General features: G+C 43.6%; 2 protein-coding genes across 4 annotated transcripts; one reads left to right on the forward strand and one right to left on the reverse strand.

Annotated features, from left to right (window-relative positions):
- The first annotated feature begins 10,480 nt into the window (after positions 1–10,480).
- GGCX (gamma-glutamyl carboxylase) lies at positions 10,481–23,448 on the forward strand. 3 transcript variants are annotated; one of them, XM_038561579.1, is made up of 15 exons: positions 10,481–10,623; positions 11,191–11,361; positions 12,517–12,675; positions 13,002–13,167; positions 14,986–15,064; positions 15,482–15,588; positions 16,683–16,846; positions 17,155–17,420; positions 17,570–17,701; positions 18,103–18,254; positions 18,683–18,852; positions 19,067–19,197; positions 19,479–19,626; positions 19,794–19,989; positions 20,455–23,448. In XM_038561579.1, the coding sequence occupies exons 1-15, from the start codon at positions 10,581–10,583 to the stop codon at positions 20,645–20,647; spliced, it is 2,277 nt and encodes a 758-aa protein (XP_038417507.1). In that variant the 5' UTR covers positions 10,481–10,580; the 3' UTR covers positions 20,648–23,448. The 3 variants fall into 3 exon arrangements, with proteins under 3 accessions (XP_038417507.1, XP_038417508.1, XP_038417509.1); XM_038561580.1 differs by having other exon boundaries at positions 10,546–10,685; positions 20,455–20,647; XM_038561581.1 differs by lacking the exons at positions 10,481–10,623; positions 11,191–11,361; positions 12,517–12,675 and adding an exon at positions 13,416–13,647 and having other exon boundaries at positions 13,014–13,167.
- Positions 23,449–23,821: 373 nt separating this feature from the next.
- On the reverse strand, positions 23,822–30,697 carry MAT2A (methionine adenosyltransferase 2A). Its single transcript, NM_001287067.1, is given in 9 exon segments — positions 23,822–25,449; positions 26,123–26,256; positions 26,407–26,589; positions 26,807–27,025; positions 27,191–27,334; positions 27,424–27,536; positions 28,039–28,161; positions 28,249–28,326; positions 30,500–30,697. Coding segments are annotated over 9 exon segments (1,188 nt in total). The 5' UTR covers positions 30,591–30,697; the 3' UTR covers positions 23,822–25,346.
- Between the last annotated feature and the right edge of the window lie 40,947 nt (positions 30,698–71,644).

The raw sequence follows: 71,644 nt of genomic DNA on the forward strand, positions 1-71,644 counted from the left end.
CCTACTTTCACAGAGAATGTGGCTGTCTCACTTCTCATCATCCTTAGAAAATCTATAAAGAAGAAAAAAAAAAAAAAAGAAAATCTATAAAGAGGTCAAGTGGAGATGGGTCAGAATCCTTGATCTGTACTTATGCTGTCCATTACCATAGCCACTGACCATATATGGCTGCTGAGCACTTAAACTGTGGCTAGTCTGAATTGAGAAGTGATGTAAGAGTACACACAGTATTTCTTTTTTTAAAAGATTTATCTATTTATTCATTTGAGAGAGAGAGCACAGGCACACATACATCAGGAGGGGAAGGGCAGAGGCAGAAGGAGAGAGAATCTCAAGTAGACTGCTCTCTGAGTATGGAACCCTGCACTGGGCTCAGTCTCAAAACCCTGAGATCAGTGATCTGAGCTGAAATCAAGAGTGGGATGCTCAACCCACTGAGCCATCCAGGCACCCCAAGTATTTCAAAGACTTTTTTTTTTTTAATTTACTTACTTGAGAGAAAGAGCATGAGGCAGGGGAAAGGGCAGAGGGAAAGGGAGAAGCCGGGAGCACAATCCAGGCTCAATCCCAGGACCCCAGGATCATGCCCTGAGCTGAAGGCAGACACTTAACTGATACTGATAACATGTTGAAATGATGTTGTGGATTTATTGAGTTAAATTTTAAAAATTGTTAATGCTCATTTCACCTGTTTCTTTTAATTTGATGAGTAGAAAATTAAAAATTACAAATGTGGCTCAAATTATATTTCCATTATAAGACACACTGATCTATGCATTAATATTCATGTGACCTTGGACAGACTGATGTGACATCTATAAACCTCAGTTACCTCACCATCTATGCCTGGCACTGAAACAACCCTCAGTAAATGGTGGCTATTATGATTACTATTATTAATGATTCCAGATGCTAAGTGCAGTGGTGGGTAGGGACATAGGATAGGTGCCAAGAAACAAAGTAGGATGTCTGAGGAGAGCATAAAGACATGGAGGAGGATTTCCAGAATAGAAATTAGGGTTACAGGAATGCCTGGGTGGCTCAGCGGTTGAGCGTCTGCCCTCAGCTGAGGGTGTGATCCTGGGCTCTGGAATCAAGTTCCACATTGGGCTCCCTGCAGGAAGTCTGCTTCTCCCTCTGCCTATTTTTCTGCCTCTCTCTCTGTATTTCTCATGGATAAATAAATAACATCTTGAAAAGAAAAAAAAGAAAGAAAGAAATCAGGGTTACAAGATTTGAGGAGTGACCAGGCTCTAGCATGCTGCTGGCAGCTTTGGACATACATTGGTGTCCCTGGGGGAGCTGACCCTTGGCCTAGGCCCAGAAACCACTGGGGAGATTTTCCAGCACCCACAGTTGGGACTGCAACGTGCTCCCCCTCCTCTTCACCATGCAGAGCCCCTGCAGTCTTGGCCTCTCCTGTAGGAACATCACAATTCTATCCTTTGTCAAAAGACCACCTTGCTAATGCCCTCAGAAGATGAGACATTCAGTAAAGTACCAAACAATGAACTGTGAGCAGAAATGGTACTATGGGGGGTGCATGGCTGGCTCAGTTAGAAGAGCATGTAACTCTTGATCTTGGTGTGGTGAATTAAAGCCATGTTTGGCCTAGAACTTACTTTAAAAAAAAGAAAGAGGGGATCCCTGAGTGGCTCAGTGGTTTAGCATCTGCCTTTGGCCCAGAGCGCGATCCTGGAGTCCCGGGATCGAGTCCTGCGTCAGGCTCCCAGTATGGAGCCTGCTTCTTGCTTCTCCCTCCTGTGTCTCTGCCTCTCTCTCTCTCTCTATGTCTATCATAAACCAATCAATCAATCAATCTGAAAGAAAGAAAAGAAAGAAAGAAAGAAAGAAAGAAAGAAAGAAAGAAAGAAAGAAAGAAAGAAAGAAAGAAAGAAAGAAAGAAAGAAATGGTACTATGGGCAGGGTACGAGAAGAGAAATAAGTCATCGATTCCTTTGCAGTCAAGGAAGGCTCTATCCCAGGAGAAATGGAGTAGCAGTCACTTTGCAAAGAAAAATGCTAGATGGTAAGAGTTGTACTAAAGAAGCAATCATGATGTGATGAAGAGTGTTCTCAGTGCCTGTGTGATCAGAAGATTTGGGTATCAGCTCCACTATTCCCTGGCTATATAGACTTGGGCAGGCCACTTCCCTCTAGGAGCACCAGTATTCTCATCTGCAAAATGGGAAGAAGAATGAAAGCTGCTTTGCAGGGTTATTATTAGGGTTAAATAATACAGATATATATTTCTATATTCCTGCTAAAGCACTTTACAAGTGAAAAAGGAGACTGATAGAGAAAATAAGATTAGACAATAGTGGAAGAGGAATATTAACAGCCTGCAAAGCAACCAGGCAAACTTTGAGAGTGCATTGACCTCGATGCTAGTCTTCTTATTTATGGCATAAATGGGGAGTTTGCTTCTATAGCTCTCTGGGGAAAGGCTGGAAAACAAGGAAAAGGAGCATTCAGGAGGCACACCTGGAATTGCTCCCTGAAGGATCAGAAAGCTCTCACCACTGCCAAGGCCTCTTTTGCCTCCAAACCCCTTTGTTAACTGTTATACTGCTGGTTATCCCATCTGGGACAGTCACACTCCACCCCCCCACCCCCAATCATTCCCGATGTCTCATTCTCTTTCTGACTGTGCTTTTAGAACCAGAAGCTTCTACCTGTGACCATCTTCACTTTAGACTCTGCACTCTCCCAGAGCAACAGTCTTCTATGAGGCTGATTTTGCCCTCCAAGGGACATTTGACAACAGAGACGTTTTCGGTTGCCACAACTTGGCAGGGGGGGGGTGTGCTCCTGGAATCCAGTAGGTAGAAGCCGAGGATGCTAAGTTTCCTACGTGCAAAAGACAGCCCTCTCACAACAAAGTATTATACAGACCAAATGTTAATAATGCTGAGGTTGAAACCCTGATCTCCCTAGGGAAGTGCAACGCTTTATGGTTTCAGCAGCCATTTATGGGTGATCCCCAAATCTGTATCTCCAGCCCTGACCTTGTTCTCAATTGCCATCGCTGCCTCTCCAGTGCCCTCTCCACAGGCACCTCCAAAAGCCAAACCAAACCCTTTATGTTTTCTCCATGTTCCTCCTGCAGGGTGGTACTCCCATTCTACCAGTTTCCCACGCTAGCTTATCCCTAAACACATTTTATCTTTTTTTTAAAGATTTTATTTATTTATTCATGAGAGACACACACAGAGAGGGAGAGACAGAGGCAGAAGGAGAAGCAGGCTCTATGCAGAGAGCCCAATGCGGGACTCGATCCCGGGACTCCAGGACCACACGCTGGGCTGAAGGGAGGTGCCAAATTGCTGAGCCACCCAGGGATCCCACATTTTATCTTTTATAGAATCCATAATATACTTTGCCATTTGCGGCATACGCATTTGACACCTCCGAGACTCTAACTTTTGTGAAGTCGGAGGCTATGTCTTTATTTTGGTACCCCTTGTTGAAAATAACATACATCATGCAAGAGTAGTCACTCAGTAAATGTTTCAGGTATTGAACCAAAAGATCTGACAGAGAGCTTCTTTTTTTGCAGTGCAGGTAAAAATACAATTTTTATTAGAAAAGACCCATGCATGGGGGCATGGGGCACCTGAGTGGTTTGATTGGTTGAGTTGTGTCTGTCTTTGGCTCAGGTCATAATCTCAGGGTCCTGGTATAGAGCCCCACATCAGGCTCCACACTCAGTGGGGAATCTGCTTCTCCCTCCCCCTCTGGCCCTCACCCCCTGCCCCCCACATGCACTCTCTTTCTCTCAAATAAATAAATAAATAATTTTTAAAAAGAAGGAGGAAAGAAGAAGAAGAAGAAGAAGAAGAAGAAGAAGAAGAAGAAGAAGAAGAAGAAGAAGAAGAAGAAGAAGAAGAAGAAGAAGGAGAAGAAGAAAAAGAAGAAGAAGAAGGAGGAGGAGGAGGAGAAACATGAAGAAATCTCTTTCCTAAATTTTGGATCATTTTATGAATAAATGAATACTAAATGGCATGAGTCTGTACACTGATCCTGAAAGGATAAACTGGATACCCCCCAACAAAAAACAAGTCATGGGGTAGAGAGGTACTGAGTTATCACAGCTGTACTTCTCTTACCCAGAATGCTCTCTGGTCACCCAAGAACATACTAAGAACTTTTGAATTCCTTCTCTCCTCTTAAAATGATACTCATCCTTCAAAGCCCAGCTCCAAGTTTTCAGAAAACTTTCCCGAGTTCTCTAGTCGTGATTCATTTCCTCCGCAGTACTCCCGCAGCACTTTGAACCTCATGTAATACTTAGGATTTTGTACATTCTATTGTCATTATTCTATTATTTCTTTTATTTCCTTATCCTTTAACTCCTATAGGACAAAGGCCACAGCTTAATAATCTGTTTCTTTCTCTGTAACTAGTCCAGTTCTTGGCACATAACAGAATATAAATGCTGAGTTTGATGGAACCATCTAATTTTGAATGGTCTTAGAAGAGCTAGCCCAGACTTTCTGACCCACACTGAATTCATTTGAACTGGGGTTTTACAGCACAAGAGATTCATCCCCTAAATAGATCTATGGCTTCCAAGGTGACTTGTCTGTTAGGATGACCTGGAAGTGGGCCAGACCCTCCCCAGCAGGAACACTGTTAGCCCCATGATTCTACCTGCCAAATGCATCTGTCCCTAGTAATCTCTACTTTTACATATACTCCAGATATTCCTTTCCTTTAGGATAGTGGTTCTCAACACATGGTCCAAGAACCCCTGGACTCTTCAAAGACAAAACTACTTCTATATTAATACTAATACGTTATTTGTCCTTTTAACTATGTTGCCATTTGTGCTGATGATACAAAAGCAATTGGGAGTTAATGAAACGGTTGGCAACTTAGCAGGAAAGAGCCAGTGGCACCAAATTGTAGTAGTATTCAATGCATTTATTCCCCCTTAAACAGTTGCATTTTCAAAAAACGCCATTTTCAATGTCTCTAATGAAGCAGTACGAATTATTTATTTTATTAATTTTTGACACTGGAGCACACATCCTTAACTATTTTGTGTGAAGAAATGCGAAATACACAACACTTTGCATACCCAAGTATGATGGCTGTCTTCACAGTTGTTCCTAGAAAAAGCACTTGTGTCAGTAAGCTGTGAGCTGAAGTAATGTTTTTAAATTAACAGAGTTTTTTTTTTTTGAGTAGCATAGACAGTTCCCACACACCCCTTAGCACTCTCCCATTTTTCTCTCATTAGTAACATCTTGCACTAGTGTGGTATATTTGCTTTACAATTGATGAGCTAATATTGATAGATGATTATCAAGAGAATCCATAGTTTATGTTAGGGTTCACATTCCATGGGTTTTGGCAATGTATGCCCCATTTCCTGGCAACCACTGATCTTTTGCATTAAAACCAGTTTTGCCATTTCCAGTATATCAGTTTGGATTATACGTACAGTATGTAACCTTTCCAGATTGGTTTCTTTCACTTAGGGATTTGAATTTAAGGGTCCACCTCATCCTTTTGTGTTTTGATAGCTCATTTCATTTTACCACTGAATATTCCACTGTATGAATTTGCTGGTTTGTTTATCCATTCACCTATTGAAGGACATCTTGGTTGCTTCTGAGCTTGGGCAATTATGAATAATGCTGCTATGCATTTGTATACAGCTTTTGTGTGGGCATAATTTTTCAAATCATTTGGGTAAATACCAAGGAGCACAATTGCTGGATCATATGGTAAAAGCATGTTTACTTTTATAAGAAACTGCCAAACTTTTTTCCAAAGTGGTTGTACCATTTTGTATTCCTACCAACAATGAAGTAAAGTTCCTGTTGCTCCACATCTTCACCAGCATTTGTTATCGATGATGCTTTGGATTGCAACCGAATTGCTGTATGAGTTCTAGCAATCTTGGGGTGGAGACTTTTGGGTTTTCTATGTAGAGTATCATGTCATTGGCGAAAAGGGAGAGTTTGACTTCTTCTTTGCCAATTTGAATGCCTTTAATGTCTTTTTGTTGTCTGATTGCTGAGGCTAGGACTTCCAGTACTATGTTGAATAGCAGTGGTGAGAGTGAACATCCCTGTCTTGTTCCTGATCTTAGGGGAAAGGCTCCCAGTGCTTCCCCATTGAGAATGATATTTGCTGTGGGCTTTTCGTAGATGGCTTTTAAGATGTTGAGGAATGTTCCCTCTATCCCTACACTCTGAAGAGTTTTGATCAGAAATGGATGCTGTATTCTGTCAAATGCTTTCTCTGCATCTAATGAGAGGATCATATGGTTCTTGGTTTTTCTCTTGCTGATATGATGAATCACATTGATTGTTTTACGGGTGTTGAACCAGCCTTGCGTCCCGGGGATAAATCCTACTTGGTCATGGTGAATAATTTTCTTAATGTATTGTTGGATCCAATTGGCCAGTATCTTGTTGAGAATTTTTGCATCCATGTTCATCAGGGATATTGGTCTGTAATTCTCCTTTTTGGTGGGGTCTTTGTCTGGTTTTGGAATTAAGGTGATGCTGGCCTCATAGAACGAATTTGGAAGTACTCCATCTCTTTCTATCTTTCCAAACAGCTTTAGGAGAATAGGTATGGTTTCTTCTTTAAACGTTTGATAAAATTCCCCTGGGAAGCCATCTGGCCCTGGACTCTTGTGTCTTGGGAGGTTTTTGATGACTGCTTCAATTTCCTCCCTGATTATTGGCCTGTTAAGGTTTTCTATTTCTTCCTGTTCCAGTTTTGGTAGTTTGTGGCTTTCCAGGAATGCGTCCATTTCGTCTAGATTGCCTAATTTATTGCCATATAGCTGTTCATAATATGTTTTTAAAATCGTTTGTATTTCCTTGGTGTTGGTAGTGATCTCTCCTTTCTCATTCATGATTTTATTAATTTGAGTCTTCTCTCTCTTCTTTTTAATAAGGCTGGCTAATGGTTTATCTATTTTATTAATTCTTTCAAAGAACCAACTCCTGGTTCTGTTGATCTGTTCCACAGTTCTTCTGGTCTTGATTTCGTTGAGTTCTGCTCGAATCTTTATTAACTCCCTTCTTCTCCTGGGTGCAGGATCTATTTGCTGTTTTTCCTCTAGCTCCTTTATGTGTAAGGTTAGCTTTTGTATTTGAGTTCTTTCCAGTTTTTGAATGGATGCTTGTATTGCGATGTATTTCCCCCTTAGGACTGCTTTTGCTGCATCCCAAAGATTTTGAACGGTTGTATCTTCATTCTCATTAGTTTCCATGAATCTTTTTAATTCTTCCTTAATTTCCTGATTGACCCTTTCATCCTTTAGCAGGATGGTCCTTAACCTCCACGTGTTTGAGGTCCTTCCAAACTTCTTGTTGTGATTTAGTTCTAATTTCAAGGCATTATGGTCTGAGAATATGCAGGGGACGATCCCAATCTTTTGGTATCGGTTCAGACCCGATTTGTGACCCAATATGTGGTCTATTCTGGAGAAAGTTCCATGTGCACTTGAGAAGAATGTGTATTCAGTTGAGTTTGGACGTAAAGTTCTGTAGATATCTGTGAAATCCATCTGGTCCAGTGTATCATTTAAAGCTCTCATTTCTTTGGAGATGTTGTGCTTAGAAGACCTATCGAGTATAGAAAGAGCTAGATTGAAGTCACCAAGTATAAGTGTATTATTATCTAAGTATTTCTTCACTTTGGTTAATAATTGATTTATATATTTGGCAGCTCCCACATTCGGGGCATATATATTGAGGGTTGTTAAGTCCTCTTGTTGGATAGATCCTTTAAGTATGAGATAGTGTCCCTCTTCATCTCTCACTACAGTCTTCGGGGTAAATTTTAGTTTATCTGATATAAGGATGGCTACCCCTGCTTTCTTTTGAGGACCATTCGAATGGTAAATGGTTCTCCAACCTTTTATTTTCAGGCTGTAGGTGTCCTTCTGTCTAAAATGAGTCTCTTGTAGACAGCAAATAGATGGGTCCTGCTTTTTTATCCAGTCTGAAACCCTGCGCCTTTTGATGGGGTCATTAAGCCCGTTCACATTCAGAGTTACTATTGAGAGATATGAGTTTAGTGTCATCGATTGCAACCATTTTATTTTATTTTTTTTTAATTTATTTATGATAGGCACACAGTGAGAGAGAGAGAGGCAGAGACACAGGCAGAGGGAGAAGCAGGCTCCATGCACCGGGAGCCCGATGTGGGATTCGATCCCGGGTCTCCAGGATCGCGCCCTGGGCCAAAGGCAGGCGCCAAACCGCTGCGCCACCCAGGGATCCCAATTGCAACCATTTTAATGATTATCTCATTGTTGTTTTAATTTGCAATTCCCTAATAAAAGACGTTGAGTACCTTTGTTGTTTTTTCTTTTTTTTTAAAAAAATGAAACATCATTTTACTTGTGGATATTAGACAAACTATGGTCATTCAAATTGGCACATTTGGCAGATATTTTTTCAAAAAATGAAAGGCGGTTCCTTCAGGGAAAACAATAGACAGTATTTGTTGCCAATGATAAAATTTGAGCTTTCAAATAAAAATTTGAATTTTGGAAAACCTGTTATCTGCCACTGTGAGCCTGGTAGCTTCCTAACACAGTTAAGAGACTCCGCATTTGGCAGCCCGGGAGGCTCAGCGGTTTAGCGCCACCTTCAGCCCAGGGCGTGATCCTGGGGATCCCGGCCCACGTCAGGCTCTCTGCATGGAGCCTGCTTCTCCCTCTGCCTGTCTGTGCCTCTCTCTGTGTGTGTTTCTCATGAATAAATAAATAAATAAAAATCTTTAATAAATTAAAAAAAAAGAGAGAGCGACTCCGCATTTGGAAGAGCAGCGTAACTCAGTGAACCGATGTTTTCCAAATAACAATTGTATGATTTTGTAAAAGGTTCGTTCAAAGTGCAAGATATACCGATGATTTTAATGTGACAGAGCATAAGGTTCATTGATATGGTTTCAGATTCCATATCCAACTGAAAAACTACCACTTTTTATAAAGTTTAGGTGTGGTATCAGAGGATACCCGCAATTACCTAAAAAGGTCATTAAAATACCTTTCCTTTTTCCAAATAAGTATCTGTGAGGCCAGATTTCCTTCATGTACTTTAATGAACAGCAGATCAAATGCAGAAGCAGATAGGAGAATCCAGCTGTTCCAATTAAGCCAGACATTAGCTTTTTAGAAAAGATTTTATTTATTTATTTGAGAGAGTACAAGCAGGAAGAGCAGCAGAGGGAGAGGGAGAAGCAGGCTCTCCGCTGAGTAGGGAGCCAGATGAAAGGCTCGATCCCAGGACCCCAGGATCATGACCTGAGTAGAAGGCAGCCGCTTAACGGAGGGAACCACGTAGGCGCCCCCAGACATTAGCTATGCATGTAAAACAATATAGTACTACTTGTGCAATTTTTGTGGAAAATATACCTTTTCCACAAAAGTTATTTATGTATACATGTAATGGGTTCATTACTGTTTTTAAGTATATCAATACATATCTTTTTTTTTTAGATTTTATTTATTTATTCATGAGAGACAGAGAGAGAGAGAGAGAGAGAGAGAGAGAGAGAGAGAGAGAGAGAGACATAGGCAGAAGCAGGCTCCATGCACGGAGCCCGACGTGGGACTCGATCCCGGGTCTCCAGGATCACGCCCTGGGCTGAAGGCGGCGCTGAACCGCTGAGCCACCTGGGCTGCCCTCTAATCAACACATATCTTAAACATTTCTCAGTGTAAATTTCCAATATGGTAAACGCGGAAAAATATAACCCACATAAATAAAAGCTCTTTAGGGTTCTCAATAATGTGTAGCAGCGTAAAAGTGTCCTTGACACCAAGAAAATGTGAGAACCGCTATTCTAGGATGCCTTCCTGTGATCCTGCTGGCCAGTTCCAGGGCAGAGAATTAGATACGGCAGTGCTGCTCAAGCCTCACCTCTAGGAACCTCCCCGATCGACGACACACTCTGCGCTCTGCCCCTATTCTACATCCCCTCTGCAGGGGCGTCCCGGTTTCCCCAGCTGATTTCAAACCCCTGGTTCCCGGCTGGTACTGGAGGAGAGAATAAAGGAGAACTCGCACCCTCTCCCTACGCCAGGACAGCGCTTGCAGCTGCGTCCTCAACTCGGAGGTCAGCCTGTCTGAAGAAGAGCTGGACATTTACACCCGCTTCGCTCACGTCTGGGGGCACTCACTGCAGGGACACAATTTGGAGGAGACCTCATGGGGCGGGAGGGGCCCAGGGAAATGGTCAGAACTGACTTTTTAGGGCTGAAAGCGTCAGGCTTTGGGACGCTTCGGGGTAAGACTGATCTGACTGCTGAAGACACGCGGGTCAGGGAGTATCCTCCCTCCTCCCGGGTCACCTCGTGAGGCGACAGCAGCCCGCGCCCCTGGGCTCCCCCTCGCTCCGCCCCCTGCCGCCAAGCAGGGAGCGGGCGCCGCCGGCGAGAGCCCTTCACGACAGTCCCGGCACTTTCCGGCCGGCCGCGCGCGGGCTGATGTGTCGGGGAGGCGGGGCTTAGGGCAGCGATTCCTCGCGACGCGACGCGACGCGACGCGACGCTCCCTGCTTGGGCGCTCGTGCGGTGGCCGTCTTCCCTCCGCGGACCCATGGCGGCGTCGGCCCGGTCCGCGCGGGGCCCGCCGGACTCACGTAGGCTCAAGAGTCCTCCCGTGCGACGGAGAGAGGGGCGCTGACTCAAAGGGGCGGGGGCGGTAGGATGCCCTGTGGGGCCCCGGGAAGGGGGTTGTGGAGCAAGCTTGCAGTCCCACTCGGGAGCTTTGCGGTGAGGGGACTGTGGTCTGAGCGGGGTTCTGGGAACTGGGAGATCCAGGAGAGGCTGCACGGCAAGGGTGTTTCCAGTAGTCAGAAATCAGTGGGAGAACCCTGGTAGGCAGAAACCCTGGGGCTGTTGGGGCCGTATTTTCTGTGATTTGGGGCGGAGCCGATTTTATTTATTTTTTTTAAAGATTTTTATTTATTTATTCATGAGAGACATACAGAGAGAAAGAGAGAGAGGCAGAGACACAGGCAGGGGGAGAAGCAGGCTCCATGCAGGGAGCCCAAGGTGGGACTGGATCCCGGGTCCCCAGGATCACGCCCTGGGCTGAAGGCAGGCCCTAAACCGCTGAGGCACCCAGGTGTCCCCCATGGGGCGGAGCCAGTTTTAAAGCACTTCCATCCCCACAGTTGCACACACACTTTGTTTGTTGCCTGCAGATAAAGTACAGAAAGACAAGGCTGGACAGTCTAAAGGGCCCAGTCAGGGCAGCGGAATGGGGAAGCTCTTGGGGTTTGAGTGGACAGATGTTTCCAGCTGGGGAAGACTGGTAACTCTGCTGAATCGACCAACGGATCCTGCCAGCCTGGCCGTCTTCCGTTTTCTCTTTGGTAAATCGAGTTTCTGGGAGGGGCCAGTGTGGTGGTGGGTGGGAGAATAACCATCCTCCCTTGTGCGTTTCTGGGTTACTTACTTAGTGACTTGCCTCCCTTTTCCCCAGACCTGAAGATATCCTGGAAGAGATCTTTGTGGAGTTTAGGATCAAATCCAGCATTGTCGCCCCTGATTAGGGTTTGGAGGCTACAAATGCCTTGATCTGAGGCCATAGGGAATACAGAGGCAGAGGAACAGAGACCCATCTTGCTTGTAGCCTGAAGTTGCCCAGTAACTACTCAGGACTAGGCCTCAGAGAAATAGCAGGTGTGACAGGGCAGACATTTTGGCTGTGACAACTTAATCCAGAGTTTCCTAACTCGGGCCACAGCATGTATGCTTGGAATTGGTTACAGATGTGGTGAGATCTTAGTCCCCGTAGCTCAACTGGTGGGCAGTTTTGCTCTCCAGGGGACATTTAGCAATATTTGTAGACATTTTTATTTGTCACAGATTGGGGGAAGGGAAATTGGCTACTGTTATCTGCTAAGGATCCAGGGATGTTGCTAAGTGACCTGCAATGCACAGGATAGTCCCTCCTGGCAAATAATTAACCAGCCCAAAATGTGAGTAGTCCTGAGGTTGAGAAACCCTGCCTTAACTGGAACTGGCTTCTTGACCTGAGTAGCCCCTTCTGTTTGCTCTAGTGTGGTAAGCCAAATACTGTTTTCTGGGTGTGCTGGGAAGCGGAGAAGGTTGAAATACACCACCTTAGAACACTTTTTCTGGGCTGGTAGGACAGACCTTAAATTATCAAATCCTAAAAAAAAAAAAAAAAAAAAATCAAATCCTGAACAGCTTTTTTAGCATTCTGTGCACTTTTCTCACTTAATTATCCTGGTAACCCTGTAGAATATTATGAGTCCCTTTCTCACATAGGGAATGAGGAATTGGCTCAGTGAGGTACAGTGGCCATCTGAGGTCACAAAACTGGCATAATGCCTAGCACAGAGTAGGCACTCAGTAATTATTATAAATTGAATGAATAAATGGCAGAGCCAGGGTTAGGTAAAAAGTCTGACCCTGGAGTTGAGTGCATCCAGCTATATTCCAGTATACTCTACTGCTTCCTTTGCTGAGGCCTAACAGCCCCTCCCTAACTGCCTTCTCAGGGCTGATGATGGTGTTGGACATTCCCCAAGAGCGGGGACTTAGTTCCCTGGACCGAAGATACCTGGACGGGCTGGATGTGTGCCGCTTCCCCTTGCTGAATGCCCTGCAACCACTACCACTTGACTGGATGTATCTTGTCTATACCATCATGTTTCTGGGTGAGGGAAAGTATGGGAGAGATGGGAGAATTGACTGGCCTCCCTAAAGCCCAGAAATACAAAGCATGCTGATGAATGACCAAAGTCTTGGGTTCATTATTTCCCTTCTGCTGTGACTCATAATTTCATCCTACTGACCTGTGTGTCATCTGAGTTGTGACCTCATAAGTCTTTTTTAAAGTATTAAAATAACATTTGATTTTTATTTGGTTTAACAATTATAAAATGTCCAGTGATTTTTCTTAATCCCACCCACAGCCTGTCCTGGGGGAGCTGGGCCTGTGGTGACCCTTTGACCTCTTAATCCTCTCCCTCACAAATCCCAGGGGCACTGGGCATGATGCTGGGCCTGTGCTACCGGATAAGCTGTGTGTTATTCCTGCTGCCATACTGGTATGTGTTTCTCCTGGACAAGACGTCATGGAACAACCACTCCTATCTGTATGGTTTGTTGGCCTTTCAGCTGACATTCATGGATGCAAACCACTACTGGTATGAATCTAGGGGAAAGGGGGAGGGGTTGGCTGGGTCAGGATGGTGACCAGTGGTAGGAGCCCGGTGAGGTCCTAGAATATGCCCCAGCAAGCATATTTTCAACCATGCTTTGTAAAGTGTGGTTACAGGGTCACACTTTGGATGAATTCGGGAGGGGGAAGGGTCAGTTAGGTTGGGGCACGTGGGATGACAAAAAACAAAATGGCTCCATTCCCACCCCCTCTACTCTTTCCATATCTCCCTAGGTGCCCTGATCTATCCACTTCCTGTAACCCATTTAGAAGAAGAGAAGACTAAAGCCAGACATAGATGTTTTCAGATACTTCAAGGGTGGTCATGTGGAAGAGGGAGCAGACTTCCTCTGTGTGAGCCCAGAGGGGCAGAGTTAGAGCCAAGAGTAGAAGTTGCTGTGAGGCAGAGTCATGTCAGAAGGAGAGGGCCCACCAGGGCTGCTCAGCAGTGCTGTCCTGGGAGGAGGTAACCCTCCCCAACCTCTGGCTTAGGTGACCATCTCTCAGGGGAGGTAGTGAAGTTATTTGGAGATAGGGTGGCAGAGCAGATGACCTCTAGGGATTCTTCCTATTAAGTGAAAAACAAATATGCAAATATGACATGTTAGTAAGATGAGTATAGGAGAAAAATCTCAAACGTTGACTTTGTTAGTGATTTATCAGTCATTAATTATGCCTATAGATACCCCTTTTGTAGACGTTTGTTTGTTTGTTTATTTAGATTTTATTTATTTATTCATGAGAAACACGCAGAGAGAGAGGCAGAGACAGGCAGAGGGAGAAGCAGGCTCCAGGCAGGGGGCCCGACACGGGACTTGATCCTGGATCACACCCTGGGCTGAAGGTGGCACTAGACCACTGAGCCACCCGAGCTGCCTTTTTGTAAACCTTTAAACTTGTTCAGAATGCCCAGCTCTGATAATATAAAATTAAGAGACAATTTTGACAGAATACTTCTGAAAAATTTCGTTTTTATAATTTTTCCACAATTTGAAAAAATACTTTTCCCTTACTGAGGGCTTTCCATTTGGTGAGGCACTAGACTAAACACTTAAAATTTTTCCTCATTACAATGCCATGAGGCCCATAGTGCTGCTCTATTTATAGAAGTGGAAGCTTAGGCCTAGGAAAGTACAGGATTTGCTTAAGGTCACCTATGAGGGTAAGAGACACAAGTGAGAATCCAGGTCTCCTTGACCATAGATTCCAGGTCTCTTAACCATAAGTGTAAGCTGCTCCTTCGCCAACTTCTCTGCTCAATCATTGTCTTCTTCAAACCTGCTTTGCTTCTGCCTCCCCAGAATGTGTCTAGTCTTAGTATCTTAGGCTTATCAGTTCTCTCTCAAGGTAAGCTGTTAGCAGGTACTTTCCAGCACTAGATCCTGGCATCTAGGTCTATAAAAAGTTTGCCTTAGATAATTTTTTTTTCTTAAATGCACTATGTATTTCCATACACCTTTACCTTTTTAAATACTCCCTCAAATTGATTATTTTTCAAATTCAATCATATTCTAGCATATTCTAGTAATCCTTTTCCTGATTTGTTACATGAAGACAAATTAATTTACTAACTAATGGTAAACATGGAACTGTTTGTTGTTATAACTCACTAGTAATCTTTCTGTTACAACTTAAAATGATCACTGTTAAATTTGCTCATATGATTCTCAAGAGCCTCAGAATAGCCCAGAGGTCGAGACAGGATATGGGAGATATCCCGGGATAGAAAATTACACTTAAAAACGAAAAGTAGAAATGTACTGGGCTAAGAAGTTCTCCTTAATCTTTATTTCCCTTGGTGCAGGTCTGTGGACGGCCTGCTGAATGCTCGTAAGCGGAATGCCCATGTGCCCCTTTGGAACTATGCCATGCTACGTGGCCAGGTATGGAATTTTAGGAAAGAGGGGAGTGTTCTTTGACAGCCACTGTCAGCATGGCCCTCCTGGTACTGTACTCCGCCTCCCTGGATCTTCCCTTTCTTCCCCTTTGCTGGAAAGCAAGGCTGACTGTTTCCAGTCCCCTAGTCTGTGGGTTCTCTCATTGCGTCATGGAAGGAGAGAACTTTTTCCCTGCTAGATTAGCATCATTATGAGAGATCCAGGCTTCATGACTTTCCCTGGTACCTAATACTGTGCCTGGCATTGATAGAATGTCAATAAATACTTGTTGGATGAGTGAATTGAATGAATCTAATCTTCCATAGGCCCTGAACTCTGATCAGAACGCATGTTATTTTTGATACTCTTAGAAAACAAGGTTCTTTTTGGTTTGAACGTTCATTTTACATTTTGCGATGGCAGATCTTCATTGTGTACTTCATTGCGGGTGTGAAAAAGCTGGACGCAGACTGGGTTGAAGGCTATTCTATGGAGTATCTGTCCCGGCACTGGCTCTTCAGTCCCTTCAAGTGAGTGGCAGTCAGGGCGGAGTTCTCACTGGGGCACAGGTGCACAGTGGGGGCCTCGCCTCCCTCGGGTCTGTCGTAATGGCTGCTGTTCCTGCTTTACCGGGATTTGCCACAGGCTTTCCTCTGTCCATTCATCTATCTATTCAGCAGAAGGCATAGTCAATGATACCAAAACATCTAGGTCCTCCCAGCCCCTGGGAGATGTACGGTATGGGCAAGAACGAAGGGAAAAAAAACTAAAAGAGGAAAGGAAAATCAGAATAAGGTGACTTGGTGAATGAGTTGGTGTTCTCAGCAGCCACCAAGGGTGGTGCCGTGCCTTGTGTGGCCACCCTAGCCTCTTGCCAGGATACCTTGGCCAGTGTACTGTCCATCTTCTAAGGCAGGCAGGGCACCTGGGTGGCTCAAGGGTTGAGTGCCTTTGGCTCAGGTTGTGATCTTGAGGTCCTGGGATTGAGTTCCATATCGGGCTCCTTACAAGGAACCTGCTTCACCCTCTGCCTGTGTCTCCTCCTCTTTCTGTGTCTCTCATGAATAAATAAATAATATCTTATTTAAAAAAAAGAAAAGGACGGTCAGCATCCTAGTCCTGACAAACCCATTGTTGCCAACTCTTTAAAAAACAGAGGTTTGCCTCTCGATTTCTGCCTTCCTCCCATTTTTTCATTCCTCATATTTTACTTTCTTTTTTCCTCTTCCCTGTTATTTTCCAGTTCCAAACATTTGACTTTACTATGTTAATTAGACATTTACCTTTTAAAGTTTCTTCTTTTATAACCTCCGTGAAGAATTGAAGAATCCACGCCCCACCCCCAAACACTCATTCTCAGTCAGATTTGCCCTAGGAAATCTGTCCTTGGTTATCACATATGGTATATTGAAAAAAATCGAACACCTAAAGTGTGTGGAAATGAAAGGTTCTTGGAAACTCTCCCATAGGTGTCTTCATGTGGAGTTCCTCTATCTGCCTACTGGGGTACTTCCTCTGGTGAGGACAGGGTGGCAGAGGTACCTTTGCTGTGAATGTGCTGGAAATGCTGGGTTCCCCAGTGGGCTGGTGCCTGACCTTTGATCTTTGTATCTGGTGTCTGCAGACTAGTATTGTCCGAGGAGATGACCAGTCTACTAGTGGTACACTGGTGCGGATTGCTGCTTGACCTCTCAGCTGGTTTCCTGCTCTTTTTTGATGCCTCGAGGTCCATTGGTCTCCTCTTCGTGTCCTACTTCCACTGCATGAATTCCCAGCTTTTTAGCATCGGTCAGTACCTGTGGTCTGGTAGGAGGTGGGAAGCCACAGGTGTGCAGGTGCGGACAGTGGGACACGGGGATGCAGTCCCTGAAATGGCAATAAACAGGCGGTGAGAACCAGGGCCTCTGGGCTCAGCTAGAATGTTGCCAAGTAAGGAATCTCGGGGAACTCCGACTACTCTAGCTAATAGCTTCTTTCATCACAAGTGGAATACTTGGGAGAGGTTTTTCAAAGGAGAGGGGGTTGAGGGGACTACCCATGTTCACCCCGCTGAACCCAGCATCTGAAACACTTATTTTCTCCCTGCTCTTTCCTAGGCATGTTCCCCTATGTCATGCTGGCCAGCAGCCCTCTCTTCTGCTCCCCTGAGTGGCCCCGGAAGCTAGTATCTCGATTCCCCGAAAGGCTGCAGGAGCTGCTGCCCCTCAAAGCTGCCCCTCAGCCCAGTATGTCCTGCGTGTATAAGAGGAGCCGGGCCAAAGGTGGCCAGAAGCCAGGGCTGCGCCATCGGCTCAGTGCTGCCTTCACCCTGCTCTACCTCCTGGAGCAGCTCTTCCTGCCCTATTCCCATTTCCTCACCCAGGTATGTGTGGGCTGGGGGTTAGCTGGGGAAGTGGCGGAGGGCAGAGCAGTAGGGGAAGTGTGGGGGCTGGTTTGCAAGCGCTGCGTTGGTTGAGGATGGAGTTAAATAGGAGAACTGTCGGGCTGATTGCTGCTGCCCTACCTTCTCAGGGCTATAACAACTGGACAAATGGGCTGTATGGCTATTCCTGGGACATGATGGTGCACTCGCGCTCCCACCAGCACGTGAAGATCACCTACCGGGACGGCCGCACTGGCGAGCTGGGCTACCTTAACCCTGGGGTAAGATGTGTGGTGCTGACCACTTAAGTTCCTCAGAGCTCCCTGGAGTGTCGGGGTCTGATTCCCTCCGAAACGTAATGATAAAACACATTTGGGTCCACTCCGCCCTTTCTCAGGAGCCAGGTTGACCGACCCTTCTTTTGTAGAAGTTGAAATACGGCAGTGCCGTTCATTTCCTTTGAATTGAAATTAGATTTAGGAAAGGTAAGTATAAAAAGCCTAGTAGTGAAAAATTCTTCCCCAAAGACGTTTAGGGGGGCTGGGGTGCATTTGTGTGTGTGTGTTTCCTGCTCAAAACAGGCACCAGGCAGGGATCTCTTAGTGCTGTTGGCAGTGCATTGCATGACCTATCCGAGAGGTGGATAATGATGAGGTGGGACTAATGTGGGGGTTTGGGGCAGGTATTCACGCAGAGCCGGCGATGGAAGGATCATGCAGACATGCTGAAGCAATATGCCACTTGCCTGAGCCACCTGCTTCCCAAGTACAATGTCACTGAGCCCCAGATCTACTTTGATATTTGGGTCTCCATCAATGACCGCTTCCAGCAGAGGTGGGCAAGGGGGACAGAGAAGGGGGAAATGGAAGTCCCACTCCTTTTGCCGAGACGAATAGCCCATGCTCCCCAGTGCTGTCTTGCTTGAAAGGCTGTCCTCTGGTGCATGTCCCTGTTCGCCTGGTTGTGGGCATAGCTGATTGCTTCCAGCAGGGGGCACCATCAACCAGAAGGAAAGGTAACTGACCTTTTTTTTTTTTTTTAAGCTGTTAACACAATTCTCAGGTGGCCACTAACTTTCATTCTTCCCTATGCTCCAGAATCTCTTTCTTCTTTCTCTGCCCTCAGACATGGTGACATAAGCCATTTCTTCTATCTGGAAACCCTGTTCCCTCTGTGTGGGAATAGTGATGAAAGGAACAAAACCAGAAATTCTGGTGAGTAGGTGGCTGTGGTCTCCTTAGAACATGGTTTTCTTTCCTAAGGATTTTTGACCCTCGTGTGGACATTGTGCAGGCCGCCTGGTCCCCCTTCCAGCGTACACCTTGGCTGCAGCCACTGTTGATGGACCTGTCTCCCTGGAGGACCAAGTTACAGGAAATCAAGAGTAGCCTGGACAACCACACAGAGGTGGTCTTCATTGCAGATTTCCCTGGTATGGAGGAAAGCAAAGAAAGCTTTGCTGCCTTTCTTTGTGGCTTCCTTGGCTGAGGACACTGCATGTGGCGAGGGGGATAGGGCATTCCTGGTGGGAGGAAGGTTCTTAAAACCTGACTGGTGGCAGCAGTAAAGGTGTGATGTCTCCATTCTGGCTGGGGGTGATTTTGTCTTCCATAAGATGGGATAGGGAACTTTGTTGCCCCTGGCAGGGCTGCACCTGGAGAATTTTGTGAGTGAAGACCTAGGCAACACTAGTATTCAGCTGCTGCAAGGGGAGGTGACTGTAGAGCTGGTGGCAGAACAGAAGAATCAGACTCTTCACGAGGGAGAAAAAATGCAGGTATTTCGCTGCAGTTAACAATGGCAGAAAAATTTAGATAAATGGAGTTAATTTATTATAGGCTTAAAAGGGAGATCAAAATGCAAGGGTCCTTGGGGCTGTGAACCTCTTTATCCAGGATTCCAGAAGTCAGTTCCTTTGGACTCTAAAACACAGAAGAAAGATGCCTTGGCGGGGCAGGGTGGGAGTGGATTGGGGTACGGTGGGTATTGTAGGAAGCCCGTAGGCTGCCGAGGGAAAGATCAGAGAGTGAAATATATCCATTTCTTCCCGTTTGTCAGCTGCCTGCTGGAGAGTACCATAAGGTGTATACGATATCACCCGGTCCTTCCTGCTACATGTACATCTACGTCAATACTACAGAGCTTGCACTGGAGCAAGACCTGGCCTATCTGCAAGAATTAAAAGAGAAGGTGGAGAATGGAACTGGTGAGTATATAAAGAGTTGGGCTGGGAAAGCTCCTGGTTATGAGAAATCGGGGTTGTGATTGAGGATCTAGCCATCAGAGAATGAACTTGAAGCTTCTGGCTGGTGAAAGGAGAATTCTAAAACAGAATGATCTCAGTGATTACTCTTTTTGCCATCTTCTGTGCAGAAACGGGGCCTTTACCTCCAGAGCTGCAGCCTCTGCTGGAAGGGGAAGTGCAAGGGGGCCCTGAGCCAACACCTCTGGTTCAGACCTTTCTTAGACGCCAGCGAAGGCTCCAAGAGCTTGAACGCCGGAGAAATACCCCATTCCATGAGCGGCTCTCCCGCTTCTTGCTGCGGAAGCTCTATATCTTTCGCCGCAGGTAAGTTTTACCCACAGCAGTACTGGTCATTATCATCAAGATGTTGGTAAGTTGGGTAACTTTTCTCTGGTAAAGGTAATGGGGCCAGGGGTAGGAGGATGGGACAGGACACACACTCCCAGGAAAGGACAGTCTTTTCATTGGGGAAAATCTTTTTCCCCCTCTCCAGTTTCCTTTCCCTGGTTTAATGGAAAGAGTAAATGACCTTTGTCTGATGGCCTGCTGTCTTGTTTTGCCTCATCCTGTCACCAATAATAGGATTATTCCTATTCCACTGTTGAATCCTTTACCAGACCATATAAAGAGTGGGATGCCCTTCCAGCTGGGATGGGTGGGTCACTGTGGGGATATTTTCACTTATGCCTAAATGAGAGGACGTAGGACCAGGGAATCCTAAGGGCTTTGGCAGGAATTCCTACATAGAAGCAGGAGTTTGGACTGTGTGGCCTTTTTCCTCTTTTTCAGCTTCCTGATGACTTGTATCTCACTTCGAAATCTGGCATTAGGTCGCCCTTCCCTGGAGCAGCTGGCCCAAGAGGTGACTTATGCAAACTTGCGACCCTTTGAGCCAGTTGGAGAGTCGGGTCATTCAAACACAGATTCTTCAAATTCTAATCCTTCTGAGCTGAATTCTGACCCTGTCCACTCAGAGTTCTGACTGGGGCAGATGTTGGATACAGATGTGGGAGCAACCAGTCATAGGACCATTAACCTATGCAGTGGAAATGTGAAGAAATGGTTATTTTAGACATTTTTCCTCCTTGTTTATAGTTCTTTTAAATTCAGAGAAGATATCTTAGAGGAGCCAAGGAAGTGAAGCAAGGATAAGATTTATCACATCAAGGTTGAGGGGTTAGGAGGGGTTTAAAATCAATATGAAAATGCCCTTCTAGGATAAGAAGGGGTAAGAGTCAGGTTTAAAGTGACTGGCCCCTTAGCGAAAAAGATTTAATGTACCATGATGACAATAGTGCCTGTTCTCAAGTTATTTGTTATATGCTAGACACTGTGTGACGCATTTTGCCTGTGTTACTGCATTTAGTCCTTACTGGCCATTAGCCCTATTTTACAGTTGGAAGAAGTGAGGCTCAGAGATAAATTTGCTCAAAGACAACACCTAATAAGAGATGTATTGATGGTTTGAATTTTGTCTGTTTGACTTAGGGTCGCATACCCTGCCTCTTGCAATTTGCAGAATCACTGACAATAATTATGAAATAGTGTAGACTAAAATTTGTCTTAGTTACAGGTAAGATTAAGATGGTGATTAAGTTCTGAATGCAGAGAGTAATTTTCTCTTCTCTCCTTCATTGTGCTTATTATGGGGACAGCCAGTTTTTCACTAGCAGCAATGAGAATAGGACAAAGATAAACTAATAAGGAAATTTAGATGATTGGTAGTAGTAGCTCTCTCAAGCTTAGTGTTAATTTAGCATTATTCTAGCCTTTGGTGAGAAGAAAGTGATGTGATGATGTAAGAATTAACCAAACTTGGTGATGGATTAGAACATGTTTGAAGTTATTTTGTAGGTTTGGATGCACAGGGTGTGATTGAGGAAGCACCTCAATTCCTTGGGCATTGGGCTAGCAAGTGAGAAATGCATAGAGAAAAAAGGAAAACCCAAAGGCTTCTATTTTGGGTGCTCATGGCCTCATAGCAAAGACTAGCAGTAAATTGGCAGTCCCAGTAATTTTGATAAAGAATTGCATCTCTTGTTTTCAGGTTTCTCTTCCCATGCCCCACCCCACGCCCACCTCTTCAGATAGTGGTTCTTTACTAGGCAGCTGCCTTCTCCCTATACACACTTCAGGATGATTATGCTGCTGCTTAGCTTGCTTCCTTGTGCCATATACCTATAGACCTAACTAGCTCCACTTGGGGATCTCACAAAGCTTTCACTCTGTCCTAGACAGAACTTCTGTTCATCCCCAACTCAGACCTGCATCTCCTTTACTAGTGAATGGCAACTGCATCTTTTTCTTTTTTCTTTTTTTTGTCATCTGAATCTTCAGCCTTGATTCATCCTTTTTTATCACCTTTCTTAAATTCCAAGTTGTATCAATTCTACCTCTTCAATCTATTCATCTCTACTACCTCTGTGTTCTTTCAGCCTTTATATTGGAATTCAGTTAAAAGGCCAGATCAGATGCAATTGTGCAGGTTGGGCCTGACCGGATTCCTACAAGGCATTTTGTGGGTTAGCTAGCCAGTAGCTGTGCCACAGGTTGGTAAGAGCAATGTGAGGGAAAGTGTTTTTTTAAGTTTTGTTGATCTCAGTGACAATATACTTTGGCACAATGTCCTTTGCCAGGGAGTTCAGCTCTATTTTGTTCCCCTGCGCTTGACCCCCAACTCTCCCACCCATTCATTACTTGACTGGTATGAAAAGTAGTTCATTAGGGAAAGGGACTCCTACCAAACTAGTTTTAATATAGGCAAGGATGCTATCCCAAAACCGTTAGTATGCCACCTTTTCTCCAATGAAAGTGTTGGGGTGAGATGCAGCAGAAAGGTGGTTATCTTGATACATTTAAGAAAAGCTCAAAGGAATAAATGAGTTCATTTCAGGAGGAATCTGGTCCTGTGCAGCAATTCTAGGAATGGGCTATCAATCTCCTTTTAGCCAGGCTTTAGTATTCCATTTCATTCTACTCCACTCCCAGCATTTGGATCTTTTATCCCTTGTCAAGTCATCCCTTCAAAACTTCATAGGTCATATTTCCTTCTAACCCAAACAGTTTAGGTTTATTCCATAACGTTGCGTACTTTTGATATTCAACCATTTGCAGTCACCATCACCTTGACACCTTGGTTGCTCTTCTTGGGGCTGGTTACTATTTATTCAACCTTAATTTTTTTGTTACACAGAAGACAGGCCTTTACAAAGATCCTTCTTAGTTTAGAGCTTCTCAAGGTACGGCATCTTCCTAGCAAATATTGAACCTAACCTTAATTTCTCTGGTGCTATCCCACCAGCCAATGGGCAGCCAGCTCATCCCCAATTCCGTTTGGCCAGCCATGTTGCTATTTGACAGCAACACATTGTTCTCTAAAAAAATTGAGACTTTCACTCAAGATTGGTTTGCCTCTTCTCCCAACATAGTTTAAGCCTCCAAATAAGTGTAATCAAGCATTGAGTCATTACAGGTCAATTAAAAAGGTTGAACCACCACTTACTTCATACATGCCAGTGTAAACATGTGCCAAGTGGCTGCTGTACTTTAGCTCCTAGGCTTAAAAAGGGATGGTTCAAGGTCTTGTGTAGTAAACCTCTACAAGAATAAAGGCTTTAGAAACGTACAGCATCTTCACTAATTTGATGTTCAAATTTCCACTTTAACATAAAATGGATGTTTTGTAAGCCCCTTACCACTCTTCAAAAATTTTGCCAACTGTGTGTCACCTGCCGCCTTTAACATGTGTTTATAATAAAGGGATTAATACTTAAGGCACAAAAACTCATTTTGTTTTTCCACATTGAAAAGCTAAAAAGGAATGGGTTTAAGATTGAACATTCCCATTCCATGTTTTAGGTCCTTAATCAGGCAATTTTAAGACATTGGCAGCTCAGTGGCTGCTGCAATAAGCACATATGGATTTTGACCATTGCATCAGCCAAAATGGCAATGATGGATGAACACCTCAAATTTTGGGCATTTTTCTTAGTGCTAGGTATGAATTTACAAACCTGTTAAAATGTTTGCAGTAATGGATGAAAGGAGTTGAGGTAATTTCCCTGAACCAGGCAAAAGATTACAATTATTCAGGGATAAAGAATATGTTCTCAGAGCATATGCATACCAAAACACTTTTAAAGAATAATGGACACAGTTAAGGTAGAACCTAGCATTTTATTTAGATCTTCATTAAACTGTTGGAATTGAGAACCAGACATACGTAATAAACCTCCAAAAATAGATCCTGAAAGGCACTTTCTGCTTAGGGCAAGCAGTCATGGAATAAGCATGTAAACAAGCTGGCTTCTCTGTACCACACCAGCCAAGTCAGCTTTCTCCATGGCCAGCCGCACCAGCTCTGCCCTCCCTTCTGTTAACACCAGCCAGACCCCCTGTAGGTCTAACCCAAGGTTTTTCTGTAGGACACCTTGGCCTACCTGGGAATGCTGGAAAACATGTTGTTAAAGGAATCATGGTGTTGAGGAAAAAAAAAAATCTTTTAAAAGCTGCCATCTGAGGTGATGGCTTCTCTGTACTTACGCCATACCCCAGAATACAATAAATAAGCAATTAGAAAATGTTCAAGTATGAAGGGATTTCCTCCTCCCCGCCAAAAGCACTGCTCTCTGAAGGAAGCTGGTTTCTCTGTAGCTACACCAGCTGTTCAGAAAGCTCATTGGACCTGGTTTTGAAAATAAAACAAAGTTAAAACCCTGGGAGGAATTATTGTGCAGTGTGGAGTACTCAGTCTTTCTTATAAAGAAAAAAAAAAAGTTATCTGGTACCAAAGTGTGCAACCTACAGACCCTCAGGTACTGCCCTGTGACTTCTCTGTATGACATCACAAGGGTGCCAAGTGCCTGTTTTTCTAGAGCTAGGAGTTGGTGGTTTGGCTAGTGCTGAAACCATGCATAGGATTGGTTTACTAAGTAAAAACCTTATTACGTACGTCCTCCAAAAGACAGCTGGAAAGTGGAGAGATTTTGATTTGGTGCTATTTAAGAGATGGCAATTAAGAGCATAAGCACCAGGGAGATGGTTTAATGGTAACTGCCTTTTTTTTTTTTTTTTTAATGTCAGGCTAGAGCTCCAACTGGAACTTGCGTTACATGCAAGAATGATTGGATAGGGAACACTCCCTGACAAAGAGCTACATAATTAGAAATGGATCAAGTTATAGGGAGGATAAGGGAAGGCTTCACATTCATAATAGAGCTCAAGACATTACAAATTCATGCTGACAGGGCTATGGCATTGCCAGACAGAGGCTATAATGGAACTACAAGTACTTTACGTGCACATTACAGGACATTTTCAGCATTTGGTGGGGAAGTCAATGCAATTAGGATTTTAGAAGGTTGGGTGATAGGGCACAAAGGTTCAATTTCAAAAAGCATTATTTACTACAGTGTTGTTGGTTTGTTTCTAGGCAGTTACATGGATCACCTATGCTCACTAAATTCATTATAATGGTGAACAAAACACCTAGGGACAGAATAGCAAGCCCAACTTACAGTCCCCCACACAAGCTAAAATTCATGTCATTGACTAGAGTGACTGCAACTGATCAGGAGCTGAAAGAGGACAGGAAAATTTAGGAAGAAGGGCCCTTTCCCTCAGAGCTTGAAGGCTTCTCTGTAGCCTACGCCAACAAGTCTGGGGAAAAAAGGCTAACACTTTCAATATTTAAGCTTTTTGGGTACTTCCCATGGGAAGCTGTCCCTACCAAAGTGGCCATAGGCTGCAGTCCTCTGATAAATTGGCTTCTTCAGATCCAGATCCCTGGAATATACAAGTCCGTAACTTAATATGTAGCATTCAATTAAAATAAAGCAAAACAATCAGCAAGACTCATTTTCAAGAGTTCTGGCAAATGAGTTCAGTTCTCTGGGGTTTGCTAGGAAAAAAGTTTGTGGCAGAAGTGTTTGTTACTTCCCTGGTGTCCAAACTCCTCGCACAGTCCTTATTAGTAACTATAGTTCTTGTTTTTCCATCCTTGGCTCAACAAATATGAAAACTTGTCATTATTCTGAGAAATTCCAAGTATCAAAAGCTCATCTGAGATTATGGCATACTTACCAAGGTCCCATGCCCACACCCTGTTTATTTTTATAGCAGCCTTGATATCCCACTTAACTGTACACTAATTTCTTTTAGGTAAAATACACATCCTTAAATAACACAAGCACAAATCCCCGTATCAAATGTGGAAGACTTTCTTTTTAGGGTGGTTAGGGTGGTTAGTCTAAGCCATGGAACACTGTTAATTTTAGATTTTTCTTAATATAAGCCTTTACTAAAGGCAATTTAAAGATAACATCAACAGTTCCAGGAATTAAAACATTTCCCCACTTGAGTCTTCACACCTTCACCTTCTCGGATTTGAATATATCTCCTATATACACACGCACCCACACCCTCATTTTTCACTAGCAATAGGCTTTACCATCTTTACCTGACAATGACCCCAGGGCGGAGGTCAAAATTCTTCTTCACAATCTCTAATAACTCTCTCTCACTCTTCTGAGAGGTGCCATAATGGAAAATGGAGATAGACAATGGATGAGAAACTCCAATAGCATAAGAGACCTAAAAGGATTCAAATGTCATAAGAGTCAGTGATTAAAAGACCCACACAGTTATGTAACATGCTGGCATTTAAAAAAGAAATACTACGCTAAATGCCCTCCCACTTGCATGCCTTTCTAGTCACTCCCAGTTATATAAAAGAGTATATACCTGAACAAGAACCCTTCTGCACAGACCTCCTTTAACAAGGGATTTTGCCACCCAACGAGCAGCGTAAGCAGCTGAACGGTCCACCTTGGTATAATCCTTTCCTGAAAAGGCACCACCTCCATGAGCTCCCCAACCGCCGTAAGTGTCCACAATGATCTTCCGGCCAGTCAAACCAGCATCACCCTGAAATTACAGGATTTAAGTCACTTTATACCTAGTGCTTTCCAATAAATGGTTCTAGGTCGGGTTTGTTAAACACCTATTCTCTGTCACTCAAATATCCTCAGAAGATTCACATGCAGACTTATAAAAATCCAGAAAAAGGTGGTAGTAGCCAAATCTGCAAGTAACCGTTACAGAACTCAAAAAAAGTAAATGGAATTGTATTATAAAGCCTTACCTGAGGCCCACCAATAACAAATCTGCCACTTGGCTGTAGATGATAGATTGTATCCTCATCAAGGTATTTTGCAGGTACAACAGCTTTGATGACTTTTTCCTTTAGGGCATCCCTCATCTCATCAAGACAAACCTCTTCATCATGCTGAACAGATATAACAATTGTATGGACTCTGATGGGAAGCACAGCACCTCGATCCTGCATGTACTGCACAGTCACCTTGAAGGCAAAGCACATGACCAGAACATCAATTTATTAGACAGGACAGAGAACCAAGACAAAGCTAAGTTATAATACAAAGGATAAATACTGTTTTTTCTCAGCTTTAAACAACTTTACTGACGTTCTGGGCCAATGCAATCCAGGTTTATAATCATCACTTACTTGAGTTTTAGAATCTGGGCGTAACCAAGGCAAAGTACCATTGCGGCGTAGTTCAGCCAGTTTTGCATTAAGCTTGTGTGCTAAGACAATAGTTAAAGGCATACATTCCTCAGTTTCATCAGTGGCATAACCAAACATCAAACCCTAAAAAAGGAAAAAGTCACCAATGTGATCAGTCCAAGCTTCAGAATTTAATGATAGAAGAGATGCAGACAGACTCTATACCAAGGTACCTGGTCCCCTGCACCAATGTCTTCCTCGTTCCGGTCAAGATGAACACCTTGAGCAATATCTGGTGACTGTTGCTCCAAGGCTACCAGCACATTACAGGTCTTGTAGTCAAACCCTAAAAACAAAACAATACCTTAAAAAGAAAAAAAAAGGAGCCATGGCAATACCTATGCCTTCTATTTACAAGTATCTGGAATTTTAACTACTACTAAAGAAATCAAATCCAGATACCCCCCTCCCCCCACACACACTTTTCAATAGTGTTTCACTCATTTTAACAAAAAGACCTACACTAGTACTTGTTTTCATTAACTGAAAAAAAAAAATATGCAGGATTTTTGCTTTTATGAAAAAACTATGTACTAACAACGTATGTCTATTGTAAAAGTGAAGCCTTGCTTTGCATTGTTTCGGCCTACAAATTTCTTAAGAAATGTCCTATTTTTGGATGAGGGGAAACCTGTAGCAACACTTAGAACTTTCAGAGAACAGGGCTGGAACAAAAGGGATAATAACACTGTACAACTGGAATTACAGGTTAGCAGGAACTAAGAGCTAAAGAGGGTTGAAAATATTTGGGAAAATGAGCTTAGAAAAGCCAACTCCTTAAAACACACCTTTGGAAGAATCATCATATCCAATGTGTTTAATGGCTTCACGAACCACTTTCTGGTAGTCAACAGCAGCTCTGGACGTAATTTCCCCAGCAAGAAGGATCATTCCAGTTTTAGCAACAGTTTCTAATAAAAGATAAGTTCACACTCAGATGTCACTCTTACAAAGTAGTTTTCTTGATGTTACCTTGATAAGCAGTGTTTAGAACCTACCACAAGCCACTTTGGCATCAGGGTCCTGCTGAAGGTGGGCATCAAGGACAGCATCACTGATCTGGTCACAAATCTTATCTGGGGGAAAAAGAAATTCCTGGCTCAATCTCTTTATCTTATCAATGGAAGTAGGTCATGCAGCCTTATAATTACTGCTGTACAGATCTTTGGGAGAGCTTTTAAAAATTGTGGTAAAACCTACAGAATGTAAGATTTACCAATTTAACCATTTTCAATCATACAATTCAATGGTATTTCAAGTACGGAGATCTTAACCGCTGTCTAATCAAAGCAGAGCTTTACCAGAAACCATGTGCCTGAAGAATAAACGCTGGATATAATGCTGCATATTACTTGAAAACTTGACACCAGTCTTAATATAGATGAACCACAAGCTCACCGACTCAGATTAGCCAGAATGCCCAACACGTTTAATACACTTAACCTGTGATACATGCACCTTAACCTTTGAAGGACTTCATCCCATCTCTAAAGTATTTCAAACATTTTGAAAAATTAAGTTCCCAGGCAATACAATTTCCACTGTTAACTAAGTACAGGCACATAATTGAAATTAATCAAATTAAAGCAGAATAGTTTATATTCAAATCCCAAAGCAAAGCTGGGAAACATTTCACTCTACAGTGTTATTCTTCAAGGACAATCATACTTACATTTTATCCCCCAAATTTAAAGTCTTCATTATAAATCTAACCAACCAGAAAGTTGGAACTTTTTTTTCCTTGTTATCAATTTCTCCCTGATCCTAAGGAACACTAATCAGAGCAACAAAAGATAATGTCAATTGAAGAGTCAAAAACAATGAAAGGACACTTTACAAACAGAAGGAATAAAATATTTATTTTGCCAGAGGTGTAGTCCAGGAACATGAGCTGAACAAACTGAAAAATATCCAAATGTATTTTGAATCCTTCTTTCCCCACTGTATTGCCATCTATTAAAAAGTGAGAGAACAGAAATACCTCCCCCTGAGCTACCACTTTCCTGAATTTTCTACAACCATCCGTAACTAAAGCAAAATGTATATCGCAGTCAAGTGGGAAGGTCAAGGCTTATTTTATGAACTGCTATAAATGCCTGTGACTTAAGTGATTATATTAATAAAAGGTGGGTCAAATATGTGTGAAGTTCTTAACACTGAGGGAAGGTGGGTAACCCACACCAGAACACCTGACCTTCCCTAATCAGGATCTTGATGTCTGTCCTCTCCTACACCACTAGGCTGATGCTTGTGGGATTTCATCAGAGGCACAGTAGACTTAGTATACAGAAATGGATCCTTAAAACCATTCGACTAGATAACTATGTCATCCTGGTTATCCTAAGAAAAGGCAGAACCAATAGAGCTAAATAGTGATCTTCATCAGATGATGTTTTCAGGCTGAGATTCAGAGTTCCTTGAAATAGCTTCACTCGTTCACGTGTAAATTGATCTCCATAATGGCGGACTAGTGGACAAAGCCCGGAGAAGGAACTGTTCGGTAAAACCTTGCCTGACGGTAAAGCACCAAAGACTTTAAAGGGAAATCCAACGCAATGACAGCTTACGCTTAATTCATGCTTCCTATCCTTTTCAAACGCCATCCAAATAAGGAAAGGCCTTCCCCAACCTGCGCTATATTTAGTTGGAGGCTGTCACCTTGACGGCAAGGCCATATATTGCCGAAGGGCACGGCCAACGTCTTCTGGGAGCCGTAATGGCCCAAAACAAGGAATTAACGGAAACGGGAGCCATCCGGTGGCCTGGGCCCCCTCGTCCGCACACCCGAGCGCGCCGGTAGCCAGACGGCTCCCCCTAGCCCAGATGCCACATGCGGCAAACACGTGGTTGCGGCTGCAATGCGGGGCGCGCGCTCCCGAGGCCCGGACGCGAGCGCTCGGGGCCGGCGGCCCACTCGAGGACTTTCAGACGGCGGGGCGGAGATGAGGAAATAGTGCCCTCCCCGAGTGGAGCACAGCTGCCCCGGCCCCCGCCCTTCTCGTTTTCTGGAATCTTCCGCATGCCGAGGCGCGCGGCCGGATGGGAGGAGAGGAGAGGAGGGAAGGGGGAGGGGAGCGGCGGCCACGCGCTCGGCACCGGCGGCGCCACGAGGAAAGCGCGCGGCCGCCGCTCTTCCCACCGCCCGCCGGGCGAGGGCAACCAGCGTGGGCACTGCCACCTGCGGGGCCCGGCCGGCCCGGCCCGGCCCACGCCCCGCCCCTCACTTCGCTCCAGGGCCCGTCACCTCACCTGGGTGGCCTTCCCCCACAGACTCTGAAGTGAAGAGGAATGTGCCCTCCTCGATGAACGCCTCGTGAAAGCCGTTGAGCTGCCCGTTCATGTTGGTGTTCGTAGCGGTGAGCGTAAGTGGCGTTGAGAAAAAAGGGAGCGGCGAGGCGACGACTGCGAAATGCACAAGCAGAAGACAGCGTCCTACCGAGCTCGGGCGGGCGGCGCGGAGCAAACGAGGCGGCGGGCGATGCGGCCCCGTATTTATACACAGCGCCCGCGCGCGCCCGGCCCGGACCCCGCCCCCCGGCGCCGCGCGCCAATGCGCCACTCGCGCGGGGGTAGGCAGAGGGGCGGGGCGCGGCAGGGGAGCCCGGGCTGAACCACCCTGCGGGGCAGGGGGAGCGAGCGGAGGCGACGCGACCCTCCTGCGGGTGTTTAGTTACCCTGAGCACTTCTAACAAGGGGCTCGGTGGACAGGCGAGTGGGTGGGGCCCCTGTACCCTTCCGATCCGAAGTGGGAGGAAAAGCGCGGAGGACTTAGTGCGCCCGTTCCCCTTGCGGGGACATGGCACCTCCCTTCCGACCGTTGATCGGGCTATCTGTCCGCGAGGCCGCGTCCCCCGGCGGCGGCGGCGAGAATCGGCCGAGGTTTTGTCCTCAGGCTCGGCCGGGAGGGTCTTTCCGGGCACCCCCCCCCCCCCGCCCGCCTTTAGATGTCCTGGCGGCGGGGAGCCTGGGGCCCTCGGCCCTGAGACAGTGGCCATCTTGGCTGGTCAGCGCGCGTCACTTCGCACGGCCCCACTCCTGCTGGCGGCTGGAGGTCCTGAGGGTTGCTACGGATTTCGTGCTTAAGGCCTCGATGGTGAAAAATGGCCGAAAAGCAGAATAACCAGAGTTCTGCCATCGATGTAAACCATTGCCCTCGTACTTCCACGCCAGCGCTAAAGTTTCCGAGAGAGGCCCTTGCCCTTTGTGGCTCGTGCAGCGAGGCCCGCGCTCCGGCCCCTTCAGCCCCCGCCTTCTCGGCCCAAGAGTGATCCATGTGGAGGGTGTCCTTTCAATCCTCTGTTGAGGAGACTGTTGGACTTTTTACTTGAGGGGAAAAGCCTTGTGTTAGCCTTTGTAAGTGAGTAGGCAAATGTCCTGCTAAGGTGAAATGGTGCCTTTCGTGAAGCTTTCACTTTAAAATATCCGCCTGCGTCTGTCCCAGTTCTGCCCATGAAGGGAATTAGAGGAAGAAGAAAAAAAAAAAAGAAAAAAAGAACACAACAAAACTTGAGCCCACAAGGAGTAGGGAGTCAGGAAGGGATTCCATGGAGTCTGCGTGTGGAAGGAGCCACAAGGGGAAAGGAGGGCAGGTGTCACCTGCTCTGGGCCAGGGGCTGACAGGGGCTGCTGTTCTAGTGGTCCCGAGTGCATCGACATCGACTTGAATGATATTAGGGAAGGATCTGCTGCCCTGATTGGATGCACGGTACCCTGGGGAGATGAATGAGACCCTGACACACACACACACACACACACACACACACACACACACACATCCTTGGAGCAGCTTCCAGCAGCTTTAACGCTCAGAGAATTAGCTAAATTCTGAAGAACAATCCTGTCGGCAGTGGGAGGAAAGGTGGGAGTTTGCCATTGGGAAACAATGGCAGCACTTGGGCTGTGCTAGGGGCTTTGACAAAGACGGTTAAGAGAGGGCTCACGAGCTCTCGACTTTCGGGCCACATCCGTGGTCACTCAAAGCAGGCAGCAAGGTTAAATCTCAAAAGAGACAACATGTAAGCTTTTATTTGTTGTTGTTTCTTAAAATAACCACGGAAAAGCAACTGTATAAGACTATTTCATAATTTTTCTTGTTTTAATGTATTTCACCTTTTTTTTTTTTTAAGCAGAATGCAAATTTATCAACTCACAATGAGTAATAAAATTGCCAACCGGAACAAATTGCATGTGTAGGCTGGTCAGTGCATTATCTCCCAGCAGAAAAATCTATATGGGAAGCCAGAATATAATTAGAAGGTTATTTGGTTAATATAGAGTCAGAACAAGGGGATTAGTTAAATTTAATGATTAGCTAATTAAACCCTGATACCCCTATGCTACCAACTCCACAGCGGGGCTGTTTCTGCCAAGGAGATTAGAATCAGCTGTTCATACTTGCTTACCTACGTCTTTCTTGCTCGTAGCATGTGTAATATAGTGGTTACGAATAAGGGGTTTTGGAGTCAAGCCTCTGCCACTTCTTAACAGTGTTGAGCAAACAGCCTCTGCATTTCAGTGTCCTCAGTCTATAATATTAGCATATTAATAGTACTATCATAGGATTACTTCGAGGATTTAATGAAATCATGCAAATAGTCTTTAGCTTTAGAACGTAATAGATTTTTTTTTTTAAAAAACATCAGTTGTAAAAAATAGCCCTTCAGTGACTTCTAATTGCTGTTAAGATATAGACTAAAATACCTACGTATCTTGAGTGTGATTTGGCTGCTCATCTTATGTCACTTTCTCCTGTTTTTTTGTTTTTTTTAGTTTGGATTTCTCTTGATTAGTAACAGTTGCATTATTAATTGATTCATTTCAAAGTAAAGCAGACACATTTTCATTGATTGTATGTTTTTCGCATTGTTTCTTACTCCCACAAATATTTATGAGCACTCCTGGTAGGCAGACCTGGGGACTGGTGCTATGATAGTCCTGGTCTCTGCCCACCCCGGAGCTCTAAATGGGAGGAGATGCCTGGCTAACTCCTCCTCATCCTTCCACTCCAGCTCAGCTGCCACTTCCTGGATGAAGCCTTCACCTACACTGATTTCTCACAGGGTCCTGTGTTTCCTACTAAGTGCTGTTTGTGTTCTGTTTTGCTCAAGCTTTGTTAGTGTCTGATACACAGAAGCTGATTAGGAATGTTTGAGGAGAGGAGGAGAGAAGAGCAAAACAAAAAATAGGAAACATAAAGAAGGAATAAATATTGGGAATGGCAGAAGAAAATAGGGAAATGAGAAATCCTGGGGATCATGTAAAATCCTTGGGATCAATGAAAAGAGCTACAATTTTGTTTTAATTGCAAGCATCATAAAATTGAGGACCTTTTACTAACAGGGAAGTTCATTGCCATCCTTGCCTGAGAAGAGATTTCTGATTCCATACATTAGTGCCTTTAAGGGTAAAATAAACCAGGAGAAATTATTGGTTTATTTCATATTTAATATTAATGAGATTTGTTGAATGTGAAATGTTGTAAAGCACAAATAAAAAATCTAATCACTGCCTAAAGGATTCAGATTTCTCAACACGAAGAATATTAATATGTCAGTAGTCTATGAAAGTGGCAAGGTTGGGATTGGATAAACTAGTGTTTGTGACTCACATAGCAAATATAATAACTCCAGGTCTTATCAGTTTGCTGGTGAAGAAAAGAGTTCCAGTAACTAAGAGAAAGCATTTACCATGCAAAGAGTTGTTGATGGGGCTGGAGAAAAGAGGAAGATAACAGTAGGTATTTCAAAGAGCAATAGAGAAGGTGTGGAGATATGAGAAGAAAGCTGCTAGGCTGTGAATCTTAAGAGTATCTTCTATGTGATGACAGGCCAAGAAGAAGGAAATCTAGACCAGATGTCTACAAAATTGGTCTAGTCCTTTAGGGCCAAAGCTCAGACATCTCAGATGGCCTCAGATACAAGCTAGCTCTAGTGGGATCTGAAACATATACAATGTGAATTCCCTTATTTTTAGGCTTCTTGAAATTTGTTTTTGTTTCTTTTTTTCCCCCCCTAATTCTTTTTTTTTTTTTTTTTTTTATGATAGTCAGAGAGAGAAAGAGAGAGGCAGAGACACAGGCAGAGGGAGAAGCCGGCTCCATGCACCGGGAGCCCGACGTGGGATTCCATCCTGGGTCTCCAGGATCCCACCCTGGGCCAAAGGCAGGCGCTAAACTGCTGCGCCACCCAGGGATCCCTCCCCCCTAATTCTTAATCAAACCTTTTGACAATCCCAATAAAACTCATGAGGGAGAGAAGAATGGATAGAGTATAATGAAAACACCAAAAGAGGCAATAATATGATGACAATATAATTTATTGTGGCCGTCACTGTTCTAATATCTATGCCCCACGACAGTTCTAACAGAGCAGTTACTACCTCTTTTCCTGCCTTACAAATGAAGATGCTATCATGTGAGTCATCCAGCTCAAACATCAATTCGGTAGTGGAGCTGGGACTTGAACTTAGGTCTGAGCTCTAAATTCATGCTATTTCTTACAAGTCAACTAATAAATACTTCACACTACCCGAGATAACTAATGATTTTAGTTTATATCTGGGGTGCGCGGCTGGCTCAGTCAGTGGAGCATGCAACTCTTGATCTCAGGGTTGTGAATTTGAACCCCATGTTGGGTATAGAGATTACATTAAACAAGTAAAATTTTTACCAAAAAAATTTAGTTTGGGGACGCCTGGGTCGCTCAGCGGTTGAGCGTCTGCCTTTGACTCAGGGTGTGATCCCGGAATTCTGGGATCCAGTCCCACATTGGGCTCCCAGTGTGGAGCCTACTTCTCCCTCTGCCTGTGTCTCTGGTCTCTGCCTCTCTCTCTGCATCTCTCATGAATTAAAAAAAAAAAAATTTAGTTTGTATCCTTTCATACCTTTTTCTATTAACATGCACACACACAAATACACACTTTACATGAAACTTGGATTTTTCTCTTAAAATTTTTCATGGCCATTTCTCCGGGACACTGGAAATAAGTCATTCATTTTTTTTCTTTTTCTTATTGTAGTAAAATAAACATAATATAATTTTAACCAAATATAATTTTAACCACTTTTAAGTGCACAATCTGTGGCGTTAAGTTCCGCAAAATCATTCTGTTAATAACAGTAGAATATACTGTATAGTTTGACTCTGCCATACAATTCATTCAGTTTATGCCTTACTGGTTGACATTCAAGTTGTTTCCCATTTTTGCCCTATACACAATGCTGATGAACCTATTTGTTCATTTGTTTTACAATTTTTCCCCAGATTTTATTTATTTATTAGAAAGAGAGAGAGAGAGCACAAGCAGGGTGAGGGGCAGGCAGAGGGAGAGGGAGAAGCACACTCCCCTCTGAGTGGGGAGCCCAATGTGGGGCTGAATCCCAGGACTCTGGGATCATGACCTGAGCTGAAGGCAGATGCCCAACCAACTGAGCCACCCAAGCACCCCAAAGCTAACATATTTCACTTTTGTGAACCAGTTTTTTTATTTTTGTAGAAAAGATGTCCCAAAGTGGGATTGCTAAAATAAAGGAAATGTACATTTTTACATGTCATTAGTTATAGCCAGATTACTTTCCAAATGGCTGTCAAAATTCACATTCCTTACTAGTAGGGTATGACAATACCATTTCCCAACTCTCCCACCAATGCTGAGTTGTTATCATTTTTAAATTTTTGTTAGTATGACAAATGAAAAATGTTGAGAATATTTTTATACCCTTGGGAGACCTTTTCAAGAAAGACAGAATATCCAAAAGTCACAAAGGAAAAGATTGAAAACTTAACTACATTAAAAATGAAAAATTACTGTATCAGTAAACTCCAACAATAGGAGTAAACATTTGCAATGCATATTACAAAGGGTTAGTACCAATTGATAAGAAAATGACAAACAGCCCAATGAAACCAAGGAAAAACAATGCAATTCATCAAGGAGGAAATGCAAATTGTCTATAAATGTGAAAAGATACTCAACCTCACTGATAGGTAAATGAGTTCATAAATTGAGTTTGGGAAAAAGAAGGTACAGAGAGGAAGGAAGGGCAGAAGGAGGAATCTAAATACTAGGATCTTCAGTCTTTAGCTCCCCTATTAGTTTGGCCTCTGGTGAAGATTTCATGATTTTGATGATGCTTTCCAGAATTTCTAATGGTGCCATTCATGGAGGTGCACAGGAACCAAGCACTAGAATTCAAATCTCTCTCTCACCCAAATATGGATGGGGTTCTCAGGATTATCCCAGTCTACCTGCTGCCAAAGGCTATACAGCTCATCAATCAGGGACTCCTGTAAGGATTTATTCTCACCATTTCTGTTGCTGCTTAGCCCAGCCACTTGGCTGTTGTCTACAGTGATGTCTACTTGACTCATCAGTATCTTTATTGGGACAGATTGAGATTGTTTTCAATACCTTGTAGATGTATCATTGGCCATCCTCAGCTTTTCTCTGAAAGTCAATGCTGTTTCCCATAGACAAGGTATTATTTGGGGACTTACCTCTTTAGACCCTACCCCAACGCTTCAGGAAGGTGCATACTCATCTCTTGGGACTGGTCCTAGTTTAGACTTGCTTGCCCTGAATTCAGGGCCAAGTGAGCCCCTGGATGAATGCCAACTTTGTCCTATTCATACACCTACTTGCTTTTGCTTCTAGCTTTGTTTGCTTGCTAATACCTGGGCCTCCCTGATCTGCCTTCTCATCTCTTTATCCCTCTACTTTTTTTGTTTGTTTGTTTGTTTGTTTGTTTTTTGCTTATTGTTTTTGACTTGACCTCCCACTAATTGATATCTCATTTGGGCTCAGGGTCCTTCCATTGTAAACTGCCTCCACAGGCAGCCAAAGGAAGAATCTGCCCCATGCCCCTGGATAACTAAGGATGTTGAGGGTAGAAGTAGGAAGGAACTCCTGTATCCTCTGTCACCCAGCTCTGTTCTTTGGGAGGACACAGCTACCCCCAGGACTGAGAAGGCAGGTGTGGCAGGGCAACTGGGAGCACTTGGTCCTGTCCTCAGTGGTGTTGCCTTCACAATTCACAGAGACTTTATACACTTGCTGAGGTTTTTGCCATCCTTTGATAACTTTTCAGTCCTTCAAGCTACCCAGTTCTCTAGGAAGCCTGAATAGTTGATGTTCTCACAATCCCATTTAAGGGAAAAAGGCAATCCACAAACGAGAAATGTAAAAAGACTTTTGTTAAACTGTATTCTGTGATTAAAGGCCTGACAGAGAAAGAGAGTACAAAGCAGGCCATGGTCAGGATCAATGAGGTTGAGATCTTCCTAGATGCTAGGAAGCAGAGTTCTGGTCTTTGCCCCCAGATGTTATCTTTGCCCCAGAGTGATGTGACCCTTTATATACACTCTCAGAGAGTTCATGGCACCTATCACAAGGGAGATGGTCTGGCAGAGTGATCATCCTGTGCATTCTGCTGGGATGGTGCTTTCCTCTGTAAAGGTTCTCCGTATCTTGCTTCCAGGCTTCCAGCTGGAAGACATCAACCCAACAGTCATGGATTAGGTTATATGCAGATTAGAACTAGCAGGATCTGTTTCTGGAGTCCTTTGGCAACTGCAACAGCTGGGATTCAGAATAATGGGCAACATTTCTCAAATAGATAATTTAAAGAAACAGTGTTGTGGTTTCAGCCCTGGCTACACTTTAGTATCAACTGGAACACTTTAAATCAAGTGATGCCTAGACCTGTAGATTATTAAATCAGAGTCTCTTGACCTGGGACAGGGCACAGGTGGGTTTTTAAAACAAAAGATGATTCTAGTTAACAATCAGGCTTGAAAATTATTGGGCTAGCCAATTGTTGGTTGAATCAATGGTAATGACCTTACATCTTCAAGAAGCCTGCAAGATCCATATTATATATATGATAAAAGTGTTATTCTTCAGGACCACAGACACCTTTGTGGGAAGCCGTGGGTTCTCAAACTTTAATGTGCATACATATCACCTGTTAAAATACTCATTTTAGCAAGATGCTACATTTCTACAAGCTCCTAAGGTGGTGCTGATCCTGCTGGACCGTGAACCACAATGAATAGCGAGAATCTAGACCAGCAGTCTGCAAATGGGGATAGGGTCCCCCCGAGACTACATGAAGCTTCCCAAGGTCTATCTAGACACTGATAGTTTTTTTAAAAATTTATTTATTTATTCATGTTAAACACAGAGGCAGAGGGAGAAGCAGGCTCCCTGCAGGGAGCCTGATGCAGGACTGGATCCCAGGACCCTGGGATCATGACCTGGACCAAACACAGATCCTCAACCACTGAGCCACCCAGGCATCCCAAAACTGTTAGTTTTAATTGATGAATTTCCAGATCCCTAACTTCCATCTCAGCTATTTTCTAAAACTGATCTGCCGGAGAACAAAGTTTTTGTTTTGTTTTTAATTTTAGATAGAGCAAGAGAACAAGAGAGCATGGAGACGTAGAAGGGGAGGGAGAGGGAGGATGAATCTGAAGCAGACTCTGAGCTGACTGCAGAGCCTGACCTCACAACTGAGAGATCATGACTGAAAGATCACAACCGGAGCTGAAACCAAGAGTTGGACGCTTAACCAGCAGAGCTGCCCAGGCACCCCTGATTTGCCAGAGAATAGACCTGAGATGAAAGAGTGGGTTCCCATCTCCTAAGTCCCCTTTCACAGCTGCCCTTCTATTAAGTGCTTTAAAAAAATGAGGCCTCTCACTCAGCTGAGTCCCATGCTGGGGTGCTAAACAAGGGAACACACTGAAATATTGGTGGAGAAATATTGGTATTGAGAAAATGAGTGATTCTGAGAACTAGCAAATCTTTTTGCAGATTAAATCTTATTTAATCCTTGTTTTCTACACAATTGGATGACTTAATGGCATTGTTAGCTAATAGGTATTACACACAATTTTGGATGATAGATCATTATATGGTTTTGTTTGGATTTGGGGTGTTTTTTTTTTTTTTTGGCATTTAGAAGGAATTAAAAACATTTAGTATAATTGCCCTAACAAAACTATTTATGTGAACAAGGGTCCTTAGTGCTTATATCTTTTTTTTTTTTTTTTTTTTTTTTTTTTTTTTTTTTTTCTTAGTGCTTATATCTTAATGAAAAATAGGATTTGAATCAATAATTAGCCCTGTCTCTTTCTAGCAATAGTAATATTCTTCTATAGACTTTGAACTAATTGAGGGAGAAAAAAACCCATCCACTTCATCACACACATCCACACTTACGTATTTTTCCTCTTTTGATTGATGATTATAAAAGATTATAAAAAATAAAAAAAGATTATAAACATTTGTGATTTTGATGAATTGTATACTTATTATATTGATAAGTCAAGCCAAAGGAAATTTGACAAATGCTCAGAGACTTACAATGAACATTTTCTAATATATTTCAATTTATATGCATATTTTGGAACAGAATAGGTGATAGGGCAACCAATAAAAGGCTTTGAAGATAAAATATAAAATAAGTACAAAATTCTGTTGGGAAGGTAGATTGGGGTTCACAAAGAAAGAGGAATAATACAAATTTTTGCACTTTTAAAGAAGAATTTGTTCATATATTTTAATTTTTATTTATTATCTTTTGTTCATGTAGTTTTTATTTATTTATTTTTTTGTTCATGTAGTTTTTAAAATGAATGATGGTGGATATTAACTCTATGGGATTTAGATTCCACTGGACATATTTAAGAGTAAGGGTTTATTATATTTTGAATGCCAATATTTACAATATGCTGAAAGTTACAGCCTTTCTAATATACTTATGATGGAAAACTTCAGATATCTACTTAAAAATATACTGGTAGCAGGGGTGCCTGGTTGGCTCAATCAGTTGAGCATCTGACTCTTGGTTTTGGCTTAGGTCATGATCTCAGGCTCCTGGGATCAAGCAGAGCTCACTATTGGGCTCTGCACTCAGCATGGAGTCTACTTGTCCCTCTCCCTCCCCCTCTGCTCCTTCTCACCTCAAATAAGCAAATAAAATCTTTTTTAAAAAATATGCTGGTAGCATATACTTTTAAAGCATTATTTTGGAGTTAAAAAGCCACAAAAGTTGGAAGAGTATCTAGGATACTCCAAGAATTGAACCTCCAAGAATTGTTCAGAGCTTATGTAAAAGTAATTGTAAAAGAAACAACTCAGGATGGTCCAGGAAGAAACTTTTTGTGAGCCAGATCCAAGTAGCATGCAGAAATATTAGTAAAAGGGGGATCCCTGGGTGGCGCAGCGGTTTGGCGCCTGCCTTTGGCCCAGGGCGCGATCCTGGAGACCCGGGATCGAATCCCACGTCGGGCTCCCAGTGCATGGAGCCTGCTTCTCCCTCTGCCTATGTCTCTGCCTCTCTCTCTCTCTCTCTCTCTGTGACTATCATAAATAAATTAAAAATTAAAAAAAAGAGATTCGTGAAAAAAGTAAAAAAAAAAAGAAATATTAGTAAAAGTGTGATCACCCTCTGGTCCAAAATAGTATGCAGGTGCTTTGAATCAGATATTTTGCAGGGTTTCTCCAAATTTTGCAGTACTGACATTTTGTGCTGGATAATTCTTTGTTATGAAGAACTATTCTGTGCATTACAGAATATGTAGCATATCCCTGGCCTCTACCCATTAGATGCCAGTAGCACCTGCCCCCCACACAAGTTGTGACAACTGAAAATGTGCTCCCCAGTTAAGAACTACTGAGCTACAGCCTTTAGAAACGACAAATACCCACCATTTGCTTCGACGTGGATGGAACTGGAGGGTATTATGCTGAGTGAAATAAGTCAATCGGAGAAGGAACATTATATGGTCTCATTCATTTGGGGAATATAAAAAATAGTGAAAGGGAATAAAGGGGAAAGGAGAAAAAATGAGTGGGAAATATCAGAAAGGGAGACAGAACATAAGAGACTCCTAACTCTGGGAAACAAACTAGGGGTGGTAGAAAGGGAGGTAGGTGAGGGGTGGGGGTGACTGGGTGACGGGCACTGAGGGGGGCACTTGATGGGATGAGCACTGGGTGTTATTCTATATGTTGGCAAATTGAACACCAATAAAAAATAAATTTATATATATATATAAAAAAAGAACTACTGAGCTATTAGAAACATTGAAAGGTTATTGATAATGCTAGAGTTCACAAGTCAGGGTCCAAATTCTTTGTACCCTGTCTGGAAGTCAGCCTTGCTTTCATTCTCTTTGAGGATTGGAATGAAATTTTAAGTCCCTAAGAGTCATACTTGATGGAGCCCACTGGCTAGAAGGCCCTGTCTGTGGACTACTATAGATTTAAATCTCTGACTCTGACAGGGAATAGTCTCACTTGGCTGGGTTTATGGATACTGGGCGTGGGAGCAACATGGGCAAAGAGGGGTGGTGAAGCAGACTGAGGCTGGCTACAGACCTCAATGTCCAGAGGTAAGGTAGAGGCAGTGTGGAGATGGCTTCCCAATCTGGGAGCCAAGAACTCCAGTTGACCACATATACTGGGCCCTGTAAAGAATGAAGGCACATGATTGTGTGTCTGTGATGCCTCACTTTAACTTCTCTAGGGGCAAAACATACTAGCGAATGTACTATCTACTCTCCTTGCAGGTGGTTTTGGACTTGAACAGCAAGTGACCTGACCCTTGCTGAACAAGTATTTATTTGAGAAAATTACTCAAGACCTACAAATTTCACTACTCATGGTCCAGAGCCACAGGGAAATGCCAACTCCCTGTGGCTCAGTGGTATCTCTATCTCAGAAATACTGCCCCAGTTATTCCTTTGGGTTGAAAATTTTACTTGGAAACTGGACTACATTCATGGTGTCTGAACTCTGGCAGGGTCCTGAGAATCATCTTTCACAAAGTACCCTTTGGATAGCACTTGTAGGTGTGGCCTGACACATGGAGAATCTGCCCTCTCTCCTTGGACTCTTGCCCATGCCCAGGTCCACTGCTGCCACCAGTGAGCTGCTAGGCTCTGACCCCCTCCCCTTGGACTCCTGCCATGCTTCTATCCTGAAGTTCCTTCAGATACACTTGGCAGCACATGAAGTGGGGGAAGTGGGTGTTGAAGAAGACTTGTACCACACTCAATTTTTGCTCTTGTTCTAAGCAACCACATCCCCAAAGATAATTTTTAGTAGTAAATGGATCCCATGTAGGTTTTCCTCTTGGGAACTAAACAATGAATATAGATATCCCTTCCTCTTTACAGTTATTTGTTTAGGCTTATTTTAAGTGTATATATAAAAGTAATAAAACACATTAAAGAAAGTTTGGAGGAATTGGATTGAGAATTCAGAAATGAACGCAAGGTGCCAATACCATTCAATGGAGGAAAGAATAGTCTTTTCCACAAATGGTGCTAGAACAACTGGATGGCCAAATGCACTATCCACTATCTACAAAAATTAAAATAAATTAAAGATCTAAATGTGAGAGCTAAAACTATACAACTTGTAGAGGAAAATGTAGGAGTATCTCTTCATGATCTTGGACTAGACAATGGTTTCTTGTATATGACACCAAAAGTATAAACAACTAAATTAAAAATATATAAATTGGACTTCCTCAAAATTAAAAACTTTTCTGTATTAAGGGAAACTATCAACAAAATGAAAATACAACCCACAGAATGGAGAAAATATTTATAAATCATATATCTGGCAAAGATCTAGTATCTAGAATATATAAATAACTCTTACAACTCAACAATAAAAAGACAAGAAATAGAACTTTAAAATGGGCAAAGGATTTGAATACATTCTCTGAAGAAGATATACAAATGTCCAAATTGGTCCAAATGTCCAATAAGCACATGAAAAGATGCTCATATCATTAATCATTGGAGAAATGCAAATCAAAACCATAGTGAGATACCACTTCACACCCACTATCATGGCTATAATAGAAAATATAATAACAAGTGTTGGGAAGAAGGTGGAGAAACTGGAACACTGATAAATTGCTGGTGGAAATGGAAAATAGAAAACAGTTTGGTAGTTTCTCACAGAGTTAAATATAGAGTTACTATATGACCTAAGAATTTTACTCCTAAGGATAGGTCCAAGAGAGTTGAAACATATTCACACAAAAACGTGTACATAAATGTTCATAGCAGTTTTTTCATGATAGCCAAAATGTGGAAACAAACTGAATGTCCATCAACAGACAGATAGATAGACAATATGTGGCATGGCCATACAATGGAATATTATTTGGCCATAATGAAATTCTGATATGTACTACAACATGGGTGAACGTTCAAAGCATTATGCTAAGTGAAAGAACCCAGTCACAAAGGATTATGATATCCATTTATATGAAATGTCCAGGGTAGGCAAATGTACAGGGACAGAAATTAGATTAGTACTGGCCAGGGACTGAGAGGAAAAGGGAATGGAGAGTGATTGCTAATGAGTATGGGTTTTCTTTTTGGGACAATGGTTGTACAAGGAGTAGGGTGTGGTCAGCTGATTGGGCCAAGCATCAGTCGACAGAAAGCTCCAGGAAAATCCCTTATTTGAACTTTCAGGGGCCACTCAATCCTCTGTTGCTTGAGGCTCATACTTGGGCAAAAGTAAAATTCATGAAATTCTATCAGTATATTAACTTTCTGGGGAGACTAGACAATGGGTCAAATACCCAGACTCACAAACTAACTACCAAACAGGCAGAGGTTATGAACAGTCTACAAGATACATCTGAAACTAAGTATGTAAAAGGTAAAAAAATAAATTAAAAAAAAAGAAACACAAATGGCTAGTAGATACATGAAAAGTATTCAACCTCTCTCATAGCTTAAAAAAAAGTATCACAAAACAACGAGATTCCATTTGTCTTCTATCAACTCAGCAAACAAAAGTTTAATAATGCCCAATGTTCACAAGATTATGGGGAAATAGGTGCCCTTATATACTGTTCCTTGGAGTGTAAACAGATTCAACTCTCCTGGAGGGCAATTTAGCAATGTCTGTCAACATTTTGAACGCTCATTCTCATTGACTCAGCAATTCTACCCCTAGGAATTTGCCCTAGGGATAAACTGGCAAAATTATGCCAAAATCATGTGCAAAATCATGTTCACTGCAACATTGTTTATAATAACAAAAAAACTGTGGAACATTTAGACATCCATCAGCAGGGGACCAGCTAAACACAGCCATGTAATGGAAAAGTATGCAATCATTAAAACATGAGGTAGAACATGGAAAGGTCTTCTAAATGTGTTCTGCTTTTTAAACAAAACAGTGTGTGCAGCAATATGATCTCATTTGTGTTCAATTATAAAATACATACAGGTAGCTGCAGACTTTTTTTCAGGAAGGATAGATAAGAGGTGTTGGTAACTTTTGGAGAGTGGTACCAGGGGGTTGGAAGCAGGAAAAAAATAACTTTGGCTTTATAATTAATGCTTTTCTATAATATTTGATTTGTTTATACCATATGAATGTAAGACTTTTCTTAAAATAAATATTTTAAAAGCAGGGGAGGAACATGGATAAGGAAGAGTTAGAAGAGGGATCCCTTAGGTAGGAAACTGTGGCTTGTCCTGACACAGGACTGCCTTGTTTTAGCTGCATTGTGACCAGATCATTGGAGGTTTGGGAAGACCACCAGGGCAGCAGCTTGAAGGATGGAAGGGAGATGTGAGACTAGAGTGAGGGCGACTGGTCAGAGGTCTTTGCTACAGAGCAGGGCTCAAATTTAGGAGTGATGGTAGGGGTGGAAAATGCCTCAAATAGAATTATTAAAAAGGACAACGGACAGCCATGGTGCCTGATTGGATGAGGAGGCCCAGCCTTCTGCTTCCGGCAGCTGAGTGGGTGGGTGGCAATGCTGCCCAAGGAAACACACAAAAGGAAGGAGAGGAATAGAGACCAGAAGAAGCTGGGGAAGAAAATAATGAGATCAATTCTGTTCAATGAAAACATTGAATTTGATTATGTTGAGTAGAAGCAGAAGTATGGAGCTCAGCAAATTCTGAGTTGGAGATAGAACACATCAGATCCAGTAGCAGTGGAAACGGGATATAAAGAAGTTGTGTGACCAAAAAAACAAAAAAACAAAAACCCAAAGAACAAAAAACCCAGGCCTGGTTCAAGGTGGCACTCTTCAGATCACCCATTTTTGAGTGTTAGATTCGGGGAAGAAGACCCAGGGTGAGGCTGAGTGAGGAGTGTGGAATCAGAGCTGTGCGAGGAATAGGAGGGCTTGGGGTCATAGGGGACCATTCCCTGCTCCTGGCTGGACACTGGCTGAGTTTTTAAGCGACTCCCTCACCAGAACCAACTGCCTTTCTTTTGTCATATCCCAACCCTGGATTTTCTGGGTTTGCTCCTGAGAAAGACTACCTAACCAGTGAGAATGACCCCGCTCCCAAGTGTATGGTTTATACCTCTGCTTGGGCTCTCTCTCTGCCACCTGTGCACTTATTTTTACTCACCTTTGGTTGGCTCTGGCTCTCGTTCCCCTTATTCTAAATTAGCATCATGTTCCCTTCTCACACCTTACTTCTACTCTCATCTTTGTGAACTCTCTTGTCTTCTTACTTCAGGGAACAAACAAAGGCCTTCAGGATGAGTGTCTGTATGTCTCAGCCTTCTCTCTGGAAATATATCTAAAACAACATTTGCCTTCTTTTCCGAGTACTCAGCCTCCAAGGATGAGGTTCAGTTCCTGTTCAGTGCCAGGATCCCTCAAGGCAGCCTCACTGACCCTGTTCCATCCCTGAGCCTTTACTATCTCTCCTTCTTCTGTCTAGATCGCTGTATCACACATTATACATTTTTCTTCATGGATCTGCCCTGCTGCACTAAAGTTACCTCACCGTCTCCTCCAATTACCTTGATCCTATACATATTTTTCCTCTTCACTTCTTATGGATAAAACAACATCTGAGCAGAAAAATGCACACATTGTAAATGTGTGGCTCACAGAATTTTCACCAACTAAACATGATCATGCAGTCAACACCCAGATGAAGAAACCAAGTATTACAGCACCCTCAGGCCCTCCATGTGCTCTCTTACACTCTCTTTCCCTCCGCAAGGTAACCACTATCTAGTCTTTCAAAAACATAGATTAATTTTGGTTGTTTTTGCAAATTAAAAAAAAGAAAAAACCAGCCCAAAATGTTATGTACTGTTGTGAGTCTGGCTTTTAATCAATATCATGTTTTTGAGTCACCCATATTGTTGCGTGCATAGTTCATTTCCATTGCCCTATAATATTCCATGGTGTGAACGGGCCACGATTCATTGATCCATCCAGGTATGATGATAAGTAGCCCTGTTTGGGACTATTGCAACTAGCAGGCACTATGTTTTATTCATCTTCATATCTCCAGGCTTCCACACATGCCTGCATAATTGTGCATTAACAGGTGAGAAAATTCAAGGAGTACTTTTCCACTGTATTCTTGGATGATAAGATGATACCTGAAATTTTAGATTCAATCCTTAGTACCATGATTAAAGTGTTTCAAAAGGGCCATTTATAACCTGAATTGTCATTAGAGGGCAACGATGGTGCTGTATCTAGAAGCTGTGTGGTATCAGGTATGCTGGAAAATACTAAAAATGTTTATTATAGAAATGGAAACAGAGAAGATCCGGCATGGACTAAGTTGCTTTAGAAGAGAACACTGGGCCTGGGCCAATGTCTACATATTTGGGGGAGGCAGCTTTCTGCTCGATAATACTCATGATACTGGCTTGTATTTAGAGAGCACTTAATCATAGACCAGGCCCTGAAGTGTGCTTAAGGCTTGGTGTCCATTAATTCAATATGACAATGCCTTTTTTAATGACTGAGACTTGAACATGAGCTGCCTGGTGAAACTATGATCAATCACTTCATGGCTGCAGACACTGGTGACTACAAGCCCCGGGAAGTGACATTAATAGGCTCATGGTTTGTCTGAAAAGCCTTCCTCTGACTCGGCTCCCTATGCCCCTCCCCTCCTAGTAGAACTGCCCTCTTGCCTGAGAGCAGCCTCCTGCAGCACCTCCCTGGATCCCTTCCACAGCAAGCAAAGTATAAAGTGTTTCTGTCAGGAGCTTCCTTCCGCTCTGGGCCTATCCGTCCTGGCTGGGACAGTCTCCTCTCTACTCCAGGACACCTGTCCAGAGCTGCTCTCTCTTTCCAGTGACTGAAAAAACATTCACCTGCCAAAATGTTGGATGAAGAGTCCGACTGGGTTTGTGGCCACAGCAGACTTGACTCTTCAGGTAGCCAAGGGTGGTTTGGGTTATCCTAGAATTTGTTTGTTTGTTTGTTTGACAGAAAAAGTGAAACTTAGCAAGTGCCTGGAAAAAAAAAAAAAATAAAGCTGGAGAAATCCTTCTCTAGATGTATCTATCCAGCATAGGCCTCAGAAAGAAGAAAAGCCCAGACAAATACATCTGGGTTTCTGCATGCAAAAGGCATTTGTTAGAAGCAGCAGAAATGCTGTCATCCTCACAGGATACGCTGTGCTGCTGGCCCCGGGACAAGATGCTTTATCTTGCCACTGGCGCCTGAAGCCAAGGCCTGGCGGCTGCAGAACCACCAAAAAAACAGTGGCCTGAGTTAGACAAGCAGGCGTTGTGAAGTGCTGGCAGCCTGCGTCCCCACCCCTGTCTGTCCTCCCTCTTACTTTCTCTATTCCATTCCCTGCCCCAGACCCTGCTCTCACTTCACTCTTGTTTCTCCTGAATGCTTTGATATTTTTTTCTTTTGGAAGGGACCAAAGAGAGTCCAAGATTTAGGAAGCTGGACAGCAGATGGGCAGATCCCAGAAGCCTCGTTCTCCCCACCCACAGCAGCCCCAGTTAACATCCTCTCTTTCTTCTCTTCTGCCAGACAAAGCCCAACACACACTAACAGTGTTAACACGATAAATATCAGCAGTCCTGACCTTTGTCTGTGGGTCCTGGAGTCACCCTGACTCCCAAGCTCTGACTTGCCTGTGCTTAAAGTGGATTAGCACTTACAGTAGGCTGTGGGGCCCTGTGCTGGGGCTTGGTGGGAATCAAAATAGAGATTACCTAATTTGACTTAAAAAAAAAATTTCCACTTGAAAGATAGAATCCCCCAGAGAAATATACTGGGGCTTACACATACACAACTTTAAATTGGATTTTAAAAATAGTTTGCCAGCTGTTTGCTAGGTCGTGCCTTAGGTTCTTGTCCTTGATTGATGTTGGGTCCATTTGGGAAATGAGGCCAAGAGGGGACAGAAGGACTGCCAAAGTCACAGGGTCCTAGATGCCTGGGGATTTTCCCAGGAGCCCTGGCAGTTGTTGCCATGGGCCTTTAGAAACCCTTGGAGACCTGGCACCAGGGTCTGTGTTTTGCCCAGAGCTTGAACCACTTCCCCCAGACCTCACCTCATCCCTACATTGCTTCTTCTAGGCCAAGATTGGAAAGAGAGAAGAGGGGGCAGAGAGAGAGAGAAAGAAAGAAAGAAAGAAGAAAGAAAGAAAAAGAAAGAAAGAAAGAAAGAAAGAAAGAAAGAAAGAAAGAAAGAAAGAAAGGAAAGAAAGAAAGAAAGAAAGAAAAAAGAAAGAAAGAAAGAAAGAAAGAAAAAAGACTGTTCTCAGTTGGATGGCTCTTTCACATTTTTTGTGGTTAAATATTTATTTTAGCTCCTTGTAACACCTTCAAGTGATGCATACACGGGCCCTCTGCCCAGAACCCCTGTTGCCCTCTTCTGTACTGGCCTCTGTACTGGCCCTCCCATCTCTCAGGTCTCAGCTAGAATACCACTTTCTTAGGGAAGCATGAGAGGCAGCAGAGTGCAGTGCTTAAGAACACCAGGATGCCTGGGGTTTGAGTCCTGGCTCAGCACTTCCTAGCTGTGTGACCCTGGGCTAGTCACTCAAGCCCTCTGTGCTTCAGTTTCCTCAGCTGTAAAATGAGGATAATGATAGCACCTACCTCATTAGTGTTGTTGTGAAGATTCAGTGAGTTACTGTACAGTGTGCAGAATATGTAAAGCGCTTAGAACATGGCCTGACACACAGTAAGCCTGTCTTATAACTCTCTAAAGTACATCTCCCCAGGCTCGGTGGTCAGCAGCTGCCCTGTGCTCCCCTAGCTGCCTGTACTTCTGTGCACCACCTGTCCTCATTTATCTGTAATGCTTAATTATCTGCCTTCTTCTTAGGGGCAGGAACCAATGTCGTCTTGCTCTCCACTATCCCATTCTCACAACTTCCTCCAGGCCTTGCTCTCAGGAGATACTCAAGAAACGTTTTTGAGTGCAATCATAAGTGAAATATAAAAAAGAAGAAATGTTAAAGGCAAATGCAATCCAGAAGGCAGAGAAACCCTGGGGCCCTCGGGTCACACTGCTCCATCTATATTTGCTCCATATATATACTTGGCCTTTTCGTTTTGTGTGATAGTTAAACAGAGACAGAATTGATGAGTTTCGAGTTCCGGGATTATGAGGATAAGGCTTTGTAATCACATCTTTGGCAGGAGACTTCCACCCCATCTAGGTTTTCAAAATCTAACTAAATATTAAGTGCATATGAAAGAATAAATCACATGAGCAAAATATAAAAAAACAAACATCTAACTACCTACAGCATGGCTTGGATAGAGGTTACAGCCCACACCACCGAAGCCCCACTGTGTACCCCTCCCATCTGCCCATCCCCTCCTAGCCCCCTCCTAAATTCCTGTGGACTCTTCCCTTACTTTTCTTCATAATTTTACCCTAGAAATACCCCTCCTTGAACAACATGCTGGTTTTGCATGCTTTTGAACTTTATATGAAATAAATCATATAGTACATGTTCTTTGATCTGCTTTTCTTGCTACTCAACATGCTGTTTGTGACATTTGTCCATGCTGTGGCACGCAGCTGTGTAACATTCTACTATGTGACTACCCTGCCATTCTCTTCTCCATTCCTCTCTCAATAGATATTTGGATTGTCTGGTGTTTTTTGCTGTGGCCGACAGTGTCACTGGGAACATTCATGCAGGTTACTACTATAGGAGCCATGGCTGGGAGTTTCTCTGGGGTTATTTCTGGGCCCTAAGGTTTATACATTTTCACCTTTGTCTAGAGAATGCTGACTTGTTTTCCCAACGTGTTCCCAGCTTCCCACCTGGTCCCTAGCCTCATCCCTGCTATGTTCCTCTTCAGGTTCTATCATTCCTATGGGAAATGGGCTTTGAGGCCGGGCTGGAAAGAAACCTATCAGTTTGCACTGCCCTGGCTCCCACTTTGGGCACAAGAGGTGACAACCTGGCTTGGGAGACTTAGAATATCTTCCCATGTGGCCTGAGTGGGTTCTCTCCAGCTCACATGCACCACTTAGTGCCCCAGACAAGAGAGAACTCCATTGATCCAAAGCAAAAGCCCAGTGCAAACCAAACAGATATCTGGAAACAGCATTCTGACCCATTTCTTTTCTTTTCAAGATAATAAAAGTTTTACTATTTCATCAACTCAGTGAAAATGATATTAAAAAACACTTTTCTTGTAAATAACTTGCTTTTGCACTCATAGCTTTTAAATCCCAAAGAGTCTTTTTTTTTTAAGATTTTATTTATTTGAAAGAGAGAGATATAGCAAGAAAGCATGAGCATGAGGGAGAGGGAGAAGGAGACTCCCCTCTGAGTAGGGAGCCTGATGTAGGACTTGATCCCAGGACCCCAGGATTATGACCTGAACGGAAGGCAGATGCTTAACTGATGAGCCCCCCAGGATTCCCTAAATCCCAAAGAGTCTTGATTGTAGTAGGCTTTCGATAAATATTGACTTTTATTTTTGGGCATTTAGTAGGATTATTCAGGGGTCTATATGCTAAAGTCAAAAATGGAAATCCTTTCTCCGTTTTCTCCACTCTTTTATATGGTTTTATGTTGCCCATATAAAAATAATTTTTAAAAAAGATGGACCACTGAAACCTGATGAATCCCTAAGGCCTGTTGTGACTTTCTCCTGGGAATCCTTACATGTTTGGTCACCATCAGCTCAATAGGGTGTCCTGGCTCAGCTTCTCATTCTACAAAGGAGCCAGTTAGTTGGTTATTCAAACACCCTTTTGAGAAGACCCATTGATACTTCATGAAAATGCTCCTCTGGCAACTTTAAGTGGGGCAGTCTGTAAGCAAAGTCTTTTGCTAAAAGCAGTACGTTATAGACACAAGCCAGGACTGTGCATAAACCTAGTTACGCTGGGCCTGCCTGAGGCCCCAGTCACTTTGACGCATGGCTACATTCTGTTCTCCCATCATGCGCAATCTCCAATGCTTGCCAATTCATCTTTTATAATATTTCTCCTGCCCATTCCATCATCATGTTTGGTCCTTTTTCACTTCATGCCAGAGCCACAAGGGACAGAAATCATCTCCCTGCTTGAGTTTCTTGTTCTAACCCATCACTGCTGGGTTAATCTTTAAACAGTAAAAACCTAACGGCAGCAACAATAAAAGCCAATAAGCAGAACTGTTCTCCCTGCCACCCTCTCTTTTTGGCCCCCAAATTCAAGGGCTTCCACAGAATAAAATCCAGAAGCAAGACATGGCATGCAGAGATCTCCCCCAGCAGCTCTGACCTCTGTGGCCATCTCTGTAGAAGCCAGCACAAACAACCCTCCATTGTCAGCAGAGTTTCAGGACTCAGGACTCCTGAAGCCAGCCACAGAGCAGGGCTTCCAAGCCCCTGCCCTGGGACATGGGCCTGTCTTCTGAGAGTTATCACCCCTTGCACCCCAATACACACACCTCTTTGGTGTACTCCCAGCACCCACTCCTTCAGACAACAGCAGCCTGCATTGGCCTCCACAGCAGCTTTTCCTGACATTCCTCCCTGACCAGAACCCCCAGCAGAACCTTCAGGGTCCTACCTCCTCCATACCTTCCCTGCCTTCCCTTTGACCTTTGCCTTACTCCAGATTTCTGTCCTAATCTAATATATATATATCTTATTCCAGACAGACCACCCACCTAGACTGTAAACCCCAGAGGGCAGAAATCTTGACATTAATGTAGGTCTGCTTTGCAACCATTCTGCCAATATATGTTGCATCTTATGGCATGATGGTGACCATGATAATGCGAGGAAGAAAATTAAAACTAAAAACAAAAGCATAGAGGCACCTGGGTGGCTTAGTGGTTGAGCATCTGCCTTCAGCTCAGGTCGTGATTCCGGGGTACTGGGATCGAGTTCCCATCGGGCTCCCCGCGGGGACCCTCCTTCTCCCTCTGCCTATGTCTCTGCCTCTCTCTGTGTGTCTCTCATGAATAAATTAAAAAAAAATACTTTTAAAAAATAATAAAATAAAAAACAAAAGCAGAATCCCCTCTTTCTCTATTTCATATTAGGCCTGCCCACCCCCTCCCCCATCAAATCTGCTAACTGCCCCCCCCAGGCCTGACTCCTTTATCCTGTCATATGTAAAATAAGGAAGTAAAATTCTAGGAATAGAGAATTGAAAAAGCAAACTAATACTTTTTTTTAAATGACTCAAATAGCCTAGGAAAGATAAATAAACAACTTGGACCTGAGACAAAAGGTCATTGGCTCCTGAGAGAGGCAATCCAGGTGCTTCTGAGAGCCAACCTGAGCCCAACCACCAGAAAGGCTTCAACTGCTGAGCCAAGTCTGCAGGGTGAGTGTATAATAAAGGAAAGCTGATTACAAAAAATAAAAGGTGCTGAATTGATCCTCAGTGGTCATCTCTGAAATACCAATGGGTTAATATTGTGTAAACCTCCTTTTTTTAAAAAAAATTTTGATTTTATTTTGCTTTTTTTTTTTTTAAAGATTTTATTTATCTATTCATGAGAGGCACAGAGAGAGAGAGAGAGAGAGGCAGAGACACAGGCAGAGGGAGAAGCAGGCTCCATGCAGGGAGCCCGACGTGGGACTCAATCCCGGGTCTCCAGGATCACGGCCTGGGCTGAAGGCGACACTAAACCGCTGAGCCACCCGAGCTGCCCTGGAGCCACTGGAGCTGCCCAAACCTCCATTTTTTTAAATACTTCACTTGAGTATGACGAGTGGAGAATTTGTGGTTGTAAATTTGCACAGCCTTCAGCAGAGTCCCCATCTATAGGACCTGCAGGGCCATGACAGTCACCTCACAGTAGTGTAAACTTCTTGTTTTGAAGGGTAAATAAACTTCTTTTAAAGGGAAAAGAGGAGCACCTGGCGGGCTCAGTCTACCATAGAGAAAGCGATTCCCGCTCTCTGGGGTTTGAGCCCCACATTGGGTGTGGAGCCTACTTAGGAAAAAAAAAAGAAAATGGAAAACACATATTCTGGGAAGGGCTTGTCTTTGACAGGAAGCAGAACCACCTATCCCAATTCATGGGTTATAGTGCAAATATTTAGGTTTCTTTAAAAGAGTGGGGGGAAAAATCTGTCTTTTTTCCTACCGTCTCTCCATCATTTTATCCGGCCTATCTTTACAAAACCTAACTTCCTAAAACCCCATTATCACCCTCAGGACTCCTTGCTCAAAAATGTACAGTGGATTTCTGTTTCTTCATGTGTAGAATATAAATGTGATTCAAGCCTGGCTCTGCGACCCTAGAAATCTGGGCCCTTCTTACCTTCCTAAAGTCTCTTCCCCTCCGCACAGCCAGCCTCCTCCCTGCTAGGTGCACAGTGCCCATACCCCCCCACCCCACCCTCGCGCTCAGGCTCCCCTGGAGGCCCAGCTCTTCCTCCCAGCCTGACGTAGATACTCCAGTGTATCATGAGCTCGGAACATCCTGTGAACCGCACACTTTGGCAATTATAACCCCCTGTTAAACGACTTTCTGTGGGTCACACTTAGGTCTCCGGCTAAAGGATAAAGTCCTGGAGGGCAAGAGCTGGTCTTTTTCACCACTGCTGAGCTCATTTCTGGGTCTGGACTGCAGCCAGCCTTGGGTGGCTAAAATCTCCTCAATGCTGGGTTAATCAGGACATCTGGCCCTCCTTCTGCCTTGTCCTCCACTGTCTTCCCCATGATCTACGCCATCCCCCTCCAAGTCTCAAATCAGAGCAGCCTTCAGTGCCCCCACTTATCTTAATCAGATGAGAATAATGGGAGAGATGACGTATTTGAAGAAGCCTTGGGGGAACAACTGCAAATAGCCCAGGTTCATTTACAAAGGACTTTCGCTGTTATCTCACTTGCATGTAAGGGAGGCAACTCCCCCCCCCCCATTTTACAGATCTGATAAAAATGTCACAGGTTTAAATGCTTTGGATAAAGGATTTGTCAGAATGGGGCTTAGGCCCCATCTTTTAAGTCTGATAGTATGCTTTTTCCTACACTAGGTTGCCTCTTGATAGCCAATGAAGATAACAACGCTAGTTTTATTTATCCAAAATGAAAAACATGTTAATACTTATGCTTAGACTTTTTTCTAGTAAAATGCTAATCATCGCTACCTTGATGGGTGCAAAATATTAAAAATGGTTTTGTGTTACCTGTCTTCCTGAATGTGTGAGAGATTTTAGGATTAAAGTATTAGCTACCTAGTGTTTGTGTGTATCATGGTGAAATCCAGTTAGCCTTTGGGTGCTCGACAAAAACCCATGCATATTTTACAAAAACTATTCGAAGCACCTGCTTATTGGTAGCAGTATCATACCCTATAAAAGATAGTGGGTTATTTTTAGGCATTCCTGGAATTGTGAAACTTCGAAAGTGCTTTTATTTTGAAAACATGTTCGTTTCATGCTGTCCATTTATTTTAAACCCTAGGAATTCTCTATGGAACAAGTGTATAGGAACTGGCATTTTAATTTCCATTTTAAAGATGAGGAGACCAAGGCCAAGGTGCCTAAGTGGCTGTGACAGGGTCACCCAGTTCATTAGTGGCTGCTGAAGTCAAGGTTCTGGCAGGAAACCAAGGCCACACTCTAACTGGATAATTTCAGCAGAATTCAGTACTTTTTACAAAAGTGGGGGCAGGGCATAGGGAAGCCACCAGGGATAGCACAGTGTTTTGGGGAACTACCCGGCCTTGACAAGGATAGAGGAGGGCATTGAGATCAGAACCTGGAGAAAGACCTGCAGTGAAATGAGCCAGCAGCAGCCTTCAGAGATCTAGGAAGACGTCAAGGGAACTAACACCCAACCTGTCTCCTGCTGGAAGACCCTCACTGGCCTCTGTAAAACCAGAGGGCAAGGGAGCCTGTAGAAGTCTATAGAGACCAGCCTCCTGGGGCATAAGCCAGGGCAGGGAAGAGTAGGGAGTGCCTCTGGGGTGGGTTAAGCAAACAAAAGATAACCAGAGCAGAGGTGAGCCATGGCTAAACCGCAGACTTCCTGTCTCCTGTTCCTTCCTATGCACTTTTCATAACACTGGGGCTTAAACACACTGGGCCCTAGCAGAGAATTCCAGAGAAGATCCCTCCAGAGACCACTCTTAGGCCCACAACATCTCTCAGCATGCAACTTCAAGCTAGTTCTCTAAAATTTAACATAATGGGAGTATGGGAGTATTCACCTCTACATGAGGACAGACTACCAATCCAATGGGAGCTGCAAATTAGATGGAGTCAGGCAGCTGGTGCATAGACCAGGGCAAGATGGTGGGCTGGCAGGCTGAGAGCTCACTCTGAAGTCATCACTGGTTCTTGACCATCACCTCATCCAGTGAGGCCGCAAGGCCTTTAATGTAGCTACAGTGGGCATTAGCCACAAGGCTGGTGAAGTTTTTTTTTTGTTTTTGTTTTTGTTTTCTAAGATTTTATTTATTTACTTACGAGAGACAGAGAGAGAGAGAGAGAGGCAGAGACACAGACAGAGGGAGAAGCAGGCTCCATGCAGGGAGCTCGACGTGGGACTCCATTCCGGGTCTCCAGGATCAGGCCCTGGACCGAAGGTGGCGCTAACCGCTGAGCCACCCGGGCTGCCCTAGGCTGGTGAAGTTTTAACAAGGAGAGAACCTACTATCTTTTTGCATCTGGCAATTAAAATATCTTGAAAGAAAAATAAAATAAAAAATAAAATAAAATATCTTGAAAGAAAGACTTCATTTCACAGCATTGTCTATAATGATATAATTTGCACTTGGGTACTATGGCTTTATTTTTACATAATGCCCCTGGCATGAAACTTCAGGTTTTATGAAAAGGAATCATCTTTGGGCACTGAGAGTGTTCTACCTTGGGTGAGTTCTTTCTTTATTATCCTTTGTTTGATGGGAGTGAAAGTCATAAAGGAGTCTGACGTTGGCCTCTTCCAATCCCAGGAGCTATAAGAGCAGTGTAATGAGAAATGCAAACCAGTGTTCTCCCAGAACACAAACTCACTCAGAGATCATGGAGAAAGAATTTTCAGTTCCTGTCCTAGCTGAACTGTTTCCAGAGAAATGAAGCTATAGTCACATGCAACTCTTATGCATGATCTTATGCTCTTAGTGATCACACTTCTCAAAGAAAGATAATAGCTAGAGTCTACAGTGACTTTGCTAGGAGTGTAATACAGCCAAATCACTCCCCCCACCTCTTATCCAAATAAGGCCCTATGCACTGTGCATTCCCCTCCCCCCATCCCTCACGACTGAGGAAGGTTTTTCCCAGCTCCTCTATTAAGCATTGTCCCTGGTACCATTGGAATTGACCAAAGAGACACAGAGGCAAACCAATGGGTTCTCATGGCAATGGCTCTAGCACAGGAGTCTCCTTGCTGTTTCTGCCTCAGGCCTTTTGTATTCGCTAATCCCTCTGTTTGGATTACTCTTGCCCCAGATTTTGGCATGGGGTGAGTATATCGTCTGATATGGATAAAATAAACATATGAAAAAGGTTAAAGACTCAGAGGAAGCTGGCGCCCAGAGCAATCCTTGCCTGGATGCACAGGTGTATGGGGACTCTCCCAGTGCCTCTCCCCACGGCTGGAGCTTCAAGACACCAAACACCAGGAAACTCCAGAGGAATTCATGACCTTTCCATTCTTGTTGAGAGAGAAAAAGTCTTTACAGCTCATGTGATTTCATTTGGTTATTTTAAACTGTTTATTTTTCTGTCCCATCCCCAGGGAATTAACGTTTGCAGGCAAAAATTGGACTTGCCTTTGCTCAGCTATTTGTGTATAAATATGACTTGAACAAAGTCTCTAAAGGATGACCAATCCTGTCTACTCCATTCCCCTTCCCTCTTATTTCCTAAGAAAGACTTAATAAGTTTGTACCCAAGAGTGAAATGTTTCAGTGACACTTAAAGCCCTCTATGCATTTTTAAAATCTTTTCAAATCCATAAACAACGCACTAACAATATTCACAGACTGTTGGAACAAATCACTATAACCTAACAACATTAACACATGGGGGGTTTTTTGTTTTGTTTTGTTTTGTTTTGTTTTACCAATTCCCTTTCAGTTTTACCCATTTGGATACATAGTTTAGATTGTAGTATTTGGACCATAATACAACCTTGGATTCTACATTTTCCTCTCAACATCTGAGAACAAATACACATTTCCTCAAATGTGTTCTTTTAAAATATCACAATTCCATAAATCTGGGTCAAATCTATTGTGAATTGATTGCCCAATGAGTGGGTCCTGGGCTGTATAGGCTAAAGAAAGATAAAAGTTGTCTCTGCCCTCAAGGAGTTTATATCCTCTTGGAGAGCTAGTAATCACATATATCAAACACCTTCATATAGTCGATAATCACATGGAAAAATGTGTGGGTCCAATGATGATGCCTTGATGGTGAACAGGCATTCCAGGCAGTGAAGAATTGGTCAGGGCTGGGGAACGGAGACAAGTCTGTCTCCCCTTGAAGATAAGAGAGTTGATTTATCCATGATGAGCAGCAGAGGCAGAGGGAAGGGAGGAAAGAGACAGTTCAGACAAGGAAAACTGGATGAAGACATGCATGTGCTGAACATCAGGCCACACAATCCGCTTGGGGTAGGGTGGAGCTCTGAGGCACTTGGCCCAATGGGTATAGAAGGTGGATTTGTTAGGGAGTGGTGGGGCCGAACACAAGCAGGTGGTCGAAAGGGAGGGATTTGGAATTTCCCAAAAGCGAACAGAAGTACAAAGCTGATGTGACTGGTATGAAGAAGGGACATGGTGAAACCAGCACTCTAGTCCCATTGGCCCCGTAGGGGTGGGGTACAGATTGTTGTCACCGTTGTTGTTTTGAGATGAAGGGGATCTATGCATCTAGATATAGCTGGTGGACCAGGGGAGAGTTAAGATACTGGAGAGCAAGAGGTCCAAGGGAAGCAGGCCCCAGGTCTGGGGAAGGGATGGCACACCAGGAATCCCCATGAAACACACTGGTTTGCTGCTCCATTCTTGCCTAGAAGAGTGCTTGGCATGGAGAGAGTCTTCATAAGGAGTGAACCAAGTTTGCTTTTGCAAAATTCCTGTACAGAGTTCAGCAAACCTCTATTCTTTTTCCAAATCTCTGTGTCAACTCCCTAAGATAGGGTTATTTTTGTTTCAAGTGGGCCTCACAGTCGTTTAGGGCCAGGTCAGGACAGGAAGCCATGTGAGTCTCAATCCTGAACCTCCCTGAGGCCTGTAAGGATTGGTGCATGAGATCCCAGTTAGTCATCCTGGCAGCTGCTTCCTGCCGCCCTTCCCTCTGTGCCTTCTGTTTGGGCCTCTTTGGAGTGGTAAGAGGATATTGTCTGGACTCATCAAGTATTACCACGGGAAGGAAGCTTGTACAGAAGCACGTGGCCCCTTGCCACATCACTAGACTAATGAATGCCATCAGGCCTGGGAGGGCAGGGGGCTGACCTGAACCACATGCTACCTGAGAGCAGCTCACAGCCTAGCCTCATTCGGGTAGGAATTTAACAAAGTGTACTGAGCATTTGCAATGGTCAGGCACTGTTTCAGAACTGTAGATACAGACAAAACTGCTGAGGTAGGAAGATAATTCATTGAGATAAGTAAGGTGGATGGCAAGAGGTGCCAAGGAAAAAGCAGGCTAGTGAGAAATGGTGTGTGCTAGGGGTTTGCAGCTGTAGAGAGGGTGGTCAAAGGAGGTCAAGGTGGAGAAAGTGACATTAGAACAAAGGCCTCAACAGAAAGCCGGAGGGAGCACGAGACTATCTGGGTGAAGAGTGGTGCAAAGGCTCTGTGGTGGGAGTGGGCCTGGCATGTTCCAGGAAGAGTGAAGAATGCTGTGAGAGGAGAGTAAGAAGAGGTGAGGCCTGAGAGATACAGCAAGGGCTGTGTGGGTTCTCGGAGTCCACTGTGGGAGGCTTTTGGCTTTTCCCACTCCCTGCTCATAGTCTAATTCATTATCCTTCCTTTTCCTGTTGACTCTCAAGGATGCTGAGACTTCTGTGGGCAGAGGGGAGAATGGGGCAACCAACAGGGTTCTTGAAAGCACGTAGCAAAAAAAAAAAAAAAAAAAAAAAGAAAGCACGTAGCAGTGCTGTGGGCAGCTATCTGGGCTCCCTGTGCTGGGCCTGCCCCATGCCCCTGCTCCAGAAGTCTTTCAGGCTGACAGAACACTGTGACCTCCCATTTCAGGATGAGCAGAAAGAGCGCAGATGCAAAGTTAAACCAAATTAATCGAGTACATAGAACCTACAAAAGGTCACAGGGGAGCAAGTTCATAGCTGAAGTGAGTGCAAAGGGCTGAGCCAAAGTCCAGCAGTGCCATGCCTTGGCCTTACGAGGAGCAGAAGCAGACGCATTTCTGTAGAAGTGCCTGGCAAACAGTGATGCCCTAATAGTGGTCCATTTTATTCTAATCTCCAGTGTCTTGTGTTCCCTGCCAGTGCTCTATGCCCACATGAACGAGGCCTCTGCTCCAAATGGTTTCCCAGGCACCAGTGTGGATGGCAGGTCATGGGTGGGCAGCTGAAGCAGTTGTGTTTATAGCGAGCTCTTGCCTGCCAGGGCTCCCACTCCCCAGAAGGAACTGTTACATGTCCTGGGGCAGAGACAGGTGGGCAGATCCACTTCTCTGTGCATCTCAGCCTCTCCTGGTGACCAGGCCCTTCTGCTCTGTGGGTGGCCTGAAAAGGTGTGGACAGAGCTGGAATTGAGGACCAGATCATTGTCAGAGTTTGGTCAAGCTGGTCTTGAACTCTGGCTCTGGCCATGATCTTCATCTGTGTGCCTTCTTTCTCTCCCCCAGGACAATCTAGTTCAGGAGTCAGGATCAGGGATCCCTGAGTGGCGCAGCGGTTTGGCGCCTGCCTTTGGCCCAGGGCGTGATCCTGGAGACCCAGGATCGAATCCCACATCGGGCTCCCGGTGCATGGAGCCTGCTTCTCCCTCTGCCTGTGTCTCTGCCTCTCTCTCTCTCTTTGTGTGACTATCATAAATAAAATTAAAAAAAAAAAAAAAAAAAGGAGTCAGGATCAAGTCAATCTCACAATCACTTATGAATTCCTAGCTGCCAGGCATTTTACCTATTGCAGGGAATACAAAGATTGATAAGGCATGAATCTTCCCTGCAGGGATATTGATGCTATTGTATGTATGGAATGCACGCATGCATGTATGTTCACATTAACTCACATACTCGTGGGAGGCAGTCAGGGACTTGAATAGGAAGAATCCTGAGTTACAATGAAATGGTTTTGTCCCAAGTCCCTGTGGGCCTTTGGGTCCACCACCGGTCTTCGCAAAGTCTTGACTTCCATCGTTATTCAACGGGGGAGAAGAAGCCAGCCTTGTCTGCATCTGGAGGGCCAGGTGGGCAAGGCCCGTAAGTGGCAAGGCACTCAGCACACACAGGGGCTGTACGTTCATGAATGTTCATACCCCACATGCAAACACAGAAATGCAGTGATCAGCATGAGCCAATGAGAACAGTCTCAAATCAGAAAAGAGACGTCAATGGCGCAGGAGGAGAAATATCTGAAAAGGATGCAGGATGTCATTCCAAATGCATCTGTGTGTGTGGGTGGACTGGTTGATGTAGGGCTGTGCATTGCCCAGACTCCTACAGCCCCAGCCCTCCAGAGTCCCCCCAGCTCTCCAGCATGGCAAGAATGTCCCTCCCAACTCTCAGGAAGCTGCCTCCTTCCCGGGTGGGAGCCTCATTATCATCAACTGCAGACATTACTAAGTATGTGCTCAGGTGAGGAGATGACATTTATGAAGTACCCACGGCCATTAACATGCATTTTACAATCATTACCTCACTTTATTGTTGCCCATAACTCTGCAAGATAAGCATTATCTTCATTTTACAGAATAATAATAATAAATAATACTTGTTACATGCTTTAAAGGTGTTTAACCTATGTTAATGTATTTAATCCTCATGATAGCCTTGTGAGGTTAAGTATTACTATTATTTATCCCTACTTTTTGGAGGTGGGATCTGAGACAATCTGAAGTTAAGTGACTTTCCCAAGGTCACACAACTGGTTTGTGGTTGTGGCCGACTGCCTGAGTTTGCTCAGATTAATTCTCTGCCTTTCCTAACCTCAATGCTGTATCACAGAGGACTACATTTCCCAGTTACTTTGCCCTCTGGCTTCCAGGTTGATTCAATCTAAAGGGAAGCAGTAGAGGAAGGCTGGAGAGAGGGAGGAGGAGAGAAAACAGAGTATTTCTCCCCATTTCTCTCTCTTTGCTTCCTGTGGTGTCTCTGGCAACAACCGTCTCTTCTACCTACATCTGCTCTACAGGCTTTCACTCTGTGGTCCCAGTTTTTAGCAGGCCACTTTCATGTATTTCTAGATGCCACCACATGGCTCCATCTCTGGGCCCTAGCAATATTACCACCTCCTCCTGTTGCACTCCCAGTAGAGTAGCTTCCTGTTCTTGCACTAGGCTCCTTAGTCCTTTCATCTTGGCTCACCAATTCCCAGCATTAAATTTCTTCTTGAAAGAGCTAGAAGACTTTCCATTTTCCCGGATGGACTTGACTGATATCTAGACAAGTGAGTCTAGAGCCCATGGTCTTGATCTTTTCAGATGAGAAAACAGATTCAGACTTACTCTAGGTTGTAAAACTAATGAAGTATTAAAAAAAAAAAAGCCAAGAAAAAATGGGAAAATAAAGAAAAATGAGAAGATATCCTTTTGGATATCACAACATACCTTGAAGATATAGTTCTGAAAACAAGGCAGTGCAGACACAGTATCAGTGGAACAGATCAATAGAACAGAATATAAACCAGAAATAGCTATGGGAATAAAAGAATATTTTACTTGTAAATGGAGCATTTAAATAAATGGAGAAATAATACTAGAAGGATTAATTAACCCATACATTTGGGGAGAGACCCCCAGAATAAATTCATATAGATTGAAGAGCAAAACCAGGGACGCCTGGGTGGCTCAGTGGTTGAACGTCTGCCTTTGGCTCAGGGCCTGATCCCAGATTCCTGGGATCGGGTCCCTCATCGGGCTCCTTGTGTGGAGCCTGCTTCTCCTCCCTCTGCCTGTGTCTCTCCCTCTTTCTCTGTGTGTCTCTCATGAATAAATAAATAAAATCTTAAAAAAAAAAGAGCAAAACCATATGAAAGTACTAGAAATAAATAAAGGTGAATTTCTTTTCTTTTTCTTTTTTTATTTTATTTTTAAAAAATATTTATTTATTTATTCACAAGAGACACACAGAGAGAAATAGAGGAAGAGACACATGCAGAGGGAGAAGCAGGCTCCATGCAGGGAGCCTGACGTGGGACTCGATCCTGGGTCCCCGGGATCATGCCCTGGGCTGAAGGCAGAACTAAACCACTGAGCCACCTGGGCTGCGCTTTTTCTTTTTCTTTTAAATCTTGGGATTATGAAATCTCCTCCCAAGCAAGACCAAGAAAATGCAAAAATGATAAAAGGATAAAACTGATAGGTTTATAATATATATATAATAATTTAAAATTTAAAATTTTTGTATATAAAAAGGAACTTAAAAGTTTTAAATATATTCTTGCCTAATTGGCTTTGTTTGGGATCTCTACAGTGCTCTGAAAATGAGAAGGAAGACTGAGACTTGATATCTTGGGTGCTCTTCTTGTTCCTTGTTGGGAGAAATTGTACATTGTTAGCCCTTCACCCAGCTCAAGGCATAAGAAACCACTTCACAAAGGTGAGGCGATCCTGAGTGCTTCCTCATGGGTGTTTTTGTTGACTCTTTAAGCTGCAAAAATGAGATAAGTTCAAACCAAAAGTATTTGGAAGGTGGAGATGAAGAGGGCAGAAATACTATTTTTTAAAAAGATTTGTTTATTTGAGAGAGAGTGAGAGAGCAAATGAGGGGTTGAGCAGAGGGAGAGAGAGAGACAGAGACAGAGAGAGAGAGAGAGAGAATCTGAAGCAGAGTCCCTGCTGAGCGCAGAGCCCAATGAGGGGCTCAATTTCAGATCCTAAGATCACAAGCTGAGCGGAAATCAGGAGTTGGAGCTTAGTCGACTTCACCACCCAAGGACCTACCCTTTCTAGGAAAGTTATCTACCTTGCCTGTGTATTTGCTCATAAATGCTTGGAAGAGAGCAAGTGTGAGTGCAGAAAGGGTTCTGAATAACCGAGGGGTGGGCATCTAAAGCAACACAGGACAGAAGGAGATAACCAGGGCAGGACAGCCTTGACAGAGCACTTTGTTCTTCATTCATTTTTATTAATGATTGTGGGGTTTTTTCCTCTTACAGAAAAGTTTAGCACAAAATGGCTTTAATTATTTTATGGCATAAACTGGGTCTTTAAATTATTCACATTATTTTGTTTCTAGTGTATTTTTTTTCACACAAATTTTTTTCCTGAATTGGATTTTTTTCTTTTTTTTTTTTAATTTTTTTATTTATTAATGATAGTCACACAGAGAGAGAGAGAGAGAGGCAGAGACACAGGCAGAGGGAGAAGCAGGCTCCATGCACCGGGAGCCCGACGTGGGATTTGATTCCGGGTCTCCAGGATCGCGCCCTGGGCCAAAGGCAGCCGCTAAACCGCTGCGCCACCCAGGGATCCCAGATTTTTTTCTTTATGTTATTTAAATACATAGAGTAAAATAAGTTTAAATATTAGGGCGTTCTGGTTCAATCACTGATTGGACATTTTGCCCCAACTCAGAACGCTAGACTTTTTTTTTTTAAGATTTTATTTTTAAGTAATCTCTACACACGACATGGGACTTGAACTTACAATCCTGAGATCCAGAGTTACATGCTTTATGGGCTGAACCAGTGAGGTGCCCCCGAACACTAGGCTTTTTGTCCAAATGTGCTTTGTTCTGAGGTTTGTTACTCTTGCAGACTTATTTAATGAAACCATTCAAATGAATGAGACTTTTTTTTTATGAGACTTGTTTTTGCTACAAAAAGATTGAAAAAAAAATGTGGCAGATCCATTCATCTATGATGAAAATCATCTATGATGATTTTACCAAAGGAAGGAAAGAAGGAAGAAAGAAAGGAAAGAAGGAAGAAAAAAAGAAGATAGCAAGTTCTAGGACCATAATAATATGGTCTCTTCTTATAACAAGTAGAAAAATTAAAAGAAAGTTACACATGTATGTGTGTATGAAAAGGTCTGGAAGGGCAGTTGACAACAAGCTGTCCAAGGTGGTTACCCCCCAGGGAGTGGGAATGAAGAGAGCAAGGGGAAGAAGCTCTTTTTGCCTTATGCATGCCCTATTCTTTTTTCTTCAAGAAGCATATGCTAGGGCAGCCCCGGTGGCGCAGTGGTTTAGCACCGCCTGCAGCCCAGGGTGTGATCCTGGAGACCCCGGATGGAGTCCCACATCGGGCTTTCTGCATGGAGCCTGCTTCTCCCTCTGCCTGTGTCTCTGCCTCTCTCTCGCTCTCTCTGAATGAATAAATAAATAAATCTTTTAAAAAAAAAAAAGCATATGCTACTATGTGATTTTTTTTTTTATTCCAATGAAAAAATGTAAACCAAGCTAGTGAGATAGAGTTCAAGGTTTGAATCCAAGCTGCCCCCTGACCTCAGGTCATCTGGTGGGGAAGACAGCACACACATCTGCAGAGAAGAGCCACAGCCCAAGGTCACTGAGCAAGGACAGTGTCAGAAGATCATCACAGGAGTCTGGGGATGGGAATGACCACTGAGCCATGGGGCAGGTCGATAAGGAGGATGATGACCTCCCAGGCAAGGGGACTTTGAGGGAGAGAACAAAGCCCTGAAGGGTATGAGAGACAAACCCTGGGCTGGAGGCCTCAGGCAGGAGAGTGCTAGGGGATTAGTGGAGATGAGAGGAGGACGCAGCCACAAGGACAAGGGACCAAAACTTGATGCTGAGGAATTGGGCAGCTGGGGCTTTAAGCAGAATAATCTAGTTGACAGTTCCCAAAGTGTGGTTTGGGGACCCCCATGGGTCTTTAAGATCATTCTAGGGGGTCTGTGTGTTTAAAACTATTTTCATGGTAATGCTAAGGTATATTTGCCTTCTCTACTCTCATGCTGAGTGTGCAGTGGAGTTTTCCAGAGGCTACATGATGCGTGATGGTATCACCACTCTGATGTTAACATATAAAGGGTTTTATTTTATTTTGGGGGTATTTCTTTTAATGAATTAATACATATTTTTACAATTCCCCACATTAATATCAAATACAGTAAGTAAATAACGATAGATATGACTCATATAAACAAAACTTTTTGGGCTCCTCAATAACTGTAGCGTGTGCCAATATACAATTCTGTGTGCACCATGCAGTGTCTGTGCGCACGTGTGTGCGGGCACATGACTGTGTATGTCAGTGAATAAATGTGTTTTTTTCTGGAATGGAAATCCAAAGTGCTCGTTCAGTTCTCTAAGTAATGATACACCAAACGCAAAAGTGGTAAATCATTGGCTTGAAGGGGCAGAAAAATCAAACACCGTGACTGAGCAACAGTCCACCAGGAGGTGGGTTTTGAGGGAAATGACATGACTTTAGACGAGTAACATAATCCCTTTGTTTGTCTCTAATTTGGGAATAATATTAGTCTATCGACCTTAGCAAGAAGCTATATGTGAAAACACTTTGCACATCAGAGATGACTCAGAGACCATCAAAATCTATGCCAATGTTAGTTTCTAAAATCCATGGAATTCACCTTTCTCAGACCTTTGCACCCTGACCTCTACCCTTGCTGCAGTGAAGTGAGAAAATGTGAAGTCTTTGGCTGGTGTTCACAGCTTCCCTTCCAATCACACTCTGGATAGTGGAATACAGAGAGAAGACAGGATCTGGGCTCATCTCTTGATTGGGGTAATACCTGCACGTTCACGCATCACTTGTTCTTGCATTATTTGGCTGAGGGCCTGCCTGGCAGCTTGACTAGACTCCTGCCTAGAAGTGGGATGAAATGAGAATAGGCCAGGACTTGTTACTCCCGATGGAGTCATTCCCAGAGACTTAACTTCCCCCTCTCCCATAGGTAGCTTGCACAATTACTTCAATATCCTTCCTATGGGAAATGATAATCTTATTTTCCTATGCTTCCTTCACAGGCCTTGGAGTATTGAATATTTAGCAGGAACTCTGTACCCAAGCCAGGCCAGGTGCAGGAAGGGGCTGGGATCAGGCCTCAGGCCTCCCCTGGGCAACAATTTCAGGCAAGAAAGGTAAGAATGATGAATGCCCAGTGGCCCATGATACCTGGAGCCCTCCTCCTATAAAGTTTGCAGTTGAGCGCTAGAAAACCATAAAGATCTCTATTTTAAAGAAAACATCCTCTTTATTGATAACAAGCTTAGGAAGATTTAGGTGAGCAAATTCCTAACAATACTTCCTCCAACGTCTAAGCCAGCTTTTGTTCTCAAATACCAGGTGTGAATTTCTCAATGTTGTATCTTCATGAAACACAGCAAGTTTAAACATAACCATCCTACGACTGCCCACCTCTGAATTCTGTTTTATGTTCTGCAAACGGCTAAGACCTTTCCAAAGGTGTTAATTAATCTTTCAATAGCTTTCTATTTAACAGCCAGAAACTTGACCAAGCTATGTGATCCTTATAAAACCTTAGACTATTTGGGAGCCAGTAAGAAGATGAAGTCCAAGAGATGTGGGTTTGGATTAGCTGGTGACCTAATAGTTGGTAAGCTATTTAACATCTCTAAGCCTTGGTGTCCTCACTTGTAAAAGCAGACTCAAAGTTTATTCAATAAATACATTATTGAATGTTTAATGCATGCCAGGCGCTCTTGGGGGGATGCCAGGCATACAAGGGCAAACAAGACAGACATGCCCTCTGCTCTCATTGAACTTATCACAGGACCTGGATACTAAACAGAGATCACATATCTAAGTCATTAATTCCAATCGCAGTAACAGCATCCACCTCTGAAGATGTTGTGGGGTTAAAAGAGGCAACCCCAAAACTCGTGTCCTAATACTATTTATTAGTTTTGTTAATAGTCCTAATCCGTATAAATATATGTTGTGCATTGGTTCCTCCCTTATTTTTTGCACATATTTAAGTGGTTAGAAGCAACAGCAGGCATGTGACTTCAATGTGTATCCCTTACAGCAGATGGGAAGGCAAGCATTTCTCCTGTGTTGGGGACATGGGCTTAACCTAAGGAAAGAAGCTGAATTTGTTGCTCATTGCTGGCAAAAACAGTTTAGCATTAACATTAACTGGACTGGCAGTGCTTCTCCTGCGAGTCCCGAGCCGCAGGGGAGTGGAAGATGCGGGCACAGAGTTTTGCAGAAGGTCTCTGAATTCTGACGTGCATCAGGTTTTCACTTTTCCACAGAGCGAAAGCATATTTTACCCACATATGGACCTCATTATAATCTATGTAGATGCTGATGTGATTAATGCAGTATAGATTCCTTTAAATAAATTGTTGAAGTCTCACCAGCGTTTTTTAATTACATGCTTTCTCAATCAAATCTTATCCTGTCTCTTCCTGGCTTAAATCCTTTAACAGCCCTTCACTGCTCAGGATAAAGTCCAAATTCCCTCCCAGGCACAGCCTGATTCCGCTGACCTCTCTTGGCATGTGCACCACCCCTGCCCTTGTGGATCCACCAAGTTCTAACACGAAGGCTCTTTCGGTCCATGGCTTTCAACACTCACAGCTCAACTCAATATTTGTTCTAGCCTGAACAGATCTAGAGCTCTTGAGTGGGGAAAAACACCCACCCTTCCTGCAGGCATCATGCCATTTGAAGTGGGCATGGGTCCGCTTGGGCACCTGCTGAAGCAGGTCTCACCTCTGGCTGGTCACTGCTCACCTAGACCACCTGTCCCCTAGACTCCTGTGCACTCTCTCTCTCCCCTTCTCTTTCTGGGAGTTATTGAGGCCCAGGCAAAGGTCAAGTCCCCTAGCTTCTTCCTCTGTCACCAGTGCAGCAACCGTGCCTTACTGCCCCTCCAAACGAGTACAGAAGCCATTTTCTGAATCAAAGCCATTTTCCTTTCAAGGATTTCAGAAAGAAACAATTTCAGAAATCACAAACTTCTTGATGTCAGTTTTCTACGAACTCTCTTTCTTTAATGTTACATGGAAACCCAAGCTTCATAATGGCCCATGTCTTTACACGTGTTTAGGCATAAGAATTATTCAAATCCCCAGTGAAAGAGTTGCTGATAGAGATGGGGAGAACCATTATACTCCTCTCCCACCCTAAAACCCTCCAAAGGATGAAAAAGAGAAACAACCCCATCTTTTAAAAGATGAGAGGGGTGCCTGGGTGGCTCAGTCAGTTAAACATCTGCCTTTGGCTCAGGTCATGATCCCAGGGCCCTGGGATCCAGTCCTGTATTGGGCTCCCTGCTCAGTGGGGAGTCCCTTCTCCCTCTGCCTGCCACTCCCCCTGCTTGTGGTCTCTGTTACTCTCTCTCTCTCTCTGTGTCAAATAAATAAATGAAACCTTAAAAAAAAAAAAAAAGATGAGAAAAAAGGGAGCAATCACTCCATTTTTTTTATTATGAAATTTAATGCTAACAAAGAATGTTCTCAACATATATGAAAAATTTAACTAATCACAGTAAAATGAACACATGTACCTATCAACCTGCTTTTAAAAAATTTGATTTAAGTAGTGCCTTAGAAGGTCCTGTGTGTACTTGTCCTGTCACACCCCTTCCTCTCCCTCTGAGTAATAACTTTAATCCTGAATTTTGACTTAATCATTCCCTTCTTTTTCTTCAGAGATTTGTTCTTCATGTATATTTTCCTACACAATTTATTTTAAGTTGAGAGTTTTTGCATTTATGGAAATACATATTTCCATTTTCCATATATACATTTATGGAGTATATATTCTGTGACTTTTCACTCAGCTGTATGTTTTTAAGAACCACCTATGCTGCTATGTGCAGCTATATAGTCCACTCTTTTTTTTTTTACGTTTATTTATTTAAGTAATCCCTACACCCATCATGGGGCTTGAGCTCATGACCCCGAGATCAAGAGTCACACACTCTTCCAACTGAATCAGCAAGGTGCTCCTAGTTCACTCATTTTTATTGATGAATTGCATTCCATTGTATGAATATGTGACCCTGTATTTACCTGCTGTCCTGGTAGCTGTCATTTGTTTCCAGCTTTTTGTTATTACAGAGTGTGTTGAACATTCTTGTACCTGTCTCCAACTTCAATGACACAAAGAAGCTGTAGACTGCCAAGGGTACTGTTCTGGAAAGGCTCTTTTTTTTTTTTTTTTTTTTTTTGCTTTTTTTTAAAAAAAAATCTATTTATTTGAGAGAGAGAGCACAAGCAGGAGGGGCAGAGGGAGAGAGAGAGAGAGAGAGAGAAAATCTCAAGCAGACTCCACGGTGAGTGCAGAGCCTGACACAGAGCTCAATATCATGACTCTGAGATCACAACCGGAGCCAAAACCAAGAGTCGATGCTTAATTGACTGTGCCACCCGTTGCCCCTAGAAAGCCCCTTTTTTAAAAAAAGATTTTATTTATTTATTAATTAATGAGAGACACAGAGAGAGAGGCAGAGACATAGGCAGAGGGAGAAGCAGGCTCCCTCTGGAGAGTCTGATGCAGGACTTGATCCTAGGATTCCTGGATCACGACCTGAGCCAAAGTCAGACGCTCAACCACTGAATCACCCAGTCATCCCTGGAAAGCCCATCTTAATGTTTTATTGTTTGGAACCGTAAGACAAGCATCTGGAATTACTCCAGAGAAGTACCCTACCCTTCTGGATGTAGGCAATAGGGAAGTGGAAGTAATGGAGAAGCCAGGTATAAGTGCCATATTCATTATCCACGTCCCAGCCTTCTACATGAAGGAATCTGCTGTGGGTGAGGAGAGAGAATGGGGGGAAAGAGGGGACAGTGATCATCAGAAAGCCTGGTGTACACTAAATATTTGTGTCCCCTCAAAATTCCTATGTTGAAACCTAATCCCTAAATTGATAATATTTGGAGGTGGAGCCTGTGGGAGGTGATGAGGTCATGAGGGTGAAGCCCTCATGAATGGGATTAGTGCCCTTTTAAAAGAGACCTCAGAGAACTCTCACACCCTTTATAGCATGTATAGATACAGCACAAAGATGTCTATCTACGAACCAGGAGGGGTCTTTCCAGATACCAAATCTATGGGTGCCTCCATCTTGGACTTCCCAGGCTCCAGAACTGTGAGAAAGAAATGTTTAAACACCCAGTTGGTGGTGTTTTTTTTTTTAAAGCAGCCCAAACAGACTAAGACAAAGCCTATCTTAGGGAGTATTACCACACTGACTTCCTACATCCTAAAAACTGGGGCAATATGGCCCCAGACAAAGGCAAAAGCAGATTTGGTGACAGTGTTCAAGGAAAATAGACAATTTAAAACTGTGGTCTGTTCAGACCACTGGCCTCATCTTTCTCCAAACTGATTTTTAACAAAACTGGTCTCTTTCAAAGATGAGCAATAATCAGAAAGACTTAGGCATGCATAATTAGTGCAACTTCTAGGTAAACAAGCCAATATTTATAGCCTCTCCTTCCCCAAACCCTAGTAAAATGACAGTGAAGAAAATATAAAAGGGCCTAGTCCCTGAAGGAGCAAGAGGCAAGTAAATTAGCAAAGTGGAGGAAGATATGGCTTATGGTGTCTGAGGACCACGTGAAGGCACCAGATACTGTGTAAAGTGGGAGCATAGGGTGAAAATAGCTATTAGAGCTCAGGCCTTTTCTTCCACCCCTTAAAGCAAAGTGACCGCCAGCCCAAATAGGAAACTGTAGATTCAGGCTCTGTAGGAACTAATCTGAAAGGCTCTTGGGGTCGCCTGGGTGGCTCAGTGGTTGAACATCTGCCTTTGGCTCAGGTCATGATCCTGGGGTCCTAGGACCAAGTCACGCATTGGGCTCCCAGAGAGGAGCCTGCTTCTCCCTCTGCCTATGTCTCTGCCTCTCTCTCTCTGTGTGTCTCTCATGAATAAATAAAAAAAAATCTTAATAAGTAAACAAATAAATAAATCAGAAAAGCTCTCTATTTGGGGACACATGTTGTAAGGGGTTGGTGATGTCATGCGCAATCAGAAACACAGGGATCCAGATTAAATCTATGTTATCATATGACCCAGCAATGTCATAGTGGGAAAACACCTACATGAATCAAAAATATAGGTCCA

The sequence above is a fragment of the Canis lupus genome, chromosome 17, assembly GCF_011100685.1.
Source record: "Canis lupus familiaris isolate Mischka breed German Shepherd chromosome 17, alternate assembly UU_Cfam_GSD_1.0, whole genome shotgun sequence".
NCBI classification, from domain to species: domain Eukaryota; kingdom Metazoa; phylum Chordata; class Mammalia; order Carnivora; family Canidae; genus Canis; species Canis lupus.

Bases quoted from the DNA above. Each gene is read 5' to 3' on its own strand.
- GGCX (XM_038561579.1), top strand. From the start codon at position 10,581: ATGGCGGCGTCGGCCCGGTCCGCGCGGGGCCCGCCGGACTCAC. The intron at 11,362-12,516 runs GTAAATCGAGTT...CTGCCTTCTCAG, and splicing joins CGTCTTCCGTTTTCTCTTTG to GGCTGATGATGGTGTTGGAC. The intron at 17,702-18,102 runs GTAAGATGTGTG...GGTTTGGGGCAG, and splicing joins TGGGCTACCTTAACCCTGGG to GTATTCACGCAGAGCCGGCG.